We start from the raw sequence: 61,247 nt of genomic DNA on the forward strand, positions 1-61,247 counted from the left end.
TGTATTTTTGTTTGTGATATAATTTATTATTGTTATTTTGTCGTATATCGCATGCAAATTTTGGATCCTGTCATAGAAATTGAATCAAAAGCAAATATGTTATTGTTTTCCATACATTTATATAAAGTATATCCATCAAAATTATAACATTTTCTATTTTTTATATATAATATTAAATATTTTCAATTATGATGGATTGTATGTTGATAACATTGATAATTAACTTATAAGTGTGATTTTTTTGTCTTATTTCTATTTTATAATTATGTAAATATCATTTTGAAGGAAAGATCATTATATATATATATATATATATATATATAAATTAAAAGTAATTTCAAAAATTTTGTGAAAGTAAAGTTTAAAAACACAATAAACCTACCCCTAATCAAAATAAATAATGATTACAATATTATAATCAGACCAAACTATATTATTTTTATGTTTGATTAATAACACCAAATCAAGTCACATTACCAAGTAAGTGTCTTTCTTATTTGTTTTAGTTGACAATTTTTTATCACAACTATTATTATATAATTTTGGAGAGAAATAGTATGATTGAATTCATTTTTATTGAATATAATGATAACTGAATATTTCAAAATAATAATTCATTGATAATTCAATCTAACAATGAACAAACTCCTTTAATTCAAAAAATTGAACTATAATAAGTATGCAAAAATCACAATGGTTTTTTCCTTCCTCTCTCTTTTGTATGCTGCCATACTTTTAGTAATGAGTCTCATTTAGAACAAGATTCACATTTTGAATTGCTCTAATAAAGTGACATTTTTCTTTTAGAACTATTGAACTTCACCACAATCAAAACTACATGCTACAATATAGATGACATAGTCAACATTATTTGTTGAACCTATTAGTGTCAAACATTTTCATGATTTTAAGCATGACACTCTTGTTAATGACTATTACCCTAATCTTAACCTTTATACACTGCATTAGTCAAACCTCCTATAGTCCTCTTAGTCTCTTTCAAAATTAATTGTTTGAGTGAAATAATCCATGGCTCCTTATCTTGAGAGATCTTCAACCAAATCATGAACTCAATTACATTCCTTCATTAAACTTTCAAAATATAATGTAATATATAGGGTTTAGCTTGATCAACTTGATTAAGAATTTCAAATGGTTGTGGTACTACTACTAATTCAAGATTGAAATCTTCTTTAAAGATCACTTCTTGTTTGTGGTCAAGGGATATTACTTAGGCCTCCTTAGGGAATCTTCACCAAGAGAAAAGAAAGCATAGCCATGGTAACTGTGAATCTCAACCATTAATCTCGATCTTTGAATTTGAATTTTAAAATTCATCTTCTTTTACCATTTGAATTTTGAGCCAAGTGACTTTAAATAACTAACGTATTTCTTTGTAAATTACTTCATATATAAGAAATTAAGAGAGTTTTCATACCATTGTGACTTATGACAGTGATTATCTTTCTTTTAATCTTATCTTAATATCTTAGCATTCAAGTGACTCTCTTAAACACTTATATGAAGATGGACTTCTAGTAGTGTGTTATTGTTCTTGTTCTCTTCATTCTCACCTATTATATATCGTGTTAAATTTTATCCATATATTACTTTTTTTAATTCTTTCCTGTGTTATTGAATCTTTCATTTATAATCTATAACAATTCATTTCATAATCATGTGATTATAATTTCCCGCGCTTTCAGGTTATTTAAGTTTTTAATGCCTACATTTCATCAATATTACTTTGAAGTTTTTATGTATAATCTTCCATCTATTAATTTGTTGATGAGTTTAATGTTTGAACCTTAGAAAATTCTTCTACCAAGACTAAATGTTCTTACAAAGATGTCATATTCTTATGATTAAACAATATATAAATATTATATACATTTTGTGTCAGAGTTGAGATGTTTGATTGTACTGAGCATTGAACACAACATTGAATGGTGGTAGATAAATATAAATTTGTACTATTTTACATTACACTATTTCAAAATTACTTGTAAATATATATATATATATATATATATATATATATATATATATATTCTATATTCGTTTCTCTTATAATGTATCATTTTATCACTCTACATTTTTTTTCACTTTTTTTTTTACTTTCAACCTAATTGACCTCAAAATGAAACAAATATTTTTTTTTTCTTATTTCAGTGACAGCACAAATTATTCTATAAAATTTAAATTCTTAAATGTTATGCAAAGGAGTAATGTTTTAGGTTTTGTTCTGGTACAGTTTGGTGTGGTCCCCTTACAAGCCACCAAGACCGCCGCATCCCTTATGTGAAGGTGATTGTTGCCCCTTCACTTCCTTACTAACTCTTTTTTATTTTAATGTTTTTTTCCATCATCGATCAAAGAATAAACAAATTGCGAATGAGAATGACTCCATCTAATTTGGTACACGGTATCATAAATAACGTTAGCTACATTTTTCTAATTGTTTTGTTATTTACTAATAAATATTCCTTAATTTTTTTTCCATTAATTTTGTAAGATTTCTGACACAGTATACAATCTTGAATTTTTCTAAGTTCTTTTTCCATATGAATCTATTTATCTCTCATCACTGTTGAGTTATAGGGTGTAAAGGGTGACCTATTACAACCTAGCTGACTAAGTCACTGTTTCTTTCTCCTGAAGATGCCACCGACTTAAAATATGACTGTAAATTTTTCTTTTTTTTTTTTTCGATTCTATAAAACTGTTAGTTTTATGTGATATATAGTTTTTGTTTAACCGTAGTTGCTATTTGTCAAGTGCAATCATTAACTAATAATATTTAATATTTTTCTTACATGTCAATAATAAAAGAGCTCAAATACGACAATATTATAATTATGATAGTTTGCTAAATTGATCAAATAAGGTCAGCCACAACATCAATGATTAGATTTTTATTCATGATACTTTATTGATAAATTATTTGAAAAACAAGACTTGCTTGCAGTAGCACCCTTCTTGTTATGGAATAGAAAACTCTTTCTTCGTTCCAAACCTATTTTACCAATAAAAGTATGAAGATGGTTTCTTTATTCAGCAAACAAATTTGTCTCTATTGCCCACAAAAATGGAAAATGCATGAGTGAGGAGAATGCATTATTGACAGCACCAGTGGGAATCAAGAGAGATATTCTGATTATTATTATTTTCTTTAATTTCGCTTTCGTTTTAGTTAAATGTTTCACTAAACAAAATATAATTAATGAAGATGAACGTGGAATTAACAAATTGAGAAAGAGAATCTATGGCTACATACATCCATAGTAATTCCACATGAATTATTCATTCGTGAACCTTCTTGTACGAATCTCACACATGCAACTGTTTACTGTTTTTAAAGAAAAAACGAATAGAAAAGTTAGGCTATTTTGTTCCCAATGCCAAGCCCTACCAGTGATGAATGTTTATTTATTATTTGTTATTTATTATCTATTATTTATTATTTATTATCAGTCTCTGCAAGGTCCCGCAGTCTGTTTTGTGATATTGAATCTACACCACAACTTGCATTTACAGCATTATAGTATAGTATATGACTGCACCAAAGGTTGTTCTTGTTGGTTAAACTTTTACCTAGGAAAGGTTATTTTTCTGATGCTTTTAAGTGACAAGTTGTTGCTATGAATATATTGTTTACTGTTAATTTTAGCACTATCGACAGATTGGACAAATATATCAAATCTTTGAGATCCTGTAGATGAGTCGACCTGCTTCTATCTCGTTGCTTAGTTGTAAAGAAAAAAAAGTTGCAAAACCTATATAAATCTGCATCCATGAAATGCCAAAACTCCTTGTGATTACTTTATATATTTTGTTCCTTTTGATCAGGTCTTTGGAATTGCCTCAAACACCCGTTTTAATGAGATAACACGCATAGATTGATTTGACGGATTCATTATTCACAGAAAAAAGAAAAAAAATTCAGGATCTGTGTTATGCAATACTTGCATATAACCAGAAATTTATTCCTTTGAGGAATCACCATTCACAAATTTCTCACAAACACGCATGGTTCTTCGAAACAAGGAACCAAGTGAAATAAGGATATGAAATTGGTGGTGGTGAAAAGTATGAACTAATATTCAAACATCTGCAAGTGTTCATAATTAGAGTTTGGAACTGCAGAAAAAGAAAACTAAAGAGTAAAAGCAGCAACAGTGGAGTAGGATTTTGAAACTTTGTTTTCAATTTCAATAATTATATATCTATGGATTCAAAATCCAAAGGGGATTGATTGATCACTACAAGGCACTTCCAAGTTCCAAAAATAACACTTCTCCGGTTTGCGCATGTAAGCAAGGAAAGCCACCCGTTCCCATTATCCAAAAAGTCTCCACGCTAAAAAAGAGAATAAAGAGAAAGAGAGGGAGCTATAAAAACACGTTTTTGACATGTTGGGTTTGGATTTCACATCTACAACGCCACCACGGTGGTTTCGCCCTTGGTGGTGGCGGCGATTTGAGAACCAGACGGTGGAGGAGGCACGACTTGCTTCTTCGACGCCGTCACAAACTTCTCTTTCCTCTCGTCCTGGTTCATCTGATGCTGACGACACTCCAGGCTGCAGAAAGCACTGTCACCCCTACAAATAAAAAAAAAAAAATCGAATTATGCATATAAAAATAATCAGAAGAAATTCAGAATTGAGAAATAAATAAATAAACTATGGAGTTGACGGCAACAGTTGGGAATGCAACAGAGTTAAACCTGTACATATAGATGTCTCGACCCGGTGCGAGACGGCCTTTGCAGAGGGCACACGCGCGCAGGAAGTGAGGTGTGTCTACGAAATCAGAAGAATGTCTTCTTAGAATTTTGGGTGTTAAGGCGCCGCCACCAGCACCTGATCTCCGTTGGTCGGTTGCATCGGAGGCGGCGGCGTTCAGATCCAACGTTATTTCGGACATGCTGGTGGTTCTCTTCATTGGAGGACGAGGTCTCTTACCCAGCAACATCTTGGGTAATTTCGTTGTGGTCTCTCTCTCTTTCTCTCTCTAAAGTTTTTGTTTGGTGTGAGCAGTGAAGAAGAAGAAGAAGAGAGAAAAGTGAGTGAAGGAGGGTGAAGGTGAAAACAGTGGTGCGTTTGGGGTAGATAAATAAATAAATAAAACAAGAGCCTGAAACCGAGGAGTGAAGCAACACCGTTGATTTTTACGTTGATGGTGCTCATTATTCATCAATCTTCGTTAACCAGAAACGAAATCTCACGTCAACACTCTCTTTTTTATTCAACTAAACTACCAAGGGCCGTTACTGTACGAGTTAATTTAAAGTTGAGCCCCAAAAAAAAAAAAAGCTGATTAGAAAATTAAAAATTACATTAAATTTAAAACTGAACCTACCAAAAATAAAATCAAATAAATGTCAATTTCTATTAGATTGACGATTTTACTTTGAAATTTTATTTATGAAATTAAACTTATAATTTAAAATTATGCCTTCATTAAATTATTATGTAACTGTATTTTTTTTTTATGAAAACACATTTAATGGACATTGTTTTTTATTTATTTAAGTAAATTTACCTGTTATGAATTGTGTAAATTTACGTTAAATGATATATATATATATATATATATATATATATATATATATATATATATATATATATATATATATATATATATATATATATATATTAAATCATAGTTAAATGCTATATAGCTCTATAAACTCAATTATCCTTCTTATTTATTTACTTTACTCAATTTACTCTTCCATTCACTTATCTCTAAACTTATCATTTTTTTTTCTCATTTTGATAAAATTCAATGTTAGTAGTACCCTTATACCAAAGACAAAATTAGCAATCTTGTTCACATCCTTACCAATAAAATAATGGACTAAAAAGGAATGGAGCAAGAAAAGATAATTTTTGTTTTTTATATATTTTTTTCTTATGTGAAATAAGAAAAATGAACAATTAATATCAAATAGTTACCACCTAACAAGTCCCATCTAGTTTAAGTACCAATTATTACTAGTGTGACATTTAAATTATTTAAATTTTACTCTTAAAATATCACAATAGAATCGATGTAGTGATAACGAGTTTAAATTTCTACAAATATATATGAGTGATTCGATTATGTATACAAAAAGTTTTCACTTACAAAATTATAGTGTCTCTTTCATATAAGGAAAATATTTTAAAATATATACTAATTTAAAATTGATCTTTTTGCTACTCTTATCTTTCACTTTTACTTTAGATTCATAAAATCAAATTTTGAAAATAATTTATTAGCTTATTTTACTAATTCATTTTCTCTCCAATTACAACTAATTATTTATTCATTTTAGTTTTAAATATTTTTATTAATATAGATAAAATTCTTAAGTAGACATATTATTAAGAATCACTAATCATATCTTGTCATCAAAATTATAATATTTTATTTATGCAAGTATGAATACTTGTGTTTATTTTAAGTTTTATTATATTCTATTTTGTATATGTAAAATTAATGAGCTTGACTCTTATATCAAAGAAAAACTCAAACAACAATAAATTAAAATGAAATAAATACAAAAGTGAATAGTATGAACGAACACATTGAGTTGTCAAAATCGTACCTAATGTATCAATAGTATACCACTTTTATTATATTTCTTTTAATTATCAAATGAAATTCTGAAATGAGAGAGTTAATTTAATTAGTTAAAATCTATAAAAACAAATCTGTGAATAATTGAAATTACACATCAATTATACTATGAGAATTAAAAAAAAAAAAACTATTTTTTAGTTTTCCTTCGTAGTGTTAAATAAGGATTTGCATACTTTCGAGTCTAAAGACAGATGTCACTTTTCCTAAATATGATTGGCTAGCCGAAGGTCCACGTCACTACGCATAATACTGAAATAGAATCTCTAGATCTTTAAATCAATGAGTTTATTAAAGGATTGCATGACATAAAACCTATTTAATATTTAAGTTTTTCCCTTTTTAATTAACATAATAATTTAGTTATTAAATTAATTCTTAGGTAAAATTTAACGCCTTAACTTTGTACATATATATTTCAGCTTTTTTTAATATATTAATTGTGACAATTTTTTTTAATTTTTTCACTCTTACGGATAATGTTTATGATAAATAAAAAACTTGTCACTATATAATAGTCATAAAATTTTTCACTATATAAGATAATTTCAAAGATACTCTAAAGGAGGATGGATCATGGATAGCATTCTGGTTGCTAATGAGAATGTGAAAGAATGCATGCTTAAAAATAAGAGGTTGACAATAGTTAAGGTGAACTATAAAAAAACATATGATTTAGTAAGTTGGTATTTTCTTTATTATATGCTGTTCAGATTAGGGTTCTGTGATAGTTGAGTTGGATGGATAAAAGAATGTTTGACGTCCTCTGTGTCGATATTGATAAATAGGAGCCTTACCAAGGAGTTTGTTCCATCTAAGAGTCTTAGACAAGGAGACCCTATGGCACCTTTCTCATTCCATACAATAGTAGAGAGCTTAGCAGGGTGGGTTAGACAAGCAATCAAGAAAAACCTATATTGTGTTGAAATGGGTGCCAATGAAACTAAAATGGGGTTGTTACAGTTTTCACATGATACTCTTTTCATGTGTGATGCAAGTATCCAAAATGTATGGGTCATAAAAGGTATATTGAGAAGCTTTTAAATGATGTCAGGACTCAGGGTAAACTTTTTCAACCAAAGTATGGGGATAGGTTTGAATGCAACATTGATAAAAGATTTTGCCAACACCTTAAACTGTAATTATATGAAAATCTATTTATATACCTAGGAGTGACAATAGGGGAATCCAAAGAGAAAACAATTTTGGCATCCTATTGTTGATAAAGTTAGCAACAAATTATCTAGTTGGAAAGGCAAACTAATATCCTTGGCTGGTCAGACATGTCTCATAAAATCGGTAATATATGCATTGCCACTATACTATATATCTTTCTTTAAAGTGCCAAAAAGAGTGAGTAATGAACTCATAAAAATACAAAGAAACTTTCTTTGGGGATGGGGATCAACAAATAGGAAAAATTGGTGGGTTAGGTCGGAAAACATATGGAAACCTATGGAACATGGGGTTCTAGGCATAAGAGATATAGGAAACTTCAACATAGCACTCCTAGCAAAATGGAAGTGGAGACCAAGAATGGAATATCATGGTTTATGGAAAGAGGTACTTGAATCAAAATATGAGTCATGGAGGAACCTTAATGATATTAACATTTCTAGGAATGTGTCAAAGTGGTGGAAAGACATCCATAAGGTGTGTGGTAACACTGAGCAAGGGACATGGTTTGAAAAGAGTATCGAATGGGTTATAGGAGAAGGGGAAAAAAGTAAAGTTTTAGGAAGACTTATGGGTATGGGAAGAATCTCTCAATAGTAGGTTTCCTAGGTTGTACTCCATATTAGAGTGTAAAGAAAGATTTATTGAGGAGGTGGGTCATTGGGAAGGGAACTTATGTATTTAGGACCTAACTTGGTGATGCTTATACTTGTTTGGGGGGCAACTATGGAGGAACAACTCTTTCAGTTAATAAATGTTCAAAGATTTAGTAAAGGATGTTTGGACACTTGGAATTGGAAGGAAGATGAGAAAGGTGTATTTTCGGTCAAGTCGCCCTATAATAAGTTGCAAGGAAACTTTGAAGAGAAAGAGGACAAAGTATTTAAAATGTTATGGAATACAAGGGTAACCCATAAGGCACAATTATTAGGATGGAGGATAACCTTGGATAAACTACCAACAAAAAATAAATTAATTGTGAGGGGGATCCAACTACACACAACTTGTGTGAGTTGGGTTTAGAATGTGAAGAGAGGGTGGAACACTTATTCTTCTCTTGTAGAGTATTTCAAAAGATGTGAAATATATGTGATAGTTGGCTGGGGTGAGCTCCATGCATCATATTAAAGCTATGGTGAATTTCAAACACTTTAATATCGTTAACCTTAACTCTAGGCAAAACACTATGTTGAGATGTACGTGGTTACCAATTGTTGGAGAAATTTGGAAACATAGGAATGGGGTAATCTTTAACCAAAGGAAAGTTTATCCTGAAGAAATATTTGACCTTGCTCAAGTGACAACCTGGGCTTGGATGAAACACAAAATTCCTTCGGTAAAGTTCTCATATAGTGATTGGTATCTCCCCCTTTATGAGTTTAAATTCTCTATGATATGGAACTTTTTGTGTATTCTAAGTTTGTCAGGTGAGCAAAGAACAATGTCTAAATTAATACCGGGACCAAGTGGGAAAAAGTGGAATCATGAACAAAATTCTTTATCCATGTACCACAAGAGTGTGCACAATATCTGTGCATAGAAAAAGGGTTTGCAAACACTACACGTATATTTGGGGTAAGCAAAATCACGCATTCATGCATCCTTAAAGATGTGGGGTCGGGAATTTGAATAGTATGGGTTGGAAACAGTCGGGTATTTGAGATTTAATGCCTCCTTATTTTGTATCATTTTTGGTTCTTGGATGGTTGTTTCTTTATTTTACATGTATAACCATTGCATCCTTATTTTCTAAGGTTTATATCTTTGCCTTTGTTTTGGTCATGTTTTCACGAGTTATAGAAGAGGGTTTGGCCTTTGGGGCTTTTACTTTCTAGTGGCTCTTCATTAAGGATATCTCCCTTATTTTAATGAGTTCTTTTGTTTTTTGTATGGCCATGATGCCAAACTTTTGTATCTTTGTGTACAGGTTCTGTATCTTTTGTAAATGGGTTAGAGCACTCCATAAATACTCTTTTATAATTTATTCATTCTTTGTTGATCAAAGAAAAAGTGATAAAATTTATATTTATCACTAAATTTTGTCACAAAATCGCATTTTTGTTGTAGTATATGATATCCTTATTTATATGACTTAATGTATCATTACAACCTCATCATGTTTTTAATGTAATTTTTATATCACATATCAACAACTTAGTATGATAAATGAAACATACATATATTCATCATAATATTGTTTTTTTCATAACGACTCATCACCATTAATCACACTATGATTACATATTCATTTAACATCTTCTTAATTTAAATAATATAATCAAAATAGAAACATATTACAATATACTTTTTTATCAATCTTGGCTCATTTGATATTCAAGAATTTCATTGAAAACATTTGATATTATAAAAGGAATTTGATCATTAAATTATCTATTATTTTTAGTTTGAGATTCATTGAGAAAATTTTCATCCATAAGATAAATATACAAATTTGTTTGGCGAAATTCAAATAACTATATAAATATGATAAAATTAATAATTTATTGTCATGATAAAATTCTTCATAATCACTCAACATGTACACAATTTCAAAACTTACCAATTATAACTTTTATGGTGCGTTTGGCTGAGACAATTTAAGAGATTAATTCCTTTATTTGAAGAATTTAAAATTCTTTCAGAGTGTGTTTGGATAGAGTATTTTAATGAAGCAATTCATTTTTTTGAAGAATTTAGATTTCTTTGTAATGAAATGCTTTGTTTGGATAGAGAAATTAAAAAGCATTTCAAATGCAAGCATTTTTTTGAAGGATTTCAATTAGTTAAATTAGTAGAAATTCAAATACCTTCAAAATAGGTGGAATTTGAAATTCTTCTCACTCAACCTCACATTCTAGACAATCTGGACGTGCCCGACGACCTGGACGGGCCTGACGACCTAGACGGGCCAGACAACCCGGACGAGCCCGACGACTAAACGGGCTCGATGACCCAAACGGGCCCGATGAACCAGACAAGTCTGTCGACCCAAACGGGCCCGACGATCCAGACAGGCCCGACGATCTAGACGGGTCCGATGACCCGGACGGGCCTGATGACCTAGACGAGGCAGATAACCCAGACGAGTCTGATGACCTGAACGGGCCCAACGACCCAAACGAGCTCGATGACCCAAACGAGTGCGATGACCCGGACGAGCCCTTCCAATTCATTGGGCCCGTACACCCAGACGGGCCCGAAGACCCGGACGATTCCGACGACTAGGATGGGCCCGAGGACCCGGATGAGCCCGATGACTCAGATGGGCCCAACGACTTGGACATGTCTGACGACCCGGACAGGCCCGATGACCCAGACGGTCTCGACGATCCAGACGGGCCTAACGACTCGTACGAGCTAGACTATCCAGACGGACCCGACGACCTAGACGGACCCGACAGTTTAAAAAGGGCCCGTACGAGTTATCGGGCCCGTTTGAGTCTCGGGCCTGTTTAGGTCGTTGGCATGTATGGGTCATCATACGTGTCTAAGTCGTTGGACCCATCCGACTCGTCGGACCGTACGGGTCCTCGGGCCCATCCTAGTGGTAGGACCCGTCCAAGTCTTCGGGCCCGTTTGGGTGTACGAGCCCGTTCGAATGTTCGGACCCGTCGGGGTATTCGGCCCCGTCTGAATTTTTGGGCTCGTTCAGCTTGTCGGGCCCGTCCAGGTCGTCGGCCCCGTTCGGATCATCGAACCCGTCTAGAGTACTGGGCCAATGACCTAGACGGGTTGGACCGGACCATATTGACGAACTTGACGGCACAATCGTGCAGTATGGGCCGCCAGGCCTCTAGATCATCGAGCCACCCAGCTTGTCTGTGCTTCCCAGTCGATCCAGCTCGGGTGGGTCGTCGGGTCTAACCAATTCGGTTGCATAGTTGGGTCTGCCCAACCCATCTGGGTTGTCGAGCATGTTTCCAAATTTATCATGAACTCAAAATATAATTAAGCGTAAAATAAATATTGTTAAAATTAAATTTTATCTCACAATAAATTCAAATTTTTTTCCAAACAAGAAATTGAAATGTAAGGTATTTTAATTTCTTTATCCAAACAAATTATTTAAAAAATGAATGGAATTTAATTACAAGCAATTCAAATACAAAGCATTTTAATTTCTAAGCATTGTTGCAATGCTCCATCCAAACACAAGGTCAAGGAAAATAACATGTTTGGATGAAGAAATTAAAAGCAAATTGAAATTGAAAATTTTTAGAAAAGGTATTTCAAATAACTAAAATTGTAGAATTTGAAATTCACTAAAAAAAAGGTCTAGGTACAAAAAGTCTAGTTGGGACAGGCGAAAGGTCGAGACGAGTTGGTTCGGGTCGAAGGTCAAGCTGAGTCAAGCCAGACTAAAGGTCGAGCCGGACCAGCCTAAGTCGGACTAAATGGTCGAGCTAGGCCAGGCAAGGCCGAAGGTCAAGCCAAGTCGGGCCAAAGGTTTAATAAGGATGTGTTTAAAGTTGCATAGGGTCAGCTTGGGTTAAAGGTCAAATCAGGCCGAAGATTGAGATGGATCGGGTTGAAGGTCAAGTCGGACCATGCCGAAGATCGAACCGCATCGGACCAGGACTAAGGTCAAGCCAGGTCAAATCGCGTTTAAGGTTTAGCCAGATCGGGCCGAAGGTCGAGTTAAGTCGCCCCTGGCTGAAAGTTGAGTTCGGTCTGGTCGGGCCAAGCCAGATTGAAGGTCGACTTTGAACCAAAAGTCAAGATGAGTTGTTGATGAATATCACCCCAAGAGGCCTTTAACATGGCTAGCAGCCAAGCCCATTATTTTTCATGTTTTTATTTATTTAATAGTAAATAATTGTTTGGGCCTTGAATCTTTGGGCCATTGGTTTTTTATGTCGCCTACACCCTAATTGGTCTCTTTTTGATATGCAGCCCACACCTTCATACAATCCATTTGTCACACCATCATCTTTAGGCCGGGAAGCCAACTACTTCTTCAACAAATGAAGCACGAAAGTTCACCTAATGGGCCTGAAACAACAGCCCAATTGCATCCAGAGCTAGCATCATAAAACGAGAAGCCAACATTCATTTCATCACCTCCTCAGGTGTTGCCAACCCTTTTTCCTTCTCAAGGCCTCTACTAGGGTTTCGTTACAATCGTCCAAACAACTAACCCTTAACGCTTAGGGTTCTTGTCACGTTTTCCCTTTCTCTTGTACACACTATTTTCTTCTTGCCGTTACGATCATGTTAGACGACCACCTTTGTTGTTCTTCTTCCGTTAACGTTTTTAGTTGCCTATCTTCTATAAGTAAAGGTTCAGCCACTAGTTGTACCCTTGCTTTTGAAGAATGATAGTGGATTTTTCCCTCTTTATCAATTAGCTCGCCTTCTAGTTGAGGAATTCGCCTCCTAGGATTTCCGAAAAAGTCAGAGTTCGTGAGTTCCCCATTGGAACTCGTTCGAGAGAGAATCGATCTCTCTCCCCAAGAGATATAAGTCTTCCGTTGCTAGTTTCTTCAATTTCCATCGAAGAATTGATGCTTGGAAGCTTCACGTGGATTTTCACCGTTTGAACGCGATTTTGACGAATATTCGTGAAGAGCCTGTCATCAATCGTACTAAATTGAAGGTCGAGCTAAGTTGGTTATACTTAAAGATAGAGTTGAGTTCATCGTAAAATAAAAGTTAAACTGTTTTATTCAAACAAGAAAATTAAAATTTAAAATATTTCAATTACTTCATCCAAACTAATTATTTAATAGATAAAAAGAATTCAATAGCAAATAATTCAATTATTAAGTTTTCCAATTTTTTGAAATTAATTGTTGGAATCCTTCGTACAAGATAAAAGTTTTAAACTTCAATTCAAACATGTATTTTACTCTGATATATATCACATAATATATGTATGTGGATTAACTCAAATCAAACACGACTATCCAACATCGAATAAATTAAAATATTATTTTTATTTAACTTTATGCACTTTCAAAAGTCTAATACTTTTAGAAAAGTTATGAACTCTTTAACTTTAATACTGATAATTCAAACATGTTCAACACAACCATAATAAATACATATCAAACACACAATGTCTCAAACTAGTTCAAACTAAAAGTTACTATTTTAAACCCAAATCAATTATATACGTAGGTATTTTCACTTTTTATACCATAATTTCACGAAATTCCCATACAAAGGATTTCAACAACATTACTACATCACATTCATTATTCTCATATCCTATCTAAACTAAATAAAATGAACATAAGTAATTAAATTCCTTGCTTATGAATTGCTTATTTTCCAAGTGTAAAAAATTCAATGGTAGGTGAGAAGTTCAAGTTACCCCTAAAAACTCCAATATTCTAAAAGATCATCTAAATCACCAAAAGTTCCTACTAAGAAATTAGTTCATTTGAGAAATATTAATTAAATATTTCCTTACAAAACAAAATGATTAAGTATATAAAAATATTCACTACAAAAAAAGGTTTCATTAACAACCAAAATTTTAGTAACTAAGAGTTGTTAATACTATAGTAACCAATTTACATACTAATTTACAAAAGAAAAAAAATATTAGTTATTACAATAGTCACTACTATGAATAAAAGATTATATTGGTCTCTAATTTGGTTTATAAAATTTAGCTACCAATGTAACTACCAACAAAAATTGATTACTAAATATCTACCAACATTTTTTGCTAACAAAGGAATTTTTTCTAAATTAGTCTCTACTTAATCAGTAACCAATTTAACGATCAATTATAGTTTTTTCTTCATAATAATCATTATTTTATTAACTAAAAAATTTCTATTTTATAAATTGATATTTAAATTGGTCACTATATAACTTTTGATCACTAAAATTAGTTGTTAACGAAGTACTTTCTTTTTAAAATCAATATTTTAAAAAGTTATCCTCATTTTTTTATTGTAAACCTAAACTTTCTAAAGAGGCTTTATGCTAGTCCGAAATCGTTAAATATCAAATAAAAAGTACAATGATTATTTTTAACTTTAAATGTTAATAGTCAATTATATATCATCATTCTCATTTCCCCCAAGTATTTGTTTCATTTTGTTACAAATAAATTAGTTTTGTCATCTAATCATACATTGTCACTCATGTTCTTAACATATATAGTTTATCTATAACTATATATAAAGAGAATTCCCTCCTTTGTGTCCAATTTTCATAATTTCAACTTTATCTATAATCTATAACAATATATAAAGGGAATTTCCCTTTTTGTGTCCACTTCTCAAAATACCGATTTTACCCTTTAAATATAATAATTTATTAAATTTTTAAAAATTGACCGTTACTTTTACAAGCTTTTTATAAAATCATACGTCTCTGTTTCTTCTCTTCTTCTCTATTTATCAATGATTATTTTTTATCTGTTCTGATATATTTCACTTTATATTTTTTTTAACTTAATAACATTATAATATTATCACCTACTAATATAATATCACGTATATTTAAAAAATGCATAGACACAGGCGCGATAGCGCCTGTGTTACGCTAGTTATATATAAAGAGGATTCCTTCTTTTATGTCCACTTTTCATAATTTCAACTTTACTCTTTACAATGTAATTATTTGTTAAATTTTTAAAAATTAACGTTTACTTTTAATAGTTTTTATAAAATTATTTACTTATCTCCTTTTTTTTTCCTATTCATCAACAATTATTTTCTCATATTTTCTTCATACATTTCACTTCATTTTTTATAAATATAATTTTATTTTGTTTATTAACTTAATAACATTACAATATCATCAACTACTAATATAATGTCATTCATACTAAAAAACTGTGTATACGCAGCGGTGTTTACGCTAATTAACACATAATAAATATTTTATTCCAAAAACATGTTTAAAGACGTGGTTCAATTGTCACCAAGGTTCGTGCTCCATTTTGTAAAACGTGCTTCTGGCGCTAGGGTTTACTATTCTGACAAAAGGTGAGATTTGTGTGGATGATCTCTTCTAAAAAACCAGATTAATTTCCCCCTCAAATTCAAGATCCCATAACCTATTTTGCTTTCTATTTCTTGGTATATATCATTTTAATCAATTCACACAAATTCAGAAGTTGTGTTAAATATAAATTTCAAAAACCACGCTTTATTTACAATATTTATTAACTTATATTCACCTTATTAATTACCTTCTACTATTTTATCAACTTCAATGTATTAGTCACTAATGACGCAATACATCCACCATTATTATAAATAAGATAAAAGAAACACAAGAAAGTGTAACAAAATAAAAAATTAAAAGTGATGTAATCAGACATTAAAAACAGATTTTGAAAAAAAAAATAGTTAACACTTCATACAATTCTACAAAATGACATGGATGAAGAGGAAGAAACACTTTAAAAATGTAAGTTGTGAAAAGGAACAGAGATAATAAGACAGATATTACATCGACCTTATGTAGTGAAGACTATGATGTAATGCGCACAATGTTATTATAGTAAAAAGGAGGAAAATTGATGTAGAAAGCGAAAGGTAAAGGTAACCACAATGGTAGTGGGAAATTTACGCAATACTATGTAAGCTATTTAGTAATTTAGTAGAATCCATTTGGATAACGTAAGCTTATATTTGTTTGTTCCGTTAGAAGTTTAGCTGTGTAGTAGAGATGAAAAAAGTTGAATGTCAAAGGAAGACAATTATAAAGTTATTATCTTATAGTGTGTTTAGAAAGAGAATTTGAAAAGGGTAATTCCCCTTCTCAAAAAATTTTGAGTGCTTTGTGACAAAAGTATATTACATGGAAAATAAATTTTAAAAGAATTTAAAATTCTAGAATTCATCTTACTAATGGGATAACTTAAAATTAAAGAATTTTAAATTCTGTTTAAAAAGTAAAATTTAAAATTTTTGTTAGAGTGTTATGTATTTAACTAAAATCAATACATTATCGAGATCATCACTTTGGGTTGGTGTCAACTAATTTCTTTTTATTGATTTTAATAGGACTTATTTTGTGATTTCAGTTATTAGAAGTTTTTAAGTCTCATTTTTTATTCAATATTAATTAAAGTTTTTTTAATAATTTTAAGGAGACTACATTTTTGTTTCAGATGTGAATAGGCTTTTTTTTCATCAGAGACATTTGTTGTGGTAATTTTCTTTTTCTTTTTTTTTTTTGTCAATGTCTACATTGATTTTTATCATTTATCACCAGTTTTCTAGGATTTTTTTTTATTGTTAATTGGAAATTTTCAGGCAGCACTAGTTAACATTTTTATTACTATTGTCAATTGAGAAAATTTACTAATTGATATTAATACGAAAAAGTCACCAATAGATAGATAACTTTAATTAATTTCAGCCTAAATAATTGTTTTTGAACTGAAATCAATTTAAGTTAATGTTAAAATAGAATAAGTTTTCAAATATCACATGAAAATATCTTAAGAACTATGACTGAAAAATAAATATCAACTAATATGGACTACAAATATATTTAACTTTTTAATAATTATTTGATATTTAAATTACTAAATTTGAATTTTTTATCTAAATAAAATATTTAAAAAATAAATCAATATAAGTGATATCAATTCAAAAGTCAATGTATTTATATATCTTAGTTTGAGGTTCTCTGTTTAAATATAAGTAATTATTTTAAAACAGCAATAAAATGGTTAAAGATATATTTGTTCAAAATTATCTTTTATTATAAAAATTATTAAATTATCAAAGTCATTTTTGTGAAAAAAAAAATATAAAGTCCAATTTTAGTTGTTCATTCCTTCGTTATGACTTAGTCAAATTCAATTTGACTTAACAAAATTTTAACTTAGCATTAATATAAATCAAAATATTGAAAAATATATTTATGAAAGTTGTTAACAGAATTCAAAATATTCAAAAAAAACATTTATGAAGCTAAAAAAATATTTTTAAAATGTCATCTCATATTCAATAAACTACAATTATAACAAATCCTAATTTAATTAATCTTTAAAACGTAAAAAATCAATTAAAAGAATTAAGATTAGAAATGAAATGATGACATAAATAAACATGCAGTGATGAATAAGGTTAAGGTACTTAAATAAAATTTGATTAGTGTTGAATTTGCGTGATAAAAGTGATGAATGGTTGTTTGTTTATAAATAAAGTGATTGAATAATAGTGTGTGGTGATAAGAGAAAAATGAAAACGGAAGAGAGGCAACAAGGGTAGGAGTGTCCCACAATGCTGGGCTCGTGTGGTTGGGTTGTCTTGTTCGATTTCGATGGTACCCCGTCAGAAGTGGCACCAATAATTTCGGCTGGTCCACGCACCCCGTTTTCACTTTAAGCTTTTTAGGGTATACCACCACACCATCACATAATAATAATAATAATAATAATAATAATAAAGTATTCATTCCCTCACCACACCACTTTTTCTTCTTCTCTCCATCATCCAAATACCCTCTAATCCCTCTTAAATTTCCCACAAAAACACCATTCTATCGTCTTCTCTTCTTCTGCAGATTCGCCTTCTTTATCGTCAACTAACTCTCCATTATATATTCTCTTACCCCTTCTTTTTCAACACAATATTTCTCCAATGCATATCCCTCTCAACTTACCTTCTTCTATAATATCACTTCCTTTATACTTTACTCAATTCGGATCACTCACTCACTCACTCACTCCTGTCCTTCTTTTCCTTAGTAAAGACACATCCACTAACTCATCTACTTCAGTTTTTGTTATCTTTTCTTAGATTTTCTTTAATACTTTGTTTTCAATATCTGTATAACATTTTTTTCATTACTAGTAAAGGCATAAATGAACCTTAAATCGAAAATAAAAAATAAAGAAGTATTTTAATCTTAGTAAATAATCATCAGGTCAAAATAGTTCTGTCTCTTGAATGTGGGAGTAGCATTATTATTTATAGGTGAATTAGTTACAATTTTCATAAATATACATAATCATATTTCCTAATTAAAAAATCTAACTAAAAGATAATGGATATTAAATAATGATAGTATCCTCTAATCTCGTTTATATTTACCAAATATGGGAGAGATAACCTTTTATTAAGACTCTCCTATATTTTCCTCGAATATTTATCATATCTCATTGCTTTGGAATGTCCTTCGGCCCTCTGGAGACATTTTTTCATATCTTAGATTCGTCACTTGACCTCTTACAGTGATCTCGGCTTTGTGGCGACCTTCCTTATAACCTTCACTATAAAGTGGGCTTTAAGTATGACCTCAGCTTTATGGCGACCTTCCTCATAACCTTCACTATGAGGTAGCCTTTAAGTATGACCTCGGGTTTATGCAGACATCCTTCTACGATTGAACCTTCAATTGGATTCTTGGAATGACCTCGACTCTGTGGAGACATCTTTCTATGATTGAACCTTCAATTGGATTCTTGCAATGACCTCGACTTTATGAAGACATCCTTCTATGATTGAACCTTCACCTAGATTCTTGCAATGACCTCGAATTTGTAGAGACATGTTTTCTGACTTGAATTTCCGCCTGATTCTTTGGCCTATAGAATACCTCAATTTATTGGAGATCTTCTCCATTCGGGAGGGCACATAACTCTCTAACTTTTGAGGTTCTATCACTATATAATAGAAGTTAGAAAGTTGGCTTTTCAGTAACCGTCATTTGCAGTTTCCCATACTTCATCGTTACTTTTTATCTAACCTGAATAGGTCATCTGTTTAGTGAGCTCTCAGCATTATACACACTTTACCTGAATAGGTCGTTTGTTTGGTGAGCTATTGTTTGGTGAGCTCTTAGCATTACACAACTTCTAAAATTAATTACGTTAAGTAGATCGTCTAGTTGACAAGCTCTCAACATTAAGTAGCTAAAATCAATTGAACTGAATAGGCCGGCTGGATAACGAGCTCCCAACGTCAAACAACTACAATAAAGTAAATTGAGTAGGTCAGTTGGTTGACAAGCTCTCAACATTAACACTCAAATAATATCTGAATAACATTTAACATCAATTATACTGAGCAGGTCAGCAACAAGACGAGCTCTTAGTATCATACTACATTTAAAATCAATTATACTAAGAAGGTCGTCAAAAAGTCAGAAGTAGACACTAATAGAAGGCTAAGGTCGGTTGGGTGTTGGAAGAGAGACATACTCTAAAAACGTGGAAGACATTAACAATAATGTTGGCTTGGGTGGGACACTAAGTTGAGTGTAATTAAGCATCGGTCAAATTGACGCTAATATATATATATATATATATATATATATATATATATATATATATATATATATATATAACAAATAATGACATTTGTATCAGACTAATTAACACAAAGTAGATTATTGTTTTTCTGATATATTTAGGATAAGTGTTGACTTAATTGACACTATGTAATATTAACACAAAAAAAAAGATTAAAACATCGATCGACGCTTATTTTGTCTCATCTTTCTTGCTTTCCTCACTCTGCTTCTCTCTTAGACTTAGATCCTATCTCTTTCCATAGCTCCTTCTAGACCAAAACTCCAACTCGAAACTTAAAAAAAGAAAAAAAACTTCTACATGTTGACAAAAACAAATTATAAAATTCTTAGTAAATAATACTTAATTTTTCCTTTTGGGGCTTCCATTCCTCTTAGATTGCAAATAACATCTTGATAGAATCAACACATTTTATAAAGTTACACAACCAGAATTTGGGTATTACCAAAAGGAAGGAGCAAATAATGCCTCACAAAAACCAAAAACAACATAAATCATAACAAAAAAAAAAAAGTATCCTACGGAGAAGAGTCTTCACTTTGTTGTAACTTTTCCTCTATAAACCCTTTTTTCTTCAATTTAGTAAATTTTCTCATGCGAGACGTTTTGGACAGCCTAGGAATTGCGCAAGAACTTTCCCTCTGCCATGCTTTTTGCAAAACGCCACCGCTATTGCCTCCTAACTTTCCGACTTTCCCATTGGATTCTTCACCAACTACTTCTTCAACACCTCCACATCCTCACTCCAGTTCTTCTCCTCCACCATCGTTGAAACCTTCTCTATTCCATCTCTTCTCTATTGTGTTAACAAACGCTACCAAAACCATCTCTAAAATAGATCTTATTACCATTGAGGAAACTCTAACGCAATACCACTCAGGAAGCTCCGTCTTGCCAAAACACTTGAGGTGGGAAGTGCAAGCTTTCCCAAAATCGTTGATGGATCCAATATAAAAAAAGAAAAAGTAGTTTTCTCATAACTCAATATCTCTCTGGTAAGGTGAAAGATTTGAGATCCAAGTGACTAAGGGAAAAAGAAGAGAGTCTTAATTAAGTCAATAAAAGCTTCCTAATCACCTCCTCATATCATTATTTCAAAAAAATTTAAGACAAATGAATGTTAACAAAAAAGGGGGGAAATTTCGCGGCCAAAACTTTCTCAAAAACATTTCATTTGATATTTTAGTTTCTTACTAATATTCTTAAGGTATAATTACTCGTATAGTACCCAGTTTGGGGCTAGTGTGTCAAATAAGTATCCAGTTTTAAAAAAGTGTCAATTGTATCCCAACTTTTGAAAATTGCTTCAATTAGGTCCCTTTCAGACAGAGTTGACTAACGCCGTTAGTCAACGTGCCATGTGTCAATATGTGGTTTTTTTTATTTTTTTTTAAAAAATTTTAATTTTTTTTAATTTTTTAATTATTTTTTTAAATTAAAAATGCCACGTGTCAAGTCCTTGTGTGTGACACATGGCATTGTTAGTGCCACGTGGCATTAATGCCACGTGTCAGTGTCACTATCAGATGTTATTGTGTTGATTTTGATTTAGTCCCCATATATGTCTTTTTGTTTCAATTTAGTACCTAAGTATGTGTATCTGATTCAATTTTGTTTCAATTTTTTTTTAATAATTAAAATATTTTTGTAATCCAATTTTTATAATATTAAAAATAATTAAGTATAAATATTTTTACAAAATTAAGTACTAATATTTATAATATTTCTCTCAATTTCAAACCAAATTTATTATTTGTATAAATGTTATACTAATATTTTTTATTAAAAACGACTTTTTAACATATTACTTTATTAATTACTTTTTTATTAAGTACTCATGTTTTGTTAATTTTTATTTATTTTTCAAAATAGAACAATATTGTGTCTTACTAATTTTAAATCAAAATTTCTATTGGTATGAATGTTATACTAATTTTTTTTTATTAAAATTGACTTAATAAAATGACTTTTACCACTAAATTTTAATATAAATATCAAATACTTAATTTTTGTAAAACTTTTATACTTAATTACTTTTAATCTTATAAAAAAATATTTTAATTATTAAAAAATATTAGGTCAAAATTGAATCAAATACACATAAGTAGGTACTAAATTGAAACGAAAAAACATAAATGGGGACTAAATCGAAATCAACACAATGACATATGATAGTGATACTGACCCATGGCATTGCAATGCCACGTGGCACTGACAATGCCACGTGTCACACACAGGGACTTGACACTTGGCATTTTTATATTTTTTTAAAAAAAGTTAAAAAAAAATTAAAAAATTTAAAAAAAAATTAAAATTTAAAAAAAAATCAAAAAAACCACATATTGACACATGGCACGTTGACTTACGGCGTTAATCCACTCTGTTTGAAAGGACCTAACTGAAGCAATTTTCAAAAGTTGGGATACAATTGACACTTTTTTAAAACCGGGTACCTATTTGACACACTAGCCCCAAACTGGGTACTATACGAGTAATTAAACCTATTCTTAAATTTCGGTTAAGGCAACACTACCTTCCTAGTGTTAATAAAAAATAATTAATTTATATAGGTTAGGCCAACGTTAATAATAACGTTTTTTATTCTTTTTAATATATCTTATTTAGTGTTGGTTAAACTGACATTACCATTGATATTTTTAAAATTTTATCTCTCTTAATTAGTGTTAGATAGACAAACACTCACACTATTTTTTGAAAACTAAATCTTGCAATGTTAGAAAACATAACTCTGATTGATTTTTGTCTATTTATATTGTTCTGTTAGTAAAAATAATTAATTAATATTTCCTAGTACCTAGATTCCAAGTTATATTTGTTAGTTTTGAAATGGTGATTTAAGCCAAGAAGGGGGGGGGGGTTGAATTGACTTTATAAAACTTTTTTGAACGCTTAAACCTTTTTTCAATTGAATCAAATAGACTGAAAAGTTAGGATGTAAAAGCAGTAGACCAGTACACTTTCAATCGATTAAAAAATAAAATAACAGACTAATTTGTTCTTAAGCTATGAAATAGTCGATTAAAAAGACAAATAAGTCGACTAAAATACTAGAGATTTATGCAGGATGTAGAATTTGCAAATTCAAATCAAACAACAATCTTTTACATACAAGACTTGTTCCGATCAATATTTTTAACAAGTATAAAACCTCGGATTACACAAGAACGCATTAAATCACACAAAAAAATGAATTGCTTGATTTTCTTGAGTTTTTAAAGAGATTCAAAGTGAGTGAGATGAGGGAGAGAGAATTGCACAATTGTTTTTATACTGGTTCACTCAATCACAAAGCTACATCTAGTTTACCAGGACAACCTGAGCCTGATTTCCACTATATTCAAAAGTTTTACAAATCACACACCAAGATTACACTTTTGAACAAAGAAACTCATAAGATTTTTGACTCACACAAAAATCTAGATACACACCCTTCAAGAATCACAGTTACAGACCTGGAATCACATCAGGCAAACCAACTAGGGGCACAAGAACATTCAAACCTGATGGTGGCTGTCCCTAGCCAACCATACATGTGTTCTTCAAGCTACCCACAAGCTAAAATGCCTCCAAGATCAACCAAGATCTTCAAATCACGAGTTGCAACTGTGTTTTGCAGAGAGAGAGAGTGTTCCAGAGAAGAATGACAAAGTTTCGTGCTCAAAAACTCAGATTCACAACTCTGTTCTTGAAAACACAACATATATAGTCTGGTTTAAGTGAAATCAGTTGATTGAATTTTCCGTACAATCAATTGATTTCACTTGACTTAAGTGAAATCAGTCGATTGAAAAATAATTCAACTGACTGAATGCATTCTTACCAGAAACTATATACTACAAGCATTTTAACCTGTTAAAACTCATTTTAATAGATTAAAAGAGACACACTAAGGCACACGAGACATCTAACCTATGTCATATAGCCTACCAACATGATATAACAACAAAACATTACATTTAACATATTATTTTCATATTTAACACATCAAAACTTAATCTTCAAGTGAATCTTTATTAATCTTCATCAAACATATATAATTTTCATGCACATGGCTTTATCAATTCTTTGTTTTAAGCTTGTTTGTGCCAACAATATTATTAATATTTCGTCCTTGAGTATTCAAGGAGAGAGATAGACAATGTGTGATAGATAATTTTCATTCCTAGCATTTTATATTTTATATATAAAAACAACATAATTTGTAATTATGATAAACATTAAACGTAGAAATTGAATTACTAACATAGTATATATCGCAACTAAAAACGAATCCTACAAAGCATGATTATAAAAGATCGGACAATCAAGAAGAAAATAGATAATTTGAGGAAAAATTTCTCCTTTCCTACCTCCCTTGATAGTCTTGAGGGAGTTTGTCATGTGTTATTTGCTCACACTAATGTTTTCAACTTTCTCTTTTCTCTTTAAAAAACCTATTTTCGAAATTAAATTTAAAACCTATCTATATAATTAAATTTTCAAACAGGAGACTCATTTTCATGTGAATGTGTTAAGTGAATTTTAGAAAAGTAAATTCTTTATCTTTAAGTTTTCTTTAGATTTTGTTTAGTAAATATGCTACAAGAAATTTTTTAAATAATTAATTTTAAAAGCAAAAAGAATTAGTTATTATAGTGACTAATTTTTATACCAATTTTTAAACTAAAAATTATTGATATCTAAAATACTCTAATAAAAAAATACAATTGATTTGTGAATTAAACTCTAAATTGGTCACTAATATTAGTTATTTGACTATCAAAATAACTTGCACTTTATTTTTTTAAAATAAAATGAGTAAGTTGAGTGAAAAATATTTTCTTACATAAGCTAAAGCAAATATGCAATTAATTTTTAGATATGTATTACTTCTTTATAGAGAGACGAATGAAAGATAATAGAAGATATGCAATAATAGAGTTAATTACTTTCATAGTGGAGTACAAATATTTTTTACCTTTCATTTGGTGTAAGATATGGTTGAATAGAAAAGGAAAGTGACCTTATCTTGTTTATGTGCTGCCATGCAATGTAGGTTATAGGCTTGAAGGAATGTATCTTAAAGCACGTCCACTTTGTAGAGATAATGAATAGGACCCTATGTGAACCCTAATTTTCTTTTCTAGAGGACACTATGGTTGTAATTCAAGTGGCATAGGGATATAGCCTTTTGAGGTAAATTTATCTTCAAAAGAACAAAAAAAAAAACGCAGGTACAAACTTCAAGGTTTCATTAGATAAATAATTTTTGTGTTAAATAAAAACAACAATTTGAGAACTAGGCATTCGTTAATAATTAAATTATAAGAAAATAAATAAATAATTAATGAGTAAAATGAAGTTATTATTTGGTTATGTATTTAAACGAAGTTATCAATGTATTATCACTCATGTCAAACATATTATTTGCTTATTTCAATTTTTTATTTTCTATTTTACATTTTTTTTCATAAATAATATTTAATTTTATTAACTTTCCATTTTTTAAATTTTAGTTATTAGACTTGATATTTGTTTAAGGAATTAGCAATTTTGTGTATTACATCGTATGAGGCCAAGGAAAAATATGAGGTATCTCTACTCTACGGTAGTAATGCACAAAAATACATCTGTAATATGTCTTTGAATAAATATTTTTTTAAGTTAATTTATTTTTATAGAAAATTTGAAATGTTTTAGTACATCATTACTAAAAAAAATCATACTTTTTGGCAATTATGTTTTGAATTTTTTTTCGTATAAAATACTTATAAATTTTGTTATGAAAAAACATTTGTACAAAATTGTTGTCAATTTTTTTGTAAAATATTTTGTATAACATACTTTTCACAAAATTTTTTTGTAGAAAATATTTACAAATTTTATAATTTTGTATGAAAATATTTACCCAGAATTACCTGTCAATTAAGATTTTTAAAAAAATAACAAATTTATAAAAAGTATCTCATATAATATGAGAATTTTTAATAATACATTTTTAGGTTAATTTTTTAAAAGGAAGTCAAAATTTCAAAATTTCTATCAAATATTTGAATTGTTTAGAAACAAAATAATTGTAAATTTAATTTAAAAATACAAAATTAAAATTTTCATAATTAAAATTTTATATATTTTTTCTTCTCGATTTTGATTATGACATTGTTGACTTAACTAAAACCGATACATTTTCTTTGAGATTTGAATAACTAAAATGGATACATTGTCTTTGAGAATTAAATGTTATAATCTAACCACTATTTTTGACAAATATTCCTAAAAATCTCTTTTAGACTAAAACATATCTTGTTTATGTTTAGTAAATGTTATTTTACTGCTGATGGAGGTTAGAGTCATTTTCCATTCAACTTTAAATTAGAGTTTTCTTGGTTAACATTAATAGTATTTTTGGGTTGATCTCAAATACAACTTTTTTAGGTGATGACTACTAAATTATTTTCAGTTTATGTCGGTTGGAGTTATTTTTAAACAAAATCAATTGGATTCTTTTTTAACGAGCTAGGATGAAGTTATTTTTCAATTAACGATAGTTAGAAATTTTTAACTAACATTGGTAGGATAATATTTCTTTGTTAATATCGACTGGAGTTTTTTAATTGATATTATTAAGGGTGTTTTTTTTTTCAATTTACTTTTGTTATAAATATTTTTATTTCTCACTTGACATTATTAATTGGAGTTTTCTTAACCAATTCAAGACATTGTTTTTAACCGAGTAAATTAGTTGATGTTTGACATTATTATTGTTTATGTTAATATTGTCATTAGTGATAACAACACTAATATTATTTTTCACCAATAACTTTTCTAATGTTGAGTTTGAAAACTTTTCAACTACGATTAATTTTTACCAATGTCAGTAAGAAAAACTTTTTAACAAACATTGATAAAAAGATTGACAAAAAAACTTAAATCAACAATATCATAAGAATAATCTTTATTATTATTGTTAGTCTAAATAATTATGGTCAATATTAAATAAAAGAGTCTTAATTAATATCAATAGAGAAAAAAATTCCACATTAATTAAAAAAATCTTATTTTAAAAAAAATATTAAAATTGTATATTATTCAAATATTTTTTTATATTTATATTTAAATAAAATACTTGAAAATGACGTAATTTGAAATCACAATCATTTAAGTATCTTACAACTTACAAAACTTTTCTATGAAAACAAGGTTAATTTACTCCAAAAATTAAGGGTTCTAGGGATTTACCATGTTAAGATTAGTAAGATTAGTAATTTATTAAAACTATTGAGTTTCAAAGAGCTAATAATCGTAATGAAGATTCCTTTTGTAAATTATTGGTAGGGTGTGTAATGAATTAGAGAGAAATTAATAACCTTAACCTATGAAGAATGATGATGTATTAATCTGAGTATGGTTCTGATTACAATGATTGGAGAGTACATGAAAGAGCAACTGGTTGAGATAATGAGAGACCCCATCCCTTTCTCCCTTTGTCTCTTTCCCTCTCATTGGTGGTCCACTCCTTTGAAAGCTTTAAAACTCCCACTTACATCCAGCTCAATGAGGGTGAGACCCCCAATACTCCATTCACCAAACCAAATCACTTTCTACACAATAATTAGCTAAGTCAAGTTCCCATTAGAGACACAAATAACAAAAATAATATATACTTCAATACAATTACATAGCTTAAAACTTAAAACTTGATTTAAATAATTCTTCCATCTTTTAAAGTGTCTTTTAAGCATAAAATTATTTTTAAGCTCTAAAGAAATAATACTTTAGATGCAATGATTGATCCTAACAATATTATTTTAACGTATTTGAGGTTGAAACATTTAAGTCATTTGAAGGGACGGAAACTCCACTGGTTTCCACTAGGAGACTTATTTTAGTACTCAATAATCTCATTAGTTGAAGCCTCTTTCAACTAGTTGAGACTACTTTTAAACATAAAATCGTTAAAACAAAAAATACCTTAAACATAATAATATTGTATAAAGAGACTTAATAAGAAAAAATGTACATAAAACACTCATAAATAAATGAAAAAATAAGTTTTGGATTTTTTTCTTTTTTAGTGTTATATACAAAAAGTTTGATATCATATTATCATTTTTTAATTTATATATAATTCATACGAATACATATTTTTATTTAGAAGTTCACGTTAAGTCTAACTCAATTTTATACATCTGACCTATAAAATAAGACTTACATGTTGTAAATAGTCTCTAAATTGATGTGCAACTTAAAACAATTTTCCTTTGTATAAAAATTTTGAAGTTTGAATTCTTATAATAAGTTTGGACATCTAAACTATTAAGAAAAATCACTTTCATTTTTAATTACATAATAATGATAGAAATATGAACATTTGAAGATCTTTCATGTTTTCCTATATTGCATAGATGTGTTCCACGGGTGGGTGTGGAAATTGAATGAGTTAACAAGCAGCGAGTGATGGGGCGCATAAATTATTTGAATTGTGACCAACAATAACAGAAATTATAAAATTTTGATTGTAGTGGGGACCTGGTGTTAATAGGGTCTAGAAAGAGTGAGAATCTGATAATAATGATGTTTCCCACCGGCATGGTCATGGACAAAACCTATGTCCCCATAAAGTTTCTTGGGTCACTTCTTGTTATCATCCATGGATACTTGAATCTTTAGATCTATGTGGTGCTAACTTCTTGCACACAATAAACATCATATATCTTATTCATTGCTGCCAGTTTTTAAAAGACATGTCAATTTCAAAAACATTAAAGAAAAAAAAGAAAAGTGGAATTTCTTCTTCTTTAGCATACTTTTTTAATCATAAAACTCAAATAAAAAAAGTATAATCTTGTACCATTGGTTGAATAGAACACGTAAACTAAGTATTATTAAATTTTATTATATAAGAAAATGTAAAGTATATATTTATTTTTTAAAATATCAATTGATTTATAAACAAAACATTTAAAACAGCTAGAATAAAAGTTTTCAAGTTACGATAGGTAAAACTATAAAATTTGAAATTCAAAGAAGTAGATTCAAACTTAGCTGAAATTTGTGTCACTACAAACATATTTAATGGAATCTTTTAGGGAAAGTTTTAAATTGGTGATTGGTCATTCACCAAATGGAATCTAAATTGTTTTGCATCCGATTTGCGACTACTCAACTAAATATCATAATTAGAAAAAAGTATATAAAGAAAAGTTTCTTCATTTATACGGTTGATATTATACCTATAGATTTCTGAAATTGTTTCACTTTTGATTAAAAATGCATACTTCTTTCTCTAGAATGAAAATTTTAAATTTATGTTGTGTGTTAAGAAAAAAAAAATAGAACTTTACTTCCTTAGTGACATATTATTTAGAATTTAAATGAAGTCAATATATTAAAAAAACTAGTTGATAGAATGATAGAAGAAGAAATAAAAATTAGAAGAAAACAAGTAAATAGAATGTTGATCGTAGTGAAAAATCTAATAAAGTATTTGTAGATTTAAGTATGTTTGGCAAAAGTAGTTGATAATTATTAAGTAATTGATAAACTAGTTTCTAATTGATAAATTACTTAATTTCTAATTGATAAGTTAGTTTATCAGTTTATAAGTTTTGAGTCGGTAATCTAACTTCTTTTATTAGAAGTGATTGGAAAATTAGTTAATAACTTAGTTATTAAATGCAAAATGATATATAAATATTTTTTAAAAGAGAATCTAGCAGGTTTTAAATTTGTCTAGTTTAATTGTTTACTCTAAAGTGTAAAATATGATTTTACAAATAGTTGGATGATGCCCAAATACTATGTGTTTGACAAACACAACGTAATTTGTATTTGTAGAAATTTGTATGATAAGAAAAAGACTTGGAGAAACAATGTTGATATATAATCTTAAGCATCCACAATACATGTTTAATATTTTAACTTTAATTTTATGTATGCAGGGATCGTTCCCTTCTCCATCTTTTAAGAGGATATGCTTTTGAAGTGTCAATATTAATTTCTTAAATGTAAAAGCTTGTCCAAGCCAACAACTCCTCTAAGGTGTTAGAATGTTTATTCTAATAGGACTTTTCAGCCAAGCATGGTCATTGCTTTTCCCCAGTTTAAGAAATATTTATCTAATCAAGGTCTAATAAGTGATAATATATATATAATTAGTACACAAAGAAGAGACATTTGACTAATGCTACAAGGAGAACATTTAATGTCTCCGGTGTCTAAGCATGGTGGACAAATGATATTTGAAGAAGGAGAACTTTAGTTTATCTCATAACGATTTCAAAAGATTTGCGATGACTTTTCTTTCTTCTCATCTTTTTATAAAGATGACCTTCTCGATTAAGAAAGATCGACAACCACATTGTTAACAATCATGTGACAAAAACATTATCTTAGCAACCTAAAAGAGAGTTTCTCATATTGTATTTGTCTTAGGATGTTATCATCATTTATTTAGAAATATGTGATATTGGGTCTTCCCTACTTTCAAGAAGTACAAAACAAGTGTTGTATCTATAGGAACTTGTTCAGAATCTCAAACAATTATAATCTATCATTAACTTGCTATAAAATAATATTTGACAAGATATAATGAAGGATTTGAGCAAGAGCAAAATAAGATTGAAATAACCAAGATATATATATATATATATATATATATATATATATATATATATATATATATATATATATATATATATATATATATATATATATATATATATATATATATATATATATATAAACGTATTGAGATTGAACTTCACCTATTTTCTTGATCTCTGATATCACTTGTTGGTGTGCAAGGTGACTATAGATGGGAGGATGAATAAAGCCTTAAACATTTTCTTAACTAATTTTGCTTTTGACATTCTTTCCTTAAACTCATTGAACACACATTAGTTGAACAAAAACATATATTAACTATAAAGAACATGGGTCGTCTAGTAGTTATAGAAGTCTTTGATTCATTGTACCCTTTCTATGTCCAATGTTTGTCTAAGTGTATTGTCTAATCATCCTTAGTTTTACTGAATCATTTTCATACTAACTTAATTCTCTTGTTTCGTTATAGATTTTGTTATCATCAAAACCTACTTATTGTGAGACTCATCTAATTCAATCTTTCATCGTCTAATACTAACACTTCACTTTTTTCCTCTAGAGCGTGATTACACTTTACAACAAGCTAAGAAGTGGCACAAGATTGCATGTGATTTGGGTTTAAGATCTAATCATGTCTTGCCATGTTCTTTGGATATTGTTGTATTGTTTTCTTCAGTTGACGAAGAATTAGATTAAAGTCATTTTTTCATAGCCCGTAAGAGTAATACATGTTTAAAATTTAAAGATGGTGGCTCAATAGGAGGTGTTTGTTTAAGGGAGCGAAGTCTGGAATGTAACATCCCTAAGGAATATTACTAAAATAAATAATTAAAATAGGCAAATGAATTTCAATAGTCGTAATTTTATTATTCCCAAACGCGGGAAAATTTAAAATGTGAAAACACGCGCCAAAATATATAAAACATGAATACCAAGAGTATTACAAGTTCCAAAATTTATTATTCATAACTGAAAACATAACAAAATATAGTGAGAAAATCTCCTAGCTCTAATCCCCAAGCTAGCCCTCACTCCGTCGCTTGAGCATCCTCAGCATCACCTGTATCAACATCTGCTCCCGTGTAACAAATCACACAATCATCGCCATACACAAACAGAAAAGGTGAGCTCAGAAAAAAAAATAACATATATTCATAAATATATTAATACCAGATAAGTCATACACCCATCTCATTCAACCTACTTAGTCCTTGGCCAAGACCTTAACCCCAAGGCTTTTCAGCCTTCAAATAACACAAATGGTTAGCCTTGAACTCGGGAATATGATGCTCACACGAACCTGCCCGCTCGTGGTCCTGCCTCTACGAACCTCCCCACTCGTAGTCCTGCTCTACGGACCTACCTGCCCATAGTCCAACACATGTGATCCACCAGCCCCGTACCTCCCCACACGTGGCATCTCTCAAGTGTGAGCACAAAACATACGAACCTACCTCGCTCGTATCCCCATGCGAAAGTAACTGGATATGAACTTCCCCGCTCATATCATCACATGTTATCCACCATCCATGAACCTACCCGCTCATGGCACAACATCTCCCGATCCAAGTGTAGCATCCTTGCTCAAAACAACACACAAACAAATCAAGGACAACAACATTTTCGCCTGGCTCAGCCTACACGCTGCCAGGCAAAATCAGTCCAGACCGCCTAGCGGTACCTGCCCACCGCCAGGCGCTAGCGCCCTCCTAGCGCCACTGTTTTTCAGTCACCGCCTGGCGGAGCACACCTTGCCGCTAGGCACCACGCGGTACACGGACCTCTCCAATTGTTCATATCGCCTGGCGGCATCAGCAGGCCGCTAGGCGCCACACCAGAAGTACCTCGCTACTGGTTTTGGCACACTCATTAATTTGTTCCAAAACTAGAACACTACCACAAGCATCACTTTTCTCATTCATCAGGACCTTATGCAAAATTACCTAGCCATACCTCAATCAATTTAATTCATATTCTTGCCTCCTTGGCACTCCACAGGTGAACCCATTACCTACAAATTTCCCTTCCCTAACCACACAACAAGACATAGGATTTTCCCAGTTCCTCTATCATTAATCAATGACTCATCCCAACTCAAAATGAGACCACCCGCATAGTACCTTATAGCACATTACCTACCTGATTCACACTACAACAATAATACAACTTCTACTCATTTAGCATTCAATCCTTTTTACACAAGTCTTAACTATTACCTCAACTCATTAAGACACACCATCTCATGTCCCAATTATACATCATCAAACAAGCGTACATTTTAACCTTGAAACTTTGAATTAGGATCATTATTCTCCCTATAACTTTCCTGCAACCACACCATACTATGCTCATACCTTCACACTTATTCTAATTCACACAATTCAATAATATAATTATATCGTTCCTTATAGTTTCATTAATAATTCTCTAGTACCACTCACTCACCTAGGTTCTTCTCCCATTCTCCAGTTCTTAAACTCACAGACTATGCCACTGCTCCAGTCATCGCCTGGCGACATGTCATGATCCGATAGGTGGCGTATCAGGTTCTGGTTCCATCTCTCTCTGCTGCACTTACGAATCCTCCAATTCTCCATTAATTCAATCCATATTCAAATCCTAAAAATACCCAACGACTCATTACCATTTTCTTTTCCTGTTTTTATCAGCTCAAATCCTGATTCCTATGAAACTTCATGTATCATGAACCCTTCATTTCTATCCTCGTACCCTAAAACCAGAATATTATGGAACTCCTTGATTTGAACAAAATTCAATTGATTATACCCTCACGGTATAATTTACAGACACCACAAAAAAACCAATCAAAACATTGAATTTCGCAGTCACACATACATAGAATTACCTTGGAACTCGATACATCTCAATTCAACCAAAAATACAATAAAACAGTGGCCTAACACCATATATCGCCTGATGGTTCAGCTTCACCGCTAGACAGTTTAAGAACGAACCCAGAAACAAGGTTAGTACTGATGTGCCGCCTGGCGGCACATGCATGCCCGCCAGGCGGTTTCTGGGCAGATTCCTAGAATTTCGCGATAACATCACAATTCAACAGGAAAATTTATACAATTCGATTCATATCAACACATTACAATAAGCACGAATCAAAAGAGTTAAAAACAACTCCCCTTACCTCGAATCCTCGCTCCAAATTCGAATTGAACGTGTCCTAAAACCCAAAACGCTCTTGTTCTTTGTTTACTTTCCAAAGAATGGTTTTCCACTCCAATTCCTCTCTATAGTGCGTGCCAATTGCCAGAATCTCACTACTCAACATTCACACTACTATTCCAGGTCTCTCTCTCTCTGTAATTCCTCTCCCTCTCTCAAAATTAAACCTCCCTTAATTACCCTTTACACCCTAAAACGAATTTTAATTAAAAATAAAGATTAAGGCAAATCAATGGTTATTAACCAAGTGTTTTCCCGCCCTTAGGTTACCTCTCTATTGGCTGCTAGGGTTCCTAAACCCTTCATATTCATACCAAAAGAAAATTTGGCAAAATAAAGTGTACTTTTGTTCTTAGCCAAGTTTGAGCCCACAACCTATCAATCACCAAGTCAAGATCACAACCAACTCAACCAATTCACAATTGCGATAATTCCTCCAATTCTAAGGTTATGTTATCACGTCTCACATTCAAATATATAACATAAAAATGCATAAATTAAATAACATACAAATGGCATACATAAGACTTGAACCCAAGCCCTTTCACACAATTAAGTACTCTCAACCACTTAAGCTAGTACTTTTTCACATCATAGCACACCGCATTAAATGCCTTAAAGGCTTCTATTACCCACCTGTATTAAATAATTATTTAATTAACTATTTAATTTTCTCGGGTCTTACATTGAAAGCAAAGACGAATACAAAGAAGTGATTTTTCTTTCCTTTTACTTGTAACAAACTATTGTACAAAGTTTGAATATGTTCATTCTTTTAATATTTGCATTGTATTATGTATTCATCTAAATAAGATTACATATTCCTAATATAATCAAACATAATGAAATATTTTTAGTGACAATTTGAAATCCTATCAAACTTTTGCTATAATACGATAATTCTTTGTTTGAATGTGTGTCATAAAAGTTGTTGCAAAAAATGAATATGATAATGATTATTTTTAAAAAAAATCCATGTTTTAAACTTTGATGGTTAAGCACCATTATAAATATGATAATGCTTCTTTTTAAAAACCCATGGTTTGAAGACAAAGATGAAGACAAGTAAGAAGAAATGTTTGTTCATTCTTTTATTCTTTACATTCTCCTGCGTATTCACCTTAATAAGGTTATATCCTCCTAACCTCGAGTTTTCCTTGATTATGTGCTTACATTTAAGGGATAAAAGCCTTGAAGATGAAGATGAAAGTGATTTTTCTTTTCTTTTCTTTTGCTTATAACGAACTATTGTATAAATTTTGAATGTATTATTGTTTTATTCTTTACACTATACAATGTATTCATTTGAATAAGATTGTATCTTCATGATATAATTGAACATAACAAAATATTTTTAGTGAAAAGGTTTGGAATCTTATCTAATATGTGTTATAATTTGTCAATTCTCTATTTGAATGGGTTTCATAAAATGTTTTGGTGAAAAATGAAATAGATAATGCTTTTTGTTATATGAAACCATGTTTTAAACTTTAATAATTTAAGTGTTAGTAAAAAGGAGGAGATTGTTATAAGAGATCCAAAGTTTGGCATGATTATGTGATTATACTAAAGTGTAAAACATGTCTTTATGAACTATCAAATCAAAAGCAAATACTTCATTTGTTTAAGAGATACAAAGTAACTTATATTAATATTGTTATAAAATAATTGAAAGAAAGAAAATAGATAGTAGACACTGATTTTCCGCGTGTCATTTATCAATAGTAGAAGTCTCTATTTATAGATAAAAAAGGCAACCCAAGGGATACAACTCAGTGGTTACAATACTAATGATAACATCAATAGCAATCAATTATAGGTAACTGCTAGCAACTCAATGGACATCCATAAATTTCATAACAAATATAACATTCTCTGATAAGTAAAAAAAACTTGAACATACGATATTCAAACATAATCTTAAAAATTAATAATACTTGTAAAATATTTTAACGTTTATTTTTTGTACATAGGAAATGTTCACTTCTTATTTCAAGAGGATCTTACTCTTAAGTTGTTAACACCAAAATCTCTTGAAGAACATGCTTAAAGTTGACCCCATTAACAAATATCTCAATGTTTCAAGACATTTATTCTAAAAAGACTTTCAACCAAGCATGGTCCTTAATTTTCTCCATTTTAACAAAATCTATCCTACCTAGGTCTAATAAAAGTGATGGCGTGTACCAAAGGTATTCTTAAAGAAGGGTTGTGCAATTAATGTTGGAAGGAGAGCATTTAATGTGTCTTAAGCTTCAGGCATGAATATACGATATTTGAAGAATAAGAACTTTAGTTTGTCTTAGAACGACTCCATAGGATTTACAATGAATTTTTTTCCTCTACGCTATTTATAAGGAAGACCTCCTTGATTAAGAAAGACTGACAATCTTGTCAATAATAATCATGATAACAATGCTAAAGCTCTTAAGCAATCCTTATCCTTTATGTGTGGGCAAGTACATTGAGTGCATTCACAACAACCTAAAAGAGTGTTTATCATTTTGTATCAATCTTAGGACATTATCATTTTTAGTTAAAACCTTTTGGTCTTGTAGATCATACCTTATGCTTAAAAATTGGCTAGGTTCAAACAATACTCATGTTTAACCAATTAGTGACTACATTCCAATACCCAAGTTTTAACTACGAATGACTGGGTATAAGGAATACTTGCTATGTAGTTAGATGTAATTGGGTCCAAATAATACTTGCCTTGTACTGTACAATGTTGGCATGCATTAATGAACTTTTGTTGTGACGATGAATGATAACATTGTCGTTAAGCGATCAAATTAATACTACTTATCTATAACAACTTCAGTATTGTAAAGAAAGTAGCCAAAAAAATAGTATGGATTAAGTTAACCTTAAGTCGTCTCCCAACGAACACGGAATTGATTTTTAACAAGTTAGTTCTTATAAAATCTATACAAAATGGTTAGTCCAATAAAATAATAAAAATATGAGAGATAAAGATAAGAAGATAAAATAAGACAGAAATAATAGTAAAGAAAAATAGGTTGATTCCACTGCTTTTTCAAAATAGGATTCATCATTGGTTTCCTAAAGATTATTGTTATTGATTTCTTGTTTAAGACTTCAAATTAATCAATGTAACTTCTCAATTAATTTGTTGGTGTCCTTACTTTCAACCAAAATAACTTCTCAATCAAAGGTAAAGACTTTGTAGATTAATCTTAGTAAATTTAACCAAAGTAACTTCTCAATTAAATATTACTAATCATAATCATGTCCATTTTTTTACCTCTTATATCTAGTAAAAAGCTAATTAACCAAAGTAACTTCTTGATTAATTCTAATCTAAGTTTTCACCTTTAATCAAAGTAACTTCTCAATTATTAGAAAAAACTCATTCAATCATATGAAAGTTTCTAAAATTAATCAAAGTAACTTCTCAATTAAAATTTAAAAACCCTTGGAGTCATACGATTGTTATGTTATGTAGATTTAACACCGTTCTAACTTGCTACAATTACTTTTACTAAATTAAGAACCAAAAGACATAGATGAAAATAAATCTCAACAAGAATCAAAAGAACATACAAATTAATTGATCTAACCTCAGAATCCAATTAAGAAATTACAATGGAATCAAGCAAAGAAGTTTAGCCTTTCATGGAATGCAAAATAAAAATAAAAGAAGAATAGAGAGAAAAAGGAAACGAAATTAGGCCCCCCTAAGGGTTCCTAAACTTCGGAGTCCCGAGCTTGTCTTTTATGCTTCTCCCTTGGTGTCTTTATATAGGAATTGGACTGGACTTTTCTGTTGCTAAAATCTCTCAAATATCTTTTAAAATAAAGATAAAGATAAATATTTAAAAATATTTGGAGAGATATAGACTATTTGACAAATATAATTGGTTGATAATATCAATATCTAATATAATTAAATTAATTAATTAATTAAAGACATACGATAAATTATCACCAATTAGTATTTGTATTAATTTTCCAAATCAACCCTTTGCAATCTCCTTAAATTATCTTCTAAATAATTCAATATCTTCAAGATATATTTGTTTGTTGTGGAACTAAAAATATTCAAGAAGATCTTGTCATATTTAAAAAGATTTGGTAGTTATTATCTTTTAATATTTTATGATATAATTAAATAAGATAATTATTTAAAAATATCAAATAAAATATATAAGATATATTTTCCCAAATTATCTTCTATCATAAAGATAAAGAAAATCGCAAGGTCCAATTTTTTGTTGCTATCTTATTGGCTTAGCCAAACTTATTCACTTTTTCAAGCTTTTCTTGTCGTCTTCATGGAATGCTTAGCTTGGATTTTTGTGATTTTGATAATTTCCTATTCTTAGATTTATCTTTAAGGTGTCATGAAGCTTTAAGCAATTTATTTCCACACCTCCATGAGCTCAACTTAGTTGTAGCTGCACTAACACACCTCAAAATATCCAAAGAACATTTATGCAACTAAAAAACTATTTTTAACATGTTTTTGTATCTGATGCTCAATAAACCCAATTATAGGAAATCTCAATTAAATCAATCTTTAAGCACACAAATTCAATTAAATACCCATAATTAAACATTAAATGAGGGCAAAAATACGCACTCATCAATGAAGAACTTGACATAATCTAAATTAACATACGAACCAATATAAAAGTAACTTATGTAAATCTCTCTAATCCCTTGTCATTTTTATATTGCATGTTATTAATTGGTAACAAACATCGAAAGGAGAGGTTTTACTAAGATGTCTTCGAAAAATATTACAACAAAGATAAGGGACTTATCAAGTACCCTAAGTACTCAATTTATAATCATATAGTTTTCTTTGGTGATAAAAAAATATATAAAAGAATTATTATTCTTTTAAAAGAAGAGGTGCATGAGAAACAAAATTAGGAGAGAAATAAATTTAAGAAAATAATGGTTAACGACACACATTTTACTTTTGCAATTCATTTTCTTAAAACTTGATTGTTAGTATTAGTTATCTATTAGAGAGTAAAATAGTTTACAATTGAGAAATTTTAAAATTAAAAACACTATTAAAATGAATTTGATTAGTTTGAACTATTCTATACAAAAAAGAAAAATAGGAAGTATAAGTTTAAAAATTAATTAAGAAAAAAGGAAGAGGTATGGAGCTAAAGATAGATGAAAAAGGAAGAACAAAGAAGAATGAGTTAGTCTTTACTTAATTTGGAAATGAATAACAATAACCCTATTTGGGCAAAAAAATGAATTAAACATTGAAGCATGCTGAGAGATGACTAAACACATTTGAGTTGTAATTTTTGTTATGAAATAGTAATGCTTACGACAAACGCCAATATTTATGACATTATTTGTTGTGTTCAATTACTCCAAAAGAAAACAAAATGGAAAAAAGCTTAAAAATTCTCTGGGTTATTTCCATAATCATAACTCAACAATTAGCATTCTTGGCCAATGCCTCATATTCTAGAAAGAGGATTGTGCCAGCTTTTTACGTTTTTGGTGATTCAACTGTAGACGCTGGAAACAACAACAATCTCAACACACTTGCCAAGGCAAATGCATTTCCTTATGGCATTGACTTCAATAATTGTTCCACAGGAAGGTTTAGCAATGGCAAAACCTTTGCTGACCTTATTGGTAACTCTTCCACCTTTCTTCTTAAACACCATCTCTGTCTCTTTTTGGTTGAAATTTAATGTTTCCATGTAAACATAAAAGAAAAAAAGAACAATATTACATGGATTTTTACGTATTTATTGTCCTTTTGTAGCTATCAGATTGGGTTTGCCAATGCCGCCTCCATACTTGGGTGTGCCCAAGTCTGAGAGACATAAAGCAGTCACAGGAATTAACTATGCATCGGGATCTTGTGGAATCTTGAATTCAACTAGAGTAGTAAGATTCAAAATAAATAAATATAGAGATTAATATCCTTTTTCTTTTCTCTCGAAGTATTTCGAAAAAATAGGTTTCATCATTAAAAATTGTATATTTATTTCTTTGCATTTTATGAAAGTCATATAAAATATCCTTTTAACAAACAACACATGGAAGTTATATTCTAATTCATTGTGAAACTCCATTTATCTTATAACAAATAAATCCAATGTTGTTTGTTGAAAAGATGTTTTATATAACTCTTATAAAATACATGAACCAAAACACATATATTCAATATATGTTTAAAAATTATATAATTTTTAAAAGTAAATTTAGGATAAAAATATATATTTGACCCGTAAATAAACATTTCTAGTTCAATTTATTTCTCATCATATTTTTATTTTGTGACGAAGGGAGATTGTTTGTCTTTGGATAAACAAATTGAATACTTCACCTTAACCGTGGCCAACGATCTTCCAAGAAGCATACATAGCAAAACAAAACTAAGGCATTACTTATCCAATTCCATATATCTCTTATCAATTGGATCTAATGATTACATGTTGAATTATTTCAAGTACCCAAATGGAACCAATAACAATCTAAATCCAGAAAAATATGCAGATTACCTACTTGAGCAATTGGCTTCACGTATCAAGGTAATCTTTTAGTAAATGTTTTAAATTATATGTTGATTTCTTTTATGCAGTAATTGTTAAATTTTAATGTCACCTTTTAATTAAGTATTTATTTTTTCCCAAAGAATTTGAAAATTGTGTTTCCTTCATTCTTTCTTTTCCCCCTAGAGAATTTATGATCTTGGAGCTCGAAAGTTTGTGGTAAGTAGAATTGGTCAAATTGGATGCACACCAACATGTGTTATAAGGATACCATATTCCCAAAAATGCAATGAAGATATAAATCAAAAGGTTAAACACTACTCAGACAAACTCCCTGGGAAGCTACAAGATTTGCAAACCCAACTCTCACATTCAATCTTCATTAACTTGGATAATTACAATTTCTCCCAGAAAATAAGAAATTCCCCTGAAAACTTTGGTAAACAACTTCTACCATTAATCTTTAAAAAAAAAGGAATTAAGAAGTTCATGTGGTTTTTGTATTGAAGTATGATCATAACTGATACTTTTATTTATTACATTTTCAGGGTTCAAAAATATTTTTGACTCGTGTGTCCAAGGAAGGAAACCTTGTGCAAAACGGAATGAATATTATTTTTTTGACTTTGCTCACCCAACTGAAGCTACAAATAAAATATATGCAAACGAATGTTTTAGTGGAACCCAATTATGCCTTCCTTACAATATTTCGAAGTTGATTCATGCACATTAAAATATTTGTACCACGCTCTTGTAGAAATATATCATCAACAATTTTTATTTGTTATTTGTTTTTCACTTTCTCTTTTATGTATGATAAACAAGCTATACTTTGCTTAAAATGTTTTATCTTTCTGAACAATTTTTTCAATTAAAATTAAATAAACTTATACTATATTGTAGGAAAAGGTGTTTTTAGGATCAAAGATCAAGATATTGAGTTTTAGGAGGGGGTGAATGCATATACGGAATGTGGATAGATTAATAAAATAATATTATATACTTATTTTGTGTAAAGTCCACTTATTTTTGAAAAATTATACATAGTGTGGTTGGGAATTTAATACTTGGAGTGATTTATTGATGTTGGACGCAACTACATTACATATTGTATTTTCATGAGACATTCTACCTTCTTCTATTAAGTCATGATCATGATGATTGCAAAGCTTTCTTTTCTGGAGATCTTGTAGCACCACCATCGTTTGTTGCCTCATTGTTCGCCATGAGACACCATTTTTTTCGTCAGACGAGAATCGTGACAAGGTTTCCACACTTCTTCCTCCATACACTACCTCGATCCACTTTGTACCTTTGGCGACCTTGACATATCGTCGTTGACCGTCACTACTACGTCCTTGGTTGCAAATGATGCCACCATCGTAGCAAATGCCATCGAAGTCATGGTGTTTGTAGACGTAGAGTACCTTGTCTTAAGAAGTGAACTTTAAGCCAAAGTCAACCTACAAAATTAGCTTGTAAGATAAGGTTTGCACCCACTTATATACTATAAACTCACCTTATCTCTATTCAATGTGGGATCTTCAACACTCCCCCCTCACGCCAAGGTATATACATCTCGAGTGTGAGACTAGATTTTAATGGATGGTTTGATAGCAGCCTGATAGAAACTGGCACAATAAGTCCAATAAACATTAAATTTCACTAGGATATGCTTAAACTCATGGATTTGATACCATGTTAAGAAGTGAATTTTAAGCCTAACACAAGCTCATAAAATCATCTTGTAAGATGACCTTAACATCCACTTATATACTAAGAAATTGACTTATCTCTAGCCGATGTGGGACTTTCAATATACCCCCTTCACACCTAAGGATATACATCTTGTGTGTGAGACTAGACCTTAATGGGTGGTCCAATAATGACACGATAGCGGGTGGAATAGTAGACCCAACAAACAATTTCACTAGGATATGATCTAAATCATGGCTCTGATACCATGTTAAAAAGTGGACTTTATGCGTAGCTCAACCTTACAAAATCAACTTATGTGGTGAGGTTTGCACCGACTTATATATTATTAAATCGTCTTATCTCTAGTCAATGTGGGGCTTCCAACACACACACCACACACTGAGGTTTATTGATAAGTGTCTAGTATTAGTAAAATTGCATTATCATTTAGACACTTATCTTGCATAAATTAAATGTAAAAATCGCAAAAATAACCCTTTTTGCATTAAAATACAAAATGAGGAGAGAAAAGTAATAAAATGTGAAATTTAATGTATTTGTGCAATTTTTGAAGGGAAAATGAAAGAAATTAAAAAGTTGGTGTTAAGCCCCAAATTTGCAGCTCAGCTAGAAGAGATGAAATGAAAAGACCTAAAATAAGAGCCTACGACTGAGCAACGATATTGGCGTTGAGCCACATTTTAGGAAACCTTCACTATAAGGAAACCTTGAGCTCCACATAGGCAGCTAAGCATAAAAAGAAAACCCCCATGGGAGGGAAACCTCCATGGTTGATCATCAAGATTACTGCCCAAGCTTGGAAGAAAACCCACTCATGAGTGAAACCTCTATGGCTAACCTACCTAGAATGAAGCTAGAGCAGCACAAAGAATTCCATACACACAGAACATGTTTGTGTTATTTTCATGCTGATTTTGTAAATCATCCTAGAGAGAGAAACTCCATGGTTAGCTTAGGTTTATATTGTATATCTTTTGTAAGCTATGGAAGGAGAAAGGTTACTCCATGGTCTTGTTCTATACATCATTATGACCAGCTAACTTCTTCCTTAACTAGGATTAGATGTAACTTCTAAACTTTTTGTATTGCAATATGTTTGATATATATTATGTTCTTATTTTACGTATTGGTTATTTGATTTGTTTTCATTGCTTTCATGACTTGATCACTCATTTTACTTCATCAACACTAGATAGTAGTGCCAACTAGTCTAGTGTTTAGATCCAATCAAATCTCCTAATGCTTGCTATATACCAGACACAGATATGTGACTTTAGTTGGTTTAAAGAGTCGTGTTTTGAATGCATGGGTTCCTCCACCTGGATGGGGATCATCATGCGTCTTACACCTTTAGCTTATAATACTACAAACATGAGGATGGAATTACAATTAAGAGTACTTCTAGGAACACTAAGATAAAGAACATAAGCTATTGATAATCAAGGGCAATGCAGTTGAGTGATAGAAGTCAGGTTCAATACCAACACCTTAATCAATATCACATATCTTTATCTATATTCAAACTTAAAGTAGATTATATATTATTCTTTTATCATACCAAATCCGTGTGGATACGACCTTGTTATGCTACAATTGAACCAATGCACTTGCTAGATAATTTATAGACCCTCAATATGGCTATAACAAATTTTTGGCGCCGTTGTCGAGGTTTGCACTAAGATAAATTAGTAATTTTTAATCACTTTAAGTTTATTATATACTGGTATAAATCTATAAAGTAGTAGTTTATTATAATTTTTTTGTATTATTACTTTGCTCTTTCACTTGATCTCGAGTTATTGTTGCATAAAAGGGTCTATAGACTATTTCTCTCTTGTTATTTGATCATAAGATAGAAAAGCATGTTAGGAAAAATAACAAGAAGAATAGAAAAAGGAAGCACCCAAGCACAACTAAAGCAGCAACCAAAAATTGGAGAAAATTTCCCCTTACGAAGCAATTTAACAAAACCAAGAAGAGCAAATGACAAAACGTACTAAACAAAGGAGATTGCAAGGAGATTATGGGTAGCAACACTAGCCAAGAAAATTCTCAAGCATTCTCAAGCATAGTTAGGCTTACCAAGGGTGTGGAAATGAAACCTGACTTGCTATCACTAATAGCTGCAAATCAGTTTGGAGGATTTGATAAAAAAGATCCCTACAATCACCTAACAAACTTCTATAAATTATATGGCACCATGAGTGTAAGATCCGGGAAAATTAAATAATTATTTAATTAATTATTTAATTAGGACGGATAATGAGAATGTTTAAAGCAATAAATGCGAGGAGTTATGACATGGAAAGGTACTAGCCCAAGTGGTTGAAAGTACTTTATTGTGTGTGAGGACTTGGGTTCGAGTCCTATGTATGCCACTTGGATGTTATTTAAATTTTGTGTTTTTGTGTGATTATATATTGAACTCGTATGGATCATGTTAAACTCTTAAAATTGTAGGATTTAGCATGAAACATGTGTTGGTTGAGTGGTTTGGCCTTGGTTTGGTATGTGCATGAGTGTGGGTTCAAACCTTGTTGAGAACTAAATTACTTTTCTTTTGCCAAATTTTTGGTGCATGAAGGTGGAAGGGTTGGAAACCTAGCAGCCAAGAGGGAGGCAACTTAAGGGCTGGAAAACAGAGGGTTGATTAAACAAACTGGTTAACCTTGTATTATTCTTTTTATTAAAAATTCGTATAAGCCACTAAATGAACAATTAAGGGAGGGAGATAGTGAGAGCAAGGGTTAAAAGAGAGGAAATAACACTTAGGGTTCGTGGTACACATAAGCAGAGGTCTTTCTGAGAATTGGGACTGATAAAGTAAAGTATTGGGGCTGAAAAACGCAAAGGTTGGAGTAGAAAGCAAGGGCTAGGGAGGTTTGGTGAGAGGATAAGCACATCTACTCGAATTTAGCAAGGAATCCAGGTAAGGGGAGTTGTTTTCAGTGTTTTAGATACATTTGCGTTGTACTGTACTTTGATGATTGGAACTGTATGCTTTCCACCTATTTTTCCGCGTTGTTTGATCGGGTTTCTGGGTTTTTCCCAGAAACCGCCTGGCGGTTCAATCCCTACCGCCAGGCGGCTCATCAGAGATGAGCACTGTTCTTCATTTGGCTTGAATCGCCTGGCGGCGATGGGTTTCTGCCAGGCGGCATCACGCTGTTCGAGTGCTGTTTGATGGTTCTAATGCTATTTTGGATGAATGTAACCGAGTACTGAGGTTCTGTGATTGTATATGTGTATTTATGTAAAAGTTGTTGTACTGGATTGATATGTTGGAATGTTTATAATCATATTAGATTTTCGTGTATGGGTAGTTGGATGGAAACCTAGAAATGAATGTAAACCTTGGGTTGTTTGGGTTAATTAAGATGTAAGTGGGAACTTGGAATACGTATAACATGATATTGGTCAGAACGGGTGCTAAAACTGACGTGAATGAATCTGTGGGGTGATCGTGGGAGAAGAGGAGAGAGTTAAGATCACGGAGGATGCAGAAAAATGTGTGAGGAGGTCTGCATCTGGTATGCCGCCTGGCGGTGCCTTGCTAGCTGCCAGGCGATGATGTGAGCAGTCTCAGTGTAAGTGCAGTGAGTGGATGGCCGTGGAGGGGGGGAAAGTTGTGGTATTTGATTTATACGTAATTATTGGTGAGTGAAGAGAGAAAGAGTGAAACTGTTGATGTTCGATAAGAGATGAAAATGTCGATGAGGATAGGGGACTTGATATAAATAGATAGTGTGGTAGAGATAATTATAATTGGGTAGTGAATATAGGACTCATGTTTTTGGTATGCTCGTTAAGAATAAATGAGGAAGTTGAGAATGTACTAAGAGGGTTTATGCATTGGTTAGTTGTCATGGCAGCAGAGATGGTGTGAAGTAAGGGACTAGACTTCTAGCTAATTTCGTGGGACGAATGGAGATTTACTGTTAGACAAGGTTCTTATTATTTGGAAAAGATAGACAGATGGATTTGTTTGGGTAGTGTATAGACATTTGATTAACCAGGATTGTGATAGACTAACTACAGGGGGGAATCCTTATTGATCCATAAGAGTGAGTATGTAACCAACAGATTAGTTGAGATGCTAAAACCAGTGAGGTACTGTTCTGGCATAGCGCCTGGCGGGCTAACGAAACTGCCAGGCGATAGCCTTAGCGTAAGAGGGTCTGCACTGAGCAGGCGCCTGGCGGCACGGTGTGCTCCGCCAGGCGGTGACGAGAAAACAGTGGGGTCTGGGAGGACGCTGGCGCCTGGCGGGAGGTGAATACCGCCAGGCGGTCTGAAGCATTTTCGCCTGGCGACGTGTGGTCTGGAGCCAGGCGGAGACGCTGTTGATCTTTGCTTCCTGGTGCTGTTTTGACTGACAATAATGCTTGCTTGGATCGGGAGATGCTGTGCCATGAGCGGGTAGGTTCATGGATGGTGTGACATGTGATGATATGAGCGGGGAGGTTCATATCAAGTTACTCTCACGTGGGGATACGAGCGGGGAGGTTCGTATGTTCCATGCTCACGTTGAGAGATGCCACGTGCGGGAAGGTACGGGGGCTGGTGGATCACATGTGTTGGACTACGGGCGGGTAGGTCCGTAGAGCAGGACTACGAGCGTGGAGGTTCGTAGAGGCAGGACCACGAGCGGGCAGGTTCGTGTGAGCATCAGATTCCCGAGTCCAAGGCTAACCAATTGTACGAATTGAAGACTGTTAAGTCTTGGGGTTAGGGTCTTGGCCAAGATTTATAATTAATGGATAAGATGAGTAAATGATCTACCTTATATTTTTATGTTTGTTGTTTTATTTTCTCAGCTCACCCTTTCTGTTTGTGTGTGGCGATGATCGTGTAATTCGTTACACGGGAGCAGATGTTGATACAGGTGGTGCTGAGGATGCCTAGATGGCGGAGTGAGGGCTAGCATGGGAGTAGTGCTAGGGTTTTACTAAATTGTAATTTATGTTTTAAATGCAAATTTTGGAACTTGTAATGAATTATGAATTAGTTATAAGTTTTGGCGCGCTAATTTAATGAAATAAAATTTTCCCGCGTTGGGATTTTTATCGAGATGATTATTTAATGAAATTATTTATTTTAATGTTTATTTTTAAGTAATATTCCTTAGGGATGTTACAATGAGAGTATCAGAAAAGGATGAGGAGGCGACATATCTCATAATATTTCATTTTTCCTTAATTGGAAAATCAAAAAATTGGTTGTAATCTCAACCAAATCAGAGTTTGGTGAATTGAGAAGATATGGAAAGAAAATTTCTAACTAGATTTTTCCCACCATCAAGATTTATAGGTGCTAAGTCAACAAAAGAAACTTTCTCACAAGGAATAGATGAGCCTTTATGTGAAACGTGAGAGAGATAAAAATCTCTTCTAAAAAAGTTTCCAAACTATGGATTTGATGATGAGGTAGAACGCAATATGTTTTATAGTGTGATTAGGCCACATGCCATAATGCTTTTGGATACTTCTGTAGGAGGTTCTATGTTGCAAAGGATGTGGCTAATGCAACTTCAATCATAGAATCCTTAGGAGTAAGTGACCACAAAGTGCAGCATGGTAGGAGCCAACTATGGAGGAATTTTGGAGCTAGATACACAAAGTGCAATTCTGGCTCAGAACAAGTTAATTTCACAACAAATGGAGGAGAAAAAAAAAGCAACTGGCTAAAATGCAGGTTGAAGTAGCTATAACTAGCATGTCTCAATAGGTTCTGAGGTGTGATTGCTATGTTGGTGATCACCCCAATGGCCAATGCTCCACAAAAAAATTTATACAAGAAAAGCAAGCCAATTTCATTAGTGGATTAAGGAACCTAGAGAATTCTAACTTCCACCAGAATTCAAATTAAAGGAACAAAATTCAAAGATTTCCAAGCCTCCAAGTAACCTTCTTATCAAGGATACCAAATTCAATTTTGATGAGGATTGTGAAGAAGCCTTTGCTGCACTCAAATAGTAGATGGCTCAGTGCTAATAATCACTACACCAGATTGGACTCTCAATTTTGAGATGATGTGTGATGCAAGTGTTTATGTTGTAGGAGTTGTTTTGGGACAAAGGAAGAATAAACAATTTCATGTCATTCACTATGCCAACAAAGTGTTTAATGAAGCATTAGTCAATTATGCAACAGCAGAAAATGAGCATCTAGCCATTGTCTTTGGGCTAGAAAAGTTCAGTACTTATCTCATTGGTTCTACCATCACAATTCTAGCTTAATGCCTTAGGCTTTTATGTTTTGAGTTGTTGATGAAAGACCTTAAAATTTTCAGTGTAACACCTTAGGCAGATATTACTAATTTAGATAAAAGAAAATAATATTATAAATAACTCAGCATTTAAATGTCTTTCCCAAAGCGTGGGAAAATCAAATTCTTTAATTGTGAATAATTCATATCCATACTTTAACCTTAAAACAATACAAAACCAAGGTTCCAAAACCATAACTAAACTAATTACAAAATATATAAAATATTCTCTAAAAAATATCCCAAACTAGCCCCACTCCAGCTCTATGCTTCGACATCGTCACCTACAACATCATCTACTCTCGTGTTACAAGTTACATGATCATCATCAAACATAAACAAAAATGGTGAGCTGTATGAAATCAATATGCATGAAAATATCATATCATAAACCCTCACCCACAGCATTTTAACTAGCCCAGAACCCCCTATGAGGATCTTTCTCCTCATGCATTAGGAATCATTGGCTCTCACCATGTCCATCCAGATTCTACACAATTTGACCATGACTTTAAGGTTATCTCATGCTGCCGCAAACCTGCCACTCGTGGTCCAACCTCTACGAACCTGCCGCTCGTAACAATGAAGTGGAGTTAACCAATACGAGCCTCCCACTAGTATTCTCACACAAGATTCCAAACATCACGGACCTTGTAACATCTTGATCGGATACTACGAATTTTATTAAAATAAAATAAAATAGATAATGTAAACGCATTTACTTAACCACCTTTTTCCCAAAACAAGGGAAAATGAAAACCTTTATTAAATCTCCATTAATTCCAAATCCACCGAAGTTAAATGCCAACAACAAGTTCCAAGTCTGATAACATATTTTTTAACAAAATCTTTTATAAAAACATAAAGAAATAAACTCCATAAAAGGTTTCACAAGATAGCCCCACTTCGACTCTATGCCTCGCCAGCACCACCTATAACATCATATGCTCCCATGTAATGCATTACACGATCATCGTCAAACATAAGCAAATAGGGGAGCTAGCATATAAAAAAAACACACACACATAAATTGACTCAGTGTAGCTCGCATCGCCTGGCGGTTGTTTATCACCGCCAAGCGGATCAAACAAAAACCTAGAAATTGGGTGAGGGGAGTTGTGTCGCCTGGTAGCCTGCTCTTGTCGCTGGGCAGTTTCTAGGAAAAATCCAGAAGTTCAGTGCAATCAGATGAGTCGCTTGGCGGCTTTGAAGGACTGCCAGGCAGTTTCTGGAAAATTTCCAAAAATACGACATTTTACATATTAGGCATAGTTTAAGCACTCCAAAATACGTCCAATCATACAAAAGAGCAACATGAAACTATAAACATAGAGTATAATTTCCCCAACCTAGTACTCCTTGCTCCAAATGGATTTGTTAAGGTTCCTTCTTGATGCCCAATGCTCTCCATTTGTCACCTCTATCACTCCTTGACATAGGGTCCCTTTGCTTCAAGTCTCTTTGCTTAGAATTCTCTCTTTCCAACACTCATGATTTGCAGTTTCAAAACCAATCCTCTCTCTCTCTCAATTTTCGTCTATTAACTATCCATTAATTATGCTTAATAGCTAAAAAAACGAAAATTACTTATTAATGGTTGTAATTGCCATTCAAAGACCTTTACTTGATGGTTCCTCCATCTGCTCATCCATGCCAAAATAAACTTAGCAAAAAGAAAGCTTAATTTGTGTTTACAAATGTTCAAACACACAACCATTCAATTGTCAAATCAATGCACCACCATTTAACCAATTCATGTTTTGTGATAATTTCTATAAATCTAGGATTCTATTATCACTCATCATAATCCAGCATAAAATCCAAAATACATCCAATCATACAAAAGAGCAACATGAAACTATAAACATAGAGTATAACTCCCCTAACCAAGTACTCCTTGCTCCAAATGGATTTGTTAAGGTTCCTTCTTAATTCCCAATGCTCTCCATTTGTCACCTCTATCACTCCTTGACGTAGGGTCCCTTTGCTTCAAGTCTCTTTGCTTAGAATTCTCTCTTTCCAACACTCATAATTTGCAAATTTAAAACCAATCCTCTTTCTCAATTTTCGTCTATTAATTATCCATTAATTATGCTTAATAGCTAAAAAACGAAAATTACTTATTAATGGTTGTAATTACCATTCAAAGACCTTTACTTGATGGTTCCTCCATCTGCTCACCCATGCCAAAATAAACTTAGCAAAAAGAAAGCTTAATTTATGTCTACAAATGTTCAAACACAAACCATTCAATTGTCAAATCAATGCACCACCATTTAACCAATTCATGTTTCTGATAATTTCTATAAATATAGGATTCTATCATCACTCATCACAATCCAGCATATAATTATTAAAATAATACATAATTAAAATAACACATAATTTGGCATACTCAAGACTCAAACACAAGTCCTCCCAATATAACCAAGTACTCTAAACCACTTGAACTAATATTTGTTCACGTCATAAAAGTTATCATTAATTACCATAAAGGCTCCCACTACTCGTATTTATTAATAAATTAATTATTTAATTAATTAAATTTCTCGGGTCTTACAGACCTCCCGCCCATGATCACCACGTGTTCACAATCCATTGCAAACCACCGCTCATAAAATGATTCCAGCATGTCTTATAACCAAAGCCATCACCACAAGTCGTGTAAAACACTCAAAAAATTCAAATTGGACTTGGAGTGTCGCATAATGCTGCGTAAAAGTTGCCAGGCGAAAACACATCGCAAATCACTTGGCACCAATTCACTGGATTTGGTCCAGACCTAAAATTTCACACAACCGCTTGTCGCCTAGTGCTTTCCGCCAAGTGCCAGGTTACTGGAGTTGCTCTCGCTTGTCGGTTTTAGGGTATCGCCAGGCGCCACCCCTCTACCAGGCCTTCTAGATTCATATATCGTCTGGCGGCATACCTCGTGCTGCCAAGCGCTACTCTAGTACTTGAAGATTACTGGTTTAGCACTCTAAGTCAGGTTCCAATGAACCTATCTCCTAAACCACACAATCTAGAATATAACCACACATGTTCTTATACTCTAATTAACTCCATTACACAATCACTCAACTCATACAACAATTTAATATGCATCCAAATATCTATGTATATTGGTACTTAAAGCAATGCAACTAATTGAAATTCACTAAGGATTACTCTTACTCTTAGGAACTTTAAACAACTATTAAATAGTGCAATACTCAAACAAAATCAGGTTAACACTTTTGCACAATCTTGACTTATGCATTTGGCCCACCATAATTCCCCTTAGGACAATTTCATATTAATATCTAGGACTTAGGAAATTAAACTCCAAAGCCAGAAACCCCAACTTGCCACCATCATGTTCAGGCCCAAAGTGCAGTTGCGCCCTGGTTGGTGCCTAGCGGTACCTTGCTCGCTGTCAGGCGGTGCATCAAGTTGCATGACAAAAACCCAGATTTCAACACCTGCTCAAATCCCAAAGTCTCCCCACATCCATATCCTACTTATTCAATTCCACGAACAATACGATTAAGCAAATTTTTAGCATATATATATATATACATATTTAATTACACTCAGACGAACATAAAATCGTAATCAATACCACCTGGGAACCAACATCATGTTTCCAATATTTTTCCCCAATTTCCCAGCCACCCTTATAGTAGTTTATACATAGATTCATACAATCATTATTTCACGGTGGAATTGTTCAAACACTTTTCTTATCACACCTTCAAACGAATGGTCCTTTCAGACTGATGATCCAGAGATTGAATGGTCTTTTCAAACTGACCATCCGGTTAAGGGTGATAAGCTGAGCTCATCCACAATTGCGTGCCCAACACGATCTGCAATGACTGCCAGAACCTTGACATGAATCTCGAGTCTTGGTCTAAAACTATGCTTGTCGGCATTCCATGTAATCTGACCACCTCTCGGACATACAACTCTGTCAACTTGTCCATTGACATACTTTGATTGATAAACAGGAAATTTGCACACTTCATCAATCTATCTACGATCACCTAGATTGAGTCAAGCCCCTTTGCTTACCTCGACAGGTGAGTCACGAAGTCCATCGAAATGTTATCCCACTTCCACTTAGGAATGTCTAACGGTTGCAGCGTACCTCTTGATCTTTGGTGTTCAATCTTAGCTTTTTGACACATCAAACAAGATGCTACAAAGTCTGCCACATTTGTCTTCATCCCATTCCACCAGAGGGATTCCTTTAGATCCTTATACATTTTAGTCATACTTGAATGTATGCTATGATGAATTTTATGACATTCTTCAATAATCCTCTTTTTCAACATCGATTTCCACATAATGAACACTTTATTCCTGAAACACAGAATGCCATCTGTTCCTATTAGGTACTCCATTCCTTTTTCAGTACCTAACCATCCGACGATCTGTTGCAATTTATCATCGTTCCCTTATTCCACCCGGATCTCTTCCAAAAAATCATTGGTTACCTTCAACATACTGCACCAGATATGATCGGAGCTCAACTGCATTCCCATATTCATATCACGAAGCTTCTCAATCAGCTATAGTTCCTTCACCATCAGATATGCTATATGCACTCGCTTTCGACTCAAGGCATCTACTACAACATTAGCTTTATCGGGATGGTAAAGAAACTCAAAGTCGTAGTCCTTGAGGTACTCCATCCATCTCCTCTGCCTCATATTCGTTTATTTATGATCAAATAAGTACTTCAAGCTCTTGTGATCACTAAAGACTTGGAATTGAGAGCACTATAGCCAACTCAAGGTCATGAGTGGGATAATTCTTCTCATGCACCTTTAGCTATTGAGACGCGTACACCCCCGACCTCTTCTCCTTCATCATAAACCCCTTAGGAACATCATATTTCCTTGTATTACAATTATTATATGCATGACCTTTCTTCATACAATAATTGTAAGAAATGAATGACATATCATTTGGCTCACTTTTGGAAAAGAAACTAGCAAACTTCTTGGCTTTCTTTTCAAAAATAGGGTTGTGAATGTTACACATGTGTTTAAAAGATATTTAACTTGATTTTTCAAAATAGTGTAGTTTTCACAAGGTTTTGCAACCAGCTGATTTTCATAACAATAGGTTGAATTACTATAAATCGTGTCCAGGTTTTCAAAATCAACTTTTAAATTGACTAATTCTGATTCAGTTGATTAATCTTATTTTATAGCAAGCTATTTAATCCTCTCAATTGATTGTTTATGACAACAATTTTGTTAGCTTAACTATTCAATTCTTTAAATTCATGCAACAATTGATTGTAATCATTCTTGTATTTTGATGACAAAGAACATACTTGGCTTGATGATGACTCATATCCGTCCATGAGACACAAGTTTGTTTCTTCACTTTCATCTTGTGATGAGTTACTTGTTGAATCATCATTATCTTACCAAACCATGTAGACACGTCTTTCCTTAGACTTCTTCTCCTTTTTTTCCCTTCAATACCCTTCTCTTTTTCTTTGTTAATGTTTAGACATTCAATTTTTATATGTCCTTGTTTATCACAATTATAACAAGAGAAACTAGGAGTGTTATTTGAATTATTACGTTTAGAGTTGTACTCTTTTTGTTACCTTTTTTACCTTTCCTCTTGAGATACTTCCTAAACATTATAACCAATAGATTCATGCTCTCATTATCGCTTGATTAAGCCACCGCTTCCTCGGGTTCATCACTCTTTTTTGTTCTAGTCTTCAAGGCTATATTCTTCACCTTTTTCTCACTCGACTCTAGCTCATTTAGCCTATGCATCTCAATTTTGTGCTCCCTTAGGTTACCAAACACTGCAGTTGTGGTCATAATGGATGGATCCCTTGATTCTAACATGGCAGTTACCTTGGGTTGCCAACTTCTATCAAGACCCTTTAGCACTTTGATGTTTATCTCTTCTTTATCAAACTCTTTTTCCAAGTCTACAAGGTGGTTGACAATATATGTGAATCTCTTTTGTACTTCAACAATTAATTCTTCTTGTTTCATCTTGAACAACCCATATTCTTGTATCAAAGCATGCATCCTTGCTCTCTTCACATCATTTGTTCCCTCATGTGTGACTTCAAGTACATCCCACATGTCTTTTGCACTTTTGCATTGAAAGACTCCAAAGAACTCATTCATGTTCAATGAAGAGGTGAGAATGTTCTTTGCTTAATAGTCATATTGTGCATGTTTTATTTCCCCATTATCCATTGATTCCATGGCTTGTCATCCTACTTGTTATCAACAACATGCTTAGGAGTGTATAGTTCATTCATAATTGCATCCCAAATACCTTGGTCAATTGATTCAATAAAAAATTTCATGCGAATTTTCCAAAATTGTTGTTAACACCACTAAACATAGGTGGCCTATGTATAAAAGCACCTTCTGCAAAAGGAAGTTTATTTTCATCCATTTCAAAAAAGTTCTAGGATCAAACTTAAATATCTTTCAAGAACCTTGCTCTAGATACCAATTGTAAGTAGTGAAATGGGTACTTAGCCAAGAAGGGGGTTAAATAGGCATTTTGAAAACTTTGATTACTTTTAATTTCTTAAAACACATTTTGATTGAACTAGACCAACCACGAAATCAAAATGCAATTACTATCGAACTTTACACTTTCAATTAATTAAAAATAGGGATAACATATTGATTTCATTAAACAAATAACAAAGCAGTATATTTCAACAAATCAAAATATCAAAACAGTCGATTGAAATACTGAATTGAAATGCAAATTTGAAAATTAACTCAGAAACAATTTATGAAACTTATCAAATTGATTCCAATAAGTAGTACAAATAGAAACACAATCTCAAATTATATCAAATCACTCAAGAATTGTTAAGAGATTATAGAAATCAAATTTCTTGAAACTTTATATTAAAACTGAGCTACATCTGCTTTGTCAAGGCAACCCGAGCCTGACTTGCACTATTTAAAAAGGTTTAAACATCCACAAGACTACACTTTCAAAATATGCAAAAACAAACACTAAGACTCTTGAATCTCACATTTCTTTTGCACTTTTACATTAAGAGACTCTAAAAAACTCATCCATGTTCAATGAAGAGGTTAGAATATTCTTTGTGTATACTCATATTGGGTAAGCTTCTTTTACTCCTCTGTCCATTTATTTCGTTGCTTATTAACCTGTTTGTCATCAACACCATGTTTAGGGATGAATGGCCCATTCAAAATTGTATTTCACATTCCTTGGTCAATTGAATCAATGAAAATTTTCATACGTATTTTCTAAAATTGGTAGTTTATATCACTAAACATAGGTGGCCTATGTATAGAAGCAAATTTTGGAAAATGAAGTTTGTTTTCAGCCATTTTTTAAAAAATAGTTTAGGATCACACTTGAATACCTTTCAAGAACCCACTCTTAATAGAATCTGTAGGTTTAAAATATATTTCTTAGCCAAGAAGGTGGGTTGAATTGGCTGAGTACTAAAAACTATGCCCAATTAAAACTTGTAAAAACCCTTTGATTTCAAATTCAATTGACCAATAAATCAGAATTGTATTGCTGTAGGACTATAGATTTAAGTCGATTGCAAAGCATAAACACCATATTAATTTGTTCATATAATATGATTTAACAAATTGAAATATAAAATCAACCAACTAATGTTCTAGGAAATTATGTAGAAACCACCAAACTCATTCAAATAACATGCTTTATCATACAAGTTTTTTTCCAATTGATATATCCAACTTAATTATATTATCAAATAACGTAAAAATACATGTAAACCTTAAAAAGATTGGTTTAGTGAGTTTTCTTGAGATTTAAATGAGAACAAGATAAGGGAGAAGGATCACACACTAATTTTTATACTGATTTAGCCAATATTAAAGCTACATCCAGTTTATTAGGAAAACCTAAGCCTGATCATGGACTATATCAAAAGAATTACAAAATCCCTCAAAGATTACACTTTTGAATTAAGCAAAACACCAAGATTCTCGAATTCCATAATAACCTTATCCCCTACACTGCAAGATCCCACTTGTAGACCTGAAATCACACCAACAAACACATAGAAGCACAAGAGCAACTAAACCTGGGTGGAGGCTCTCCCTAGCCAACCAAAACATGTTTTTAAATGCTTCAAACAAGTAAAACTTTCTCCAAGATTTAAAGATCTTCAATCACGAGTTGCACATTGTGTAATCCAAAGAGAGAGAGTTTTCCAAATTTGTTTCACTTTTTTTCGCAATCAGAAATCTCAAGTGTTACTTCATTCTCTGATAAACCAGCTAATATAGCTTGGTCATAAGTGAATTCAATAGGTTGATTTGTCCGTACAATTTGTTGATTTCACTTGACTTTATTGAAATCAATCAATTGAATAACAATTCAACTGATTGAATACATTCATACCAGAACTATATGCCACAAGCCTTTTAAAATATTAAAACCCTTTTTAACATATTGAAAAGGACACACACAAGAAAAAAGACATCGACACACAAGGCTTCCCTATTTCTTGCTATCGCCTAGCAGTTCACTTTGCACCGTCAAATGCTACACCAGTAATGTGACACTACTGGTTTTATGTACTCTAATTCAGTTCCTAGCATCCAACAATTCAATTCTCAAACATCCAGAAACCAAAAATACGCATTCATATACTTCATATACTTAAATTTACACATCACAAGTCATATGCATTATTCAAGTATAAACACACTGTAAGACCCAGGAAAATTAAGTAAATAAATAAATATTTATTTAATAAAAGTGAGGGAAGGAATCTATAAAGTAATTAATGCAGAAAATTATGACAAAGGAGCAATGGTAGTTCAAGTGGTTAGACACGCTTGGTGTGTTTGAGGGGGACCTAGGTTCAAGTCCGCAACCAAGTACTCTTAACCATTTGAGCTAGTATTATTCCTTATCTTCTCTCTCCATATTAATTAACTTAAGGATTCCTGCCGTCTCATTTTTTAAATAAATATTTATTTATTTAATTCTCCTAGGTCCTACACACATAACATTTTTATATTAGTTCACTTAAAATGAGCTACATCTAGTTTGTCAAGGCAACCTTAGCCTAACATACCACTATATCAAAAGTTTTACAAAATCCATCAAGATTACACTTTTCAAAATGTAAAACTACATTAAGACTCTTAAATCCCACAAGAATCTCAACAAAGCACAACAAGACTCCCACTTGCAAGCCTAGAATCACACTAGGCAACCCCTAGAAACTTAAGAAACAACAAACCTTAGCGATGACTCTCCCCAACCAACCAAAGTTCTTTCTCCAAGTCGCTTGCACCAAGATTGTGAAAACATTTCTCGAACAACTACAAATCTATATAGTTTAGAGAGACAATTTTCCAAAGTATTCACATTGATTTCGTGCTTAAAATCACATTTGTTGTTGATCTCTATGAAAAACTCGACTTTATAGTGTGTTTACTAACATATTCAATAGGTTGATTTATCTGCTCAATCTTTTGATTTCACTTGATTTTAAATGAAATCAACTGATTAAATGACAATGCAGCTTATTGAAAGTGTTAATAACAGAACTATAGCAACTAACCAATTAACTTATTAAAAACCCATTTAACAGGCGAAAAGACTGCAACCAGACACAAGACACATATTCTATGTTAAACTATCTCCATGTTAAGCTCTAATCTTCAAGCTTCAAGATCTTCATATGATAGCTAGATAGGCACACATCAATCTTGATCAACATAACATTTCTTCAAGTCTTCATCAATCTATCATGTCTTCATCAATTTACCATGCAATATCTTCATCAAATTACTATGCAATATCTTTATCAAATATCCATGTATCAAAGTTATTTATGCCAAAAAAATTGACACAATGTAGGACGATTTTGTGGTTAAGGATTGACATAAGGAAGTGAATCTAAACTTCTGAGATGAGTAAGTCAAACACTTCATAGGAGAATTTTAGAAAACACCTAAGTGATTAAGCCACGAGTTTTTTGTCTAACTTTGGATGGCTATTAAGCATTATTATCTTAGAAAGAATTAAGACAATTTTTTTTATTCGAAAAGTTTTATACAACCACAACCAAAATGCCACCCTGAACATACACCCTACGCCTAGGATGTAGGTAATCGAACCCTTCTTACTTATGAGAAGGATGCAACGAGGTGTGTGTGCCATGAAGGGATAATGGTGAGTTAAACAAAGGAAAGAATACCTAAAAGCGCAACGAAATTAAAAACTGTAGCCAAAAAGAAGATTGAATTGGGACACCTCAAAAAAGAAAATGATAAAGCAAAGCAAGTCAATTAGAGGTGTACTCAAAGGAATTAAAAAGAAAGAAATTGGGCAGCAAAAAAAAAACAAAAGAAAAGAAGGGTTAGGAAGAATTTGGACTCATGGCACGTACACATTATTGTTGTCCTTTTGATCAGTGAGTCTTACTTGTCTTGAAAAATAAAGTTCCTTAATACTCGAACCACATTACAAGCTCAAAAGACCTTAGTGATCTATGCCAATTATGTGTACATAGTAGTTGGAAATGAAAATACAAAGCTAAGTGGACAATTAAAAAGGTGTTAATTAAGAGAGCAAACACTTTGAACACTTGGGCAGATATAAATATGCACTTTTGAAACATAAAATTCATTAAGAGACCATGTGTTTCATCTTTAGTTATGATAATTGAAATGCATTTGTGTCTAACAGATTTCATTGATTCCAATGCAAGTATTATGATTGCATTTCTTTTAACTTTTGATGGATCTTAACTACAAGTTCCTGAACCAACCATGATTAGATTTTTGAAACCATTATGTAGAATTGTTTAAGCTTTGCTTAGGGACAAGCAAAGAGCTAAAGTTAGGGCATGTTATAAGTGTCTAGTATTAGTAAAATTTCATATCATTTAGACACTTATCTTGCACAAATTTGATATAAAAATTACTAAAACAACCATTTTTGCATTAAAATACAAAATGAGGAGAGAAGAAGTTATAAAAGGTGGAATTTAATGTATTTGTGCTGTTTTTGTAGAAAATTGAAGGAAATTAAGAAGTTAGTGTTAAGCCCCAAAGTTTCAACTTAGGAAGAAGAAATGAAACGAGAAAACCCAAAATAAGAGCCTGTGGCTGAGCAACGATATTCGCATTAAGCCACATTTTATAAAACCTTCACTATAAGGAAATATTGAACTCAAAATGTCAGTTAAGCATCAAGAGAAAATCCCTTATGGGGAAAGCTCCATGGTTGATCACTAAGATGAATGCCCAAGCTTGGAAGCAAACCCACTCATGAAGGAAACCTCCATGGCTAACCTAATGGAGATAGAGCAACACAAAGAATTCTATACATATAGAGCATGTCTCTATTATTTTCATGCTAATTTTGTAAATCATCTTAGAGAGAGAAACTCCATAGTTAGCTTAGGTTTATATTGTATATCTTTTATAAGCTATGGAAGGAGGAAAGTTATTCCATGTTCTTGTTCTATACATCATTATGAGCACCAAACTTCTTCCTCAACTGGGATTAGATGTAACTTCTAAACTCTTTGTACTACAATTGATTTGATTTATATTATGTTCTTATTTTACGTGTTGGTTATTTGATTTTCTTTCATTAATTTGATGACTTGATCACTCATCTTACTTAATCAGCACTAGCGATGACAACTATTCTAGTGTTTAGATCCAATCAAATATCTTAATGCTTGCCATATACCAAACATGAGTATGTGACTTTAGTTGGTTTAAAGAGCCATATACCATATCATTATGTGTTTTACACCTTTAGGTTCTATTGCTACAAACATGAGGTTGGAAATACAATTAAGAGTACTTCTAGGAACACTAAGATAAAGAACAAAATCTATTGATAATCAAGGGCAGTGCAGTTGAGTGATAGAAGGGAGGTTCAATCCCAATACCTTAATCAACATCACTTATCTTTATATATATATATATATATATATATATATATATATTCAAACTTATATTTCAAACTTGAAGTAGATTATAGATTATTGTTTTATCATATGAAATCCCTGTAGATACAATCTTGTTGTATTACAATTGACCTAGTGCACTTGCTAGATAATTAACAAACCCTTAACTAAACCACAACATATATACATCTTATGGGTGGGACTACACATTAATGGGTGGGTCCAGCCTATAAGTGGTGAGGTTGAGGGAGAGGTCCATGTTCAGGGTGAGGTTGAAGTACATGTCCAGAATGAGAGTCATGAGGTTGATAATGAGGTCCAAAATGAGACATATAACAAGGGGGTGCAAGAGCAAAATGCGGAAGAAGTTGAGGTTGAGGATGGTTGCTCTAGAGATAACATAGATGAAGATAGTGATGGTTTAATTCATGTGGATATAGATTGTGACCCAGGTGTTGGTGGATCACATTGGACTTCCACTAGGTCGAGGAAAAAAATTAATCACAATCAGAAAACTAATGAAATGAAGAAACATGCTAGAGGGTTGTTTGATAATGAATGGGGATCAGATGAGTTGGTAAGTAATGAAGGTAGTGATTCTAATAGTAGTGATGAAGATACATGTGGAAATTTTCCCACTTTTTGTATGCCCAAAAGTATGGCTGAATATGAATGGCAAGTTGGGACATATTTCGTTAACAAGTAAGAATTTATAGAAGCCATAAGAACTTATAGGCTGCAAAGCGGGAGAAATTTGAAATTTGAGAAGAATGACAAAAAAGAGTAAGGGTGATATGTTTGGATGTAAGAGGAAAGTGTGTCTGGATTGCTTATTGTGCTTATGTAACAATTCTTAAAACCTGGTAGTTGAGAAAGATTGTTGACAAACATATCTATTGTAGGGAGTTTAACAATCGTCAAATCAATGCAAAGTGGTTAAGTGGGAGAATAGAAAAGACAGT

General features: G+C 32.0%; 2 protein-coding genes across 2 annotated transcripts; one reads left to right on the forward strand and one right to left on the reverse strand.

Moving 5' to 3' along the window:
- Positions 1-4,184: 4,184 nt before the first annotated feature.
- Positions 4,185-5,100, reverse strand: LOC114193469 (FCS-Like Zinc finger 6-like). The gene is made up of 2 exons (XM_028083289.2): positions 4,729-5,100; positions 4,185-4,603 (listed from the first exon to the last, which is right to left on the reverse strand). The coding sequence occupies exons 1-2, from the start codon at positions 4,974-4,976 to the stop codon at positions 4,435-4,437; spliced, it is 417 nt and encodes a 138-aa protein (XP_027939090.1). The 5' UTR covers positions 4,977-5,100; the 3' UTR covers positions 4,185-4,434.
- Positions 5,101-11,270: 6,170 nt separating this feature from the next.
- LOC114195011 (GDSL esterase/lipase At2g03980-like) lies at positions 11,271-41,082 on the forward strand. Its single transcript, XM_028085413.2, has 6 exons — positions 11,271-11,622; positions 39,286-39,483; positions 39,617-39,741; positions 40,143-40,388; positions 40,536-40,788; positions 40,898-41,082. The coding sequence occupies exons 1-6, from the start codon at positions 11,271-11,273 to the stop codon at positions 41,080-41,082; spliced, it is 1,359 nt and encodes a 452-aa protein (XP_027941214.2).
- The last annotated feature ends 20,165 nt before the right edge of the window (positions 41,083-61,247 follow it).

This window comes from Vigna unguiculata, chromosome 8 (assembly GCF_037176805.1).
Source record: "Vigna unguiculata cultivar grain cowpea cultivar isolate G323 ecotype 2 chromosome 8, ASM3717680v1, whole genome shotgun sequence".
NCBI lineage: Eukaryota > Viridiplantae > Streptophyta > Magnoliopsida > Fabales > Fabaceae > Vigna > Vigna unguiculata.

Coding starts and splice junctions, on each gene's coding strand:
- LOC114193469 (XM_028083289.2), bottom strand. CDS start 4,976: ATGTTGCTGGGTAAGAGACCTCGTCCTCCAATGAAGAGAACCACCAGC. Junction 4,604..4,728: donor CGAGACATCTATATGTACAG/GTTTAACTCTGT, acceptor TTTTATTTGTAG/GGGTGACAGTGCTTTCTGCA.
- LOC114195011 (XM_028085413.2), top strand. CDS start 11,271: ATGTATGGGTCATCATACGTGTCTAAGTCGTTGGACCCATCCGACTCG. Junction 39,742..40,142: donor TCTTGAATTCAACTAGAGTA/GTAAGATTCAAA, acceptor TTTGTGACGAAG/GGAGATTGTTTGTCTTTGGA. Junction 40,789..40,897: donor AAATTCCCCTGAAAACTTTG/GTAAACAACTTC, acceptor TTACATTTTCAG/GGTTCAAAAATATTTTTGAC.